We start from the raw sequence: 72,089 nt of genomic DNA, 5'->3' as shown, positions 1-72,089 counted from the left end.
GTCATGGATGTGTGTGATGTCCTTAGATTAGTTAGGTTTAAGCAGTTCTACGTTCTAGGGGACTGATGACCTCAGATGTTAAGTTCCATAGTGCTCAGAGCCATTTGAACCATCTACAGTTTTTAAATTTGTGATACTTATTGTGTAATCAAAATTTTACGAAATGTTTTTAGTACTGGTGTGAAGGACTTCAAACCCTTTTTGTTTACGGTCCGTTACCACTTTTCGTACCATGCAGACGTCTAAATAATTTTGTAATTTATTTTCATCTTCTAATGACTTTGCTAAACGGTAAACGACAGCCTCATCTGCACACGTAAGAGGGCTTCTCAGATCGCCTCGGAAATCGTTTGTGTGGATTAAGAACAGCTTCACTTCCCTCGGGAACCACTGCTGTCACCTCGATTTCACTAACTGACTTTCCATCAGTCACTACAAACTCTGAACTTTCTGACAGGAAATAATTAATTCAGTCGCACAACTGAGACGACACTCCAAAGGAATGCAATTTCATTAGAGGCCGCTTGCGAGAATGTTGTCGAAAGCCATCTGGAAAATCAATTTGAAATTATTATCTGTCGACAGCAACCATTACTTCGTGTGAGTAAAGAACCAGTTGTCTATTTCAGAAACGATTTTTTCAGAATCTGTGCTGGTTACGTGTCAATAGATCATTTTCCTCGAAGTATTTCGTTATTTTGGAACACCGTGCAAGCCCCAAAGTCCTACCATAAATCGATGTGTGTATATAACTCAGCTGTTTATATCTATCCAATTTGCTTCTGTGCAACTTTCCAGTTGAAATGGGATCGATTAAAATTCATTTACCAGTGGCGGAAAAAAGGGGGAAAAAAACGTTCAGAGCAGGCACGACGTACTGTGCATGTAGTGCTTCTATTCATGAATCTGGGTGATAATAATAAACTTCCGCCTATGTCACGCTCGTCAGATATCATGCTTGGCCACCAAATGAATTCATATAATCAAATATGGCCAGAAAACGCGGTTAGTAATATTTCGCGCAATGAATAACTTGGACAACTTTAAGTAAGCTTAGGGGGAAAGTGACATTTCAAATGTTGCATTAGCGCTCATTTCGTTAAGCGTTCGTTACTTTGAATTTTCATTTCTGGGCACAGATACATTCTTGTTACACTGGAACTTTAGGATACCCACATGGGAGCGGACGGAAATGGAAGCTACGAGTAGAAAAGGAACATTCGACGAGAATAAAAGGTTGTTTGATCACAAATAACAACAATTTGTTGTAATGGGTCATGGAATCGCCACTGATATACATTTTGAAACAGGTTCACAATACAGAGAATTTATGGTACTAACAGGGACATGTAATTTTACATTCAATCATGTCTCGTGACAATTCATTAAATGGAAAGTCGCTTAATACACATCGTAATAGAATGCAAGAGAAACATTGATTATGTTGTTAAGTGGGACCAGAATCACATTTGAGATGGAAAAGCTACAGATTTTATGGGACAAGGCTCATTTAATCCACACGCAGACATCAGAAGAGAATGGGTGACATCTGGTTTCACAATCTACTCTCATGAGAACGTTCAGAGAACAAGCAGAGAGATTAGGGACGAGTATCGAACCCTAGACGTGAGGTCGCAAAAATCAGCTTAAAGATGGAAAAGTCGGAATGTAGATTTTCGTTGAGAGCGCAGATATGCGTCCTACGACGTGCATATCAGCATTAATTGATAGCTAGCAAACCGAGAACATATGGTGTAGTTCACATTCAATGCCTACAACTAAGTACAAATAAATCATCTATTTTTCGGAAAGCGCAACTCGTCCAGAATGCGAGAAAAGATACTGTGAATGGGCGAAGGATAACTGCTAAAAGTAACTGTACTTGACATTAGGATATCTTGTCGTCAGTTGAGTTTCACTTGGACAACGCATGGTGATCTAACGAACAAAGGTTATGACATTGAAACATCAGACACGGCACCTATCCGGTAAAAAGAACAATAAATTCGATATACTATTCATCACGCAGTTTGTGAAAGAACAGGCAATGAAGTTAGTAGGTAACCTAGTGTTTTGGACAAACTTAGCACGCGGTGGAAGTTTTATGAAGAACAAAGCACACCATATGAAGTTGCACTCAGTACCCTAAATTAAATAGAAAGGAACGAAAATTATGAGCGTGAAACACTTCCCTAACATAATGTAGGTGAAATAATCAAATTAAGCGCTTTTACGTGTTAAAGTATGTCATTATAGTACCTTGATCCGTGACGTAATAGGGCCAACTTCTAGAGCTTGACCACATGCTAACAAGATCGCCGTAAGAGTGACGAAATAGCGTGCGATCGCACCGTTCCACTCTCGGCCAACGGAGAATGGAGAGGACAGGGACTGGAACTAAGGTACATCTCTGACACCGCCCTCTTCTCTCTGATGTTCCCATCCACCAGGTTAAGTTAGCAAGACTCATTGACTACGTTACTAATTCTGGTTGCCAGTGGAAACTTTTGAAATGCACTCATCTTACATCCAACGATTCATGGCCATTCACGGAAAAATTGGGAAATGATAGGTCTTACACAAAGAATATAAATGAAGAGGTTGGCCCGTGCTTTCTCCAGAGACCCATTATTATCTTGATGAGTGATGTGTATTGTCAATTCAATCTATATCTGATTTTAATGAAATGAATCTGACTGACCCATTTCACATTCTGTAGGTAACTTCCGACTAGAAACTTATCATATTTTTTTCCACGTGTCACTGAAACTCTGCATTACATGTACGCCACATACGACGGTGGGTCCATGGTAAGGAAGCAGCCCAGCTGACTGTCAGGAGCGAAATGTCGGCCAGACACCTCTAGCTGAATCACTCTGATACGGTACTCCGGGCGCACACTCCCTTAGTACGTACATACGGAGTGGGTCCCACTCAGCAATAACATAACATGAAATTACTTGATATTTATTTCATACGTGATATGTAAGTACCGCTTTTTTCTTGTAGTGTTAGCCAGTACTTACACTCCTATATTAAAAAAATCCCATAATTTTGTACTTACGTTATAGACCAATTTGATTGTTTAACTTCTGATCTAAGCTCTCATAGAAGTGCCGAAACCAGGTCAAAAGACTTAATGTTTGCGACCGAGGGATGTAACTGTCGGTGAGCTAGGCTATACATCCGGATGGGCTTCGTATCACACTCCCACAATGGTTATACGGACGACTCTTGCTAATTCGACCCACAGTAAATAGAAGTAATTGTCCAGTTGATAAACTGAAGAAATCATACTTGTTTTGAAACATTTGATAAGTCGAAGTAATTATCATGACAGACCGCAGGCAAACGCACTATAATTCGAAGTTAGTGGCTAACTTATACTCAGTAGTTCGAACTGATTCCTCAATTGTTTTCGTACTTGTTTCGTCATTCAGTTCTTCACGACATTCATTTGCTTACTCAATAATGTATACTGTACTACAGTACATATATCAATTGTAAAAAAGGCCTCGAAGAAGTACAAGTGGTTGACTGTCACAGAAAACAAGCGGGATACTCTGCCATTAAATGTGGAGTGAAAAAATGGATGCAGCAAATACTTTAGGGTTTCCACCATGCCAGCCATCCACTCTGTCGACAATCGTGTAACTGAAAGATTTATCCGCACAAAACATTTCTTATATGGAGAGGAAGAGGATCAGAAAACGTGACTTCTCGCATCTTAAAGAATATATACACTATATATCCGGACACCATGCTGAAAAATACTTACAAGTTCGTGGCACCCTCCATCGGCAATGCTGCAATTCAATATGGTGTTGGCCCACCCTTAGCCTTGATGACAGCTTCCACTCTCGCAGGCATATGTTCAATCAGGTGCTCGAAGGTTTCTTGGGGAATGACAACCCAGTGCTGCACTGAGGAGAGGTATCAATGTCGGTCGGTGAGGCCTGGCACAAAGTCGGCTTACCAAAGCATTCCATAGGTGTCCTGTAGGATTCAGGTCAGGACTCTGTGCAGGCCAGTCCATTACAGGGATGTTATTGTCGTGTAACCACTCCACCACAGGCCGTGCATTATGAACAGGTGTTCGATCGTGTTGAAAGATGTAATGGCCATCCCCGAATTGCTCTTCAACAGTGGGAAGCAAGAAGGTGCTTAAAACATCAATGTAGGTCCGTGCTGTGATAGTGTCACGCAAAACAACATAGGGGTGCATGCCCCCTACATGAAAAACATGACCACACCATAACACCACCGCTTCTTAATTTTACTGTTAGCACTACACAATGACGTTCACCGGGCACACGCCATACCCACACCCTGCCATCGGATCGCCACATTGTGTATCATGATTCGTCACTCCACACAACGTTTTTCCGCTGTTCAATCGTCCAATGTTTACGCTCTTTACACCAAGCGTGACGTCTTTGGCATTTATCGGCGTGATGTGTGGCTTATGAGGAGCCCTCGATCATGAAATCCAAGTTTTCTCAGCTCCCGCCTAACTGTCATAGTATTTGCAGTAGATCATGATGCAGTTTGGAATTCCTGTGTGATGGTCTGGCTAGATGTCTGCCTATTACACATTACGATCCTCTTCAACTGTCGGCGGTCTCTGACAGTCAACAGACGAGGGCGGCCTGTACGCTTTAGTGCTGCCCGTGTTCCTTCACGTTTCCACGTCGCTATCACATCGGAAACAGTGGACCTAGGGATGTTTAGGAGTGTGGAAATCTCGCGTACAGACGTTATGTCACAAATGAGACTCAATCATCTGAGCACGTTCGAAGTCCGTGAGTTCCACGGAGCGCTCCATTCTGCTCTCTCACGATGCCTAATGACTACTGAGGTCGTTGATATGGAGTACCTGCCAGTAGATAGCAGCACAATGCACCTAATATGAAAAACGTATGTTTTGGGGGGGGGGGGGGGGGTCCGGATACTTTTGATCACATAATGAAATAGCTTAGTCATTGTAGAGGACAAAACGAACGTGTCGAATGTTATTTGCTTATAGAATAGACTAAGTCATTCGCTGTCACTCGAGGCATCGAAGGATTCGTATCTAGTGAGAAGTGGCTCATTAAAAAAATAAATCGCTTCGTTTTAAGAATATTTGTGGAGAAACTGCAAGCGCTGATGACACAATATGTTTGACATGGAAAAATGAGCTATAAAGTTTGCTTTTTCTTAATTTCTCCTTGATCCGTCAAACTTTCGTTAGTTCGAACTCTCATTTACTCAGACCATTTCTGAGGTTCCTTGAACATCGAGGAAGCTAGTTTCGACTTTACTACCAGCCACCGACACATAGCAACGGAAAGACATGGAGAACAGTCAACTACCTTTGGAGATCCATTTGGTAATTTCCATCTTGGTTGAAGACTAAGGCGCAGCGACTGTCTCTGGTGGGAAACCCGCGCGCCCCATTGGGACTTGAGGCGAGTGGAGCCGGGATGACGGTGACCACCATTGACATGGGTGACAGCCTTCTGCTCAACTGCGACCCCTGTGCAGAGGACAGTGAAGTTGCTTTACGGTTACGTCGTTCGTTAATCCAACAGAAACAGAAGTAAGTACTTTGTGAAATCTCTTCTCCATTCACCGCCGACCTTATTTATAATGAAATGAATTACTGTGATGGCAAAAGCATAAGAACGTTTAGGGTTCAGTAGCTAAATCGGTAAAAACGGAACCCTCGTAGGAACGCTTTGTTGTTTCTCCCAGGAACAAGTAGACGTATCGAGTTAATATTTATGTCACATACTAAAGTCAACGGTCCCTTGGAGACGTAAAAAATGTAAGCTTCTGAGTCAATGCAATCGAAAGATGCCGCCATTTATGTCACATATTTTGGTACTTGCAAACTCACTTCCCTTTGACCTAGAATCATTAAATTTGTCAAGCAGCAAGATTTCGCTGTACAGGTAAGGTAAAAAACGCGAAAATTGTTAAACTGTAAGCATATCACACAAAAATATCATTTTACCATTGGAATTTACATTGAATTCATCATCTTTCAAAAGCATAATAATAAAATACCACTGCATAGAATGTAAGTTGTAGTCAGGTTTTAGTAAATAAATAAAAATATTTTATTAAATCTCCCCTACCTACATATACGAATTGAACTCCCCTGCATGCTTCTTTTTGTACGTCCGGACTAGTCTTAGGAAATGCTTTAGAGGTTTTGATAATCCTTGAAATTCCCGGGATCGACATATTGCATATGTCGATTTGGATAACATGCAAAAATGGTCGAGATTGTCGATTCCGAGGGCTGAGATGAGCTGTCTATGTATATAATTAAGTTTGTTCGGAGCCCTCAGTGAATGATTCCTACTCGCACTTGGCCAATTTTTTAAAGATGGGTACAGAATTTTGGGTTGTTTGATATCGCTCTACTTTCCGTCTACAGTATCACACCTCCATACAGCTTACGGGAGAATATTGTACCTAGAGGATAGTGGACCTAGGCACAAACGATGTTATTTGGTCAGAATTCAGTTTAGTGGCTGATTTTAGAATCACATGAGGGGGGGGGGGGGCACTAGAGACCCCCTTAAGCTTTTTTCACCATTTAGTACAGCTTTTGTTGGTGCTGGACTTGCGCAGCATTTGTAAATATTTCGAATTATACACATTTAGGAGTTGTGTAATATATTAAAGCTATCAGGAATATCTCGGTAGTTCTTCCGGTACAGGATTTTGTGGTAAGTAAAATGCTACATACTTTTAGAACTATTTCTACAGGGTTCATCAAGGGAATCGCATAATTTTCAAATAAAATGTACATAGTTTTACTTAAAAATATTTTTAATTGTGAGAATAAATAGTGTATGTTGAGAATTTCACAGTTTCATTCATGTTTTGAATATACACGTCACTCAGATGTTGACCATTTATGTTCATGCATTATTGCAGCCGGTTCCAAAAACTCTGAGTAGCATCAATTAACATGTGACGTAGAGTACAAACGATTTCCTATTGGATTCTTGTATTCAGATCTTCAAGATAAGGTGGTTTGTTAAAGTGAGCTGACCATTTAGGGGTCTGTATCACAGACACCTTAACCCGATCGATGTTTTCGGACATACAAACTGAGTTTACAGAGCCACGTGGTTTCATTTTTATTTACACAGCCAGTTGTGTTGAAGTTACAAACCACCTCCATGTAGCGTTGCAGTCAGGAGCAGATCAACAGACCATAATATTAAAATGTGTTGTGCACCAATGTTGTTAACATTTGGGCCTCTAGAGGCACCGTTTACTTGTCTTGGGACATGTGTTGGAGAAGCTCAGTTGTCTCTCTCTTCACTTTGTGCGTAGGATCGTCTTCTGTCCTCCTGTAGTCCACGTCCTCTAATAGGACATACATTTTCTGCCGGTGTACTTGACTTGGTAGCGAAACCGTAGAATTTCCTTTGTCTGCTGGGAGGATGACTGTCTCAGAACTTTCTTGAAGGCACTTAAGTGCTTTCCTCTCTTCCATGGGGATTTTTGGCTTCAGTGGAGCAACCCTGGTAAGTGTACGGCGTGTTTCACGTTATATTTCCTTCGTGGTATCCCGTGGAAATGCAGGAGCAACCGTTCCACCACGCTGATTAGTTCCGCTGTCGGTGAGATCGTCCATGTCGGTACAAAACTTATCCCCTTTCCTAGTACAGATAAGGTAGCATCGTCAATCATTTTCTCTATATGACTGATTACAAACCCCTAAGGTTCTTCTCACGGTGATTTGCCCGCAAGATATTTGTATTTAGAGGCTTGTACAAGTGGCTGAATTGTTGGCTGGAGCTGCAGGTGGAGCTAAAAATCTTGCTTGAGGTCTCTTCGAGTCCCTGCCTTGGGCCAGCCTGTCTTTTTTGGTGATCTAGTTGATCGCTGGAGTTCTGACGTGATCAACGACCTCCGAAAAAGTATCACTCAGTCCTCTCGGCATCTAAGCAGGACATAAGAGACATTCCTTCCTATTATGAAATTTGTCAAGCTTCTTACTTTGCTGTGCATCTTTTCTCAACAGAGATGCCGGCCGCTGTGACCGATCGGTTCTAAACGCTTCAGTCCGGAACCGCGCTGCTGCTACGGTCGCAGGTTCGAATCTTGGCTCGGGCATGGTTGTGTGTGATGTCCTTAAGTTAGTTAGGTTTAAGTAGTTCTAAGTCTAGGGGACTGATGACATAGGATGTTAAGTCCCATAGCGCTTAGAGCCATTTTGAATCAACAGAGACACTTGCTGTGTGATTTTAGATTTTCCCGCAGTAGGAAGATATTTTGACGGGGCGAGTGGGGGTGAGAGAGCATAAAGACAGCCAGCAGAAGACAATCAGCCATCAGGAACGCCTGAAAATGGCAAGGGCTCTCTTGCCGAAATATCGCTTCTTGTAGATGATGCTAAGCGCCTGAATATGCTAAATATATTCAAAATCTTCATACGCCAGGAAAATGTAAAGTCACATATCAAGTACTTCTACGGGGAGGAGGGGCACAGCAAGATTAAGAAACATGAGCACAAACACCACATAACATCGAACAGCCAACGAAGTCCACTGTTGCAGAGCCATGGATCTCTCACAAAGACGTCACCAAATTGCTGCAGCAGTCGCACACCTTCTGTGATTAAGTCCTAAAAATACGGTTAGAGATTTGGCCACACAACGAACTAATAAATATAGACAGCGGTTTTCAATTAAGCAGGCTTGGGACACAGCCTTCAGTGCAGTCGAAGCACAGTGGCAATATGTGTGGAAATCCAATCCCGTCATAGCATCTGAAGAGGACGAGGACGCACTGTCGCCACACCGACACTCGTATCCGGTGCTGGCGGCAGCGGCACTGAGGACAATGGGCCGTTCCCCGACGACGCGCTTCACGCATTCCTCCATCACTGCGTCAGGTCCGTAACCGGGGACGGCTGACTATAGGCTGCCAGCGGTGGGACAAGGGATATAACGGTGGCGCAACTGGAAGACAATCAATCTCCACGAATGCCTGAAGAAGACGAAAGTCGGTTTGCCGAAATATCACAACTTTTGGACGATAGTATCCAGCTGCACACCCAACAAATATTAAAAACGATTATTTTTCATATTCATTCTATAGAAATCACGTCACAGATTCGTACTGTATATGATAAGTGAGGGAAATGTGGTTGGAATGGAAGTCATAAAGTGAACGACAGTGTCTGCGTTTATTGCATTTTATGGTTTACAAATGGACCTTTCAAGAAAGATGTAGTTATGCCATATTCCAGCCGCTTGTGCGAAGGACGTGTGTGGCCAAAATTTAAAAGATTTTCGAAAGGGAAAATGATATTTCAGGAGCTAATTTGGAAAAATAGAGAGAGAGGCAGACACAACTTACTAAGGAGACGAGAGAAAGGTAGATGAAAAGCTGGAATACAAAACGAGACAGTAGCATGTGACCTAAGACACCTACCCTGGAGAAGAGCTGAAACACAATGGAGCTATACGTTGACGACTTAGAGTTGTTTGCCCTGCACCAGGAGCGTAATTCAGAAGGGTTTTTCTGGAGCCAGGTGCGAGAGACATTAAAATGGTCTCTCCCCCAAAGCTCCTGCCTGGTTATTCAAAGACTGTAGTGTATGTTGCGTCTTAGTAAGGGCTAGATACCGCCCTTTGGGTTCGCCCAATCAGCACTGCTGTAGCAGCACATTAATCTGGGCGCAACGCTCTGTATCCAATGTAAAATCTTACGGTGAAACGAAAAGGTAATAAAGTATATTAATTTGTATCGATCCATGATGCGTCTCACTACTGGGACTACGTAATACTTGTGAGACGATTTCATACAGGAACGGAGCCATCAACGTACTAAAGTGCACTTTTAACACATCCCACGCACCAGCTTTGCGGCCACTGTGCGGCAGACGGACGTTAATTGAAGGATAATACCACTGTTCTGCCTAAAAAAAAGCGTTCCTTTGATAATTTTTTTGAATGGAAAGAAAAGTGGTGGAGCAATAATTCTTGGGGTAGTTATTGAGCAAATACGTAAGTGTATTACAAAAAATTTTTGTCGGAAAATATTGCAAAATGGCGCCACTTCAGCAATTCTCCAATGCTTGTTAAATTTGATGCGATCTGGGAGAAGCAATATGACTGGTGCCAGTTTCTGAAAAAAAAAGAAAACAAATATATGTAATCGACGTGAATGTAGCTGTGAGCCACTTAAGGGATTATAGAAATATTAATTTTTGTACAATTGGCGAGTGTTTGAATAAAGTCGTTCAATTTTAACCAAAAAAAGGACAATCATTTGTTGATAATTATTGTTTAACTAATCTAAAATCCCCTACGTGGTTCACCTGCAAATGTTAATAAATTTTATTATGAAATTTTCAAAGTCGTAGTTGAATTTTCAAATACAAAGACTGAACATTATTGGAGTCATGCTTCGTGCCATTTTGAAAAATCCTATTTCGAGAAAAACGCATTTGAAGTTTTGAAATATGTTATAGACTTGAACAAATGAAAGAAATCTACTTTTAGAAAACTCTTAGCATCAATCTGCTATCCGATGACTGACTTGAACTGTTTCTGTTGCGATCGAAATCATATCCACTAATTTCTTACAGAAAAACTGAAATATTGTAGTGACAATTCCATGGATACACAAAACTTTACAATTCGGTTTATTTCGACTCTAAGCAGCCGCATTGCTAAGACGGTTGATTTCGTATGCGTTCTGTATGAACTTAGTACTTGGTTCAAATGGTTCAAATGGCTCTGAGCACTATGGGACTCAACTGCTGAGGTCATTAGTCCCCTAGAACTTAGAACTAGTTAAACCTAACTAACCTAAGGACATCACAAACATCCATGCCCGAGGCAGGATTCAAACCTGCGACCGTAGCGGTCTTGCGGCTCCAGACTGCAGCGCCTTTAACCGCACGGCCACTTCGGCCGGCTTAGTACTTGGTATACAAACTTCTGGGCGCTTTGGACAATCAATAATTATTGTGAACCCTAAGGCTCGAGGGCTTCGTTCTTGCAACATGATGTCTGCATTGTACGTTTTATATTTCACAAGTTGAGAAATAATAGAGAAAAGGCCAAGAAAACTTATAATCTTGTAGCTCAATCCGAAATTCTGGTCAGTGTCTTCCATTTTCTTAGCAAGGGCACTGAGTCCTTCCGAACTGCTCTCCACCTCAAATATATTCTTCGGGCGCTTTCATGACATACCGGTTCGACACCGAGTTGGATCGACTTTTTCGTACCTTTTTCTTCCGAGTACACTTTCTTACCACTCATTCGTACTTTCCTGTGTGCTAAAGGATCACAAGTCAAAGCTGCAGACAAAAATCAAGATTCGAAGCGAAAGAATTATGTTTTTCGTACACGTACTGACGCTTGCTGGTGCCAAGCTAACCTACTATTTTTTTGAAACGCTTCTAACTGTACCGAAACACTGCGGGGGGGGGGGGGGGGGGCGAGTTGGTGCAGGAGGCCGTGTGGGTTATCGCAGGCGCTGGAGGAGCTCGGAATTCCACTTCATGGATTAGAATTTTTGACTCATATTTTAGATGGTTCAAAGCATCTTTTAAGCAAATAAAAACTATTTTCTTGAAAATTCTAGAGTGATGTTACACCTTAACGGCGGCGCTTTGCGGTAGCTCGTCGCTGGTCGTTTCACGAGTGGAACGGCCCACGCAGCCGGTGTGTGCGCAGCCAAGGGAGTGGGCGGGCGCGGCGCTGGAGTCTGCGGACGGCCTGGAGGACCGCTCCGGCTGTCCCGGGGGGCCGCGCTTCGTGGCGCAGGTGGTGCTCCTCGCGCTCTGCCCTCTGGTGATGCTCGCCGCCGTCGCCGCCTTCTGCTACTTCCACCGGAAAGCCATCTAGCCTTACCACACTCACACACTGCTTTCCATGCATACTCGCTGCGGTGCTTTCAGCCTTACTAGGTAAGAAAACGAAGATTCGGTGTTTACATCCCACGTAAAGCGCGGTCATTAAAGACGCACCACAAAATTAGACAGAAGAAGGATGAGGAATTGAAACGGCCATGTCATTCTCATGGGAACTATCCCGTAAATTTAGTCCAGAAGTTTGCGGAAACACCGGAAATTTTTAACGTCGGTTGTGATACTCTTCCCAGTTTTGCAGCCAGATGTTCAACTTGACACAATTTTTCGACAGTTCACCTGGCTGTCATCCTCAAGATAAACGTCGCCGTTATTGATGCACCAGTACAGCAGCGACTGAGTAGCGCTGTTGAATGGCGGAAGTAGTCAGCGATGTAGAGGGCGGTGCTGTCAGTGCTGGAGTACTGCTTACTCTTCGTGTTTTGCAGTCCCTGTTAATACTTACCAGTAGAATGAATATCGCAGTAGACAAATTTCGGACCGCTCTGTCGAATGGGCACGTAAGATTACCCTTTAAAATGTTTGTAACGTCAGACAAACAGACGCTTTCCCTCGGCAATGGGCGTCGCGTGAAAGACGTGATGAGCAGTATTTGTTTCGGCCGCTTCCAGCTACACACTGCAAAAACAAATTTGCAAATATATGCCAAAACAGCAGAGGAAACGCGTATGACGATTCTTACAAGGGACACCCGGTAGTGTATGGCTTATGATGGTACGCACCTGTACCCCATATCGGTACATTTGACGAAAAAAAAAATTATAACCTGGAAGAGTAGCTGAATGGAATGGACAGTGTCTTGAAAGGAGGATATAAGATGAACATCAACAAAAGCAAAACGAGGATAATGGAATGTAGTCGAATTAAATCGGAGGATGCTGAGGGTATTAGATTAGGAAATGAGACGCTTAAAGTAGTAAAGGAGTTTTGCTATTTGGGGAGCAAAATAACTGATGATGGTTGAAGTAGAGAGGATATAAAATGTAGACTGGCAATGGCAAGGCAAGCGTTCCTGAAGAAGAGAAATTTGTTAACATCGAGTATAGATTTAAGTGTCAGGAAGTCGTTTCTGAAAGTATTTGTATGGAGTGTGGCCATGTATGGAAGTGAAACGTGGGCGATAAATAGTTTGGACAAGAAGAGAATAAAAGCTTTCAAGATGTGGTGCTACAGAAGAATGCTGAAGATCAGATGGGTAGATCACATAAGTAATGATGAGGTACTGAATAGAATTAGGGAGAAGAGAAGTTTGTGGCACAACTTGACTAGAAGAAGGGATCGGTTGGTGGGTCACGTTGTGAGCCATCAAGGAATCACCAATTTAGTATTGGAGGGCAGCGTGGAGGGTAAAAATCGTAGAGGGAGACCAAGAGATGAATATACTAAGCAGATCCAGAAGGATGTAGGTTGCAGTAGGTACTGGGAGATGAAGAAGCTTGCACAGGATAGAGTAACAAGGAGAGCTGCCTCAAACCAGTCTCTGGACTGAAGACCATAACAACAACAACAACAACCGTAGTTGTTGAAATATGACAAGATAGAATTCTGTTTTTCCAGTACATATGTACCTTCAGCACAGACCGAAGATAATGTAAGTGTTGGAAGGGAATCCGGGAGTATTAAAAGACGTACCGATAGATACGGTTAATAATTCCAGGTGATTGCAGCTTGGCATGGAAAAAGTCTGCATCTCAGCGCCAGACGACATAGTCACCCCGGAGCGCAGACTGATACGACGCTCCTCCCACCACGTGGACCTTTTGTTCGGTTGAAGCTCCGACAGTATGGGTATCGACTGATGAGTGCTGACGCTCTGTTGTTGCTCAGTACTTTATTTTGCGTTTTGCTTTGATGTTTTAGAGGAAGTCCCTAGTCGGTTGCAACTTTTCCCACTGACCGGGGTACCAAAGAAACAATCATTGCTCATTGATTTTACGATTGGCGATATACATGTGGAAACACTAACATTCGTTAAACATGTAAGACTGTGTATATGGGGCTAGCTCTAGAAAATGTTGTACCAGAATATAACACATTAAACAAGTACTCTGGCAGTGTGAGTCGTCTAGGTACCGTAGTTGGGTTGCCGCTTTGAACGATTATGTTTTTTGATGTGGTGCAATTGAATAGAAATGTATAAGACGAACATGTAATTAATAAACAGACGTCAGTGTATTGCACGGTCACAGATACGTCTACCTGAAAACCTAAATAACATTATTAATTCACTATAACTCTTTTTTTATGGAACTATCCCCAAATATATCCATTACAATTACACCTTAGGCATTATTGTGTTACATTAAAATTTCTGATGTATAAAGTTCCACTTGAAATATTCCATTTTATCCAGCTCGTAATGCCACCTACATTGCAAAAATGTAAGCATTTCGCATCTGTGTGTCCTGAACACATTGATGTTAGACATTTCGAACACTTCGAAATGGCACTGTCTTTATATTCACAATTGCCTCACGAGTAATTGAACTGACAATACATTAGTACAGTTTTGCCAAAATAAAAGTGCTTGGAATATACATTATGTGATCAAAAGTATCCAGACACACCCAAAAACATACGTTTTACTTATTAGGTGCATTGTGCTGCCAGCTACTGCCAGGTACTCCATATTAGCGACCTCAATAGTCATTAGACATCGTGAGAGAGCAGAATGGGGCGTATCGCCGAACTCACGGACTTCGAACGTGGTCAGGTGATTGGGTGTCACTTGTGTCATACGTCTGTACGTGAGATTTCCACACTCATAAACCTCCCTAGGTTCACTGTTTCCGATGTGAAAGTGAAGTTCAAACGTGAAGGGACACATACAGCACGAAAGCATACAGGCCGACCTCCTCTGTTGACTGACAGAGCCGGCCGAAGTGGCCGTGCGGTTAAAGGCGCTGCAGTCTGGAACCGCAAGACCGCTACGGTCGCAGGTTCGAATCCTGCCTCGGGCATGGATGTTTGTGATGTCCTTAGGTTAGTTAGGTTTAACTAGTTCTAAGTTCTAGGGGACTAATGACCTCAGCAGTTGAGTCCCATAGTGCTCAGAGCCATTTGAACCATTTTTTGACTGACAGACACCGCCGACAGTTGAAGATGGTCGTAGTTTGTAATAGGCTGACATCTATCCAGACCATCACACAGGAATTCCAAACTGCATCAGGATCCACTGCAAGTACTATGACAGTTAGGCGGAAGGTGAGAAAACTTGGATTTCAGGGTCCAGCGGCTGCTCATAAGCTACACATCACGCCGTAAATGCCAAACGACCCCTCGCTTGGTGTAAGGAGCGTAAACATTGGGCTATTGAACAGTACGAAACCGTTGTGTGGAGTGACGAATCACGGCACACAATGCGGCGATTAGATATCAGGGTGTGAATATGGTGAATGCCCGGTGAACGTCTTCTGCCAGCGTGTGTAGTGCCAGGAGTAAAATTCTGAGGCGGTGGTGTTATGGTGTGGTTGTGTTTTCATGTAGGGGGCTTGCACCCCTTGTTGTTTTGCGTGACACTATCACAGCATAGGCCTGCATTGATGTTTTAAGCGTCTTCTTGCTTCCCTCTGTTGAAGAGCAATGTCCATTGCATCTTTCAACACGATCGAGCACCTGTTCATAATGCACGGCCTGCGGCGGAGTGGTTACAGACAATAACATCCCTGTAATGGACTAACTGGACAGAGTCCTGACCTGAATCCTATAGAACACCTTTGGGACGTTTTGGAACGCCAGCGCCTGTAATGATAAAGGGCCCGTTTAGGTCAGGCGTGGAAGAGAGAGCACCACTAAATTCTACAATCCGTATGCATTGTACACACTCAGAAATTACTGTTACAGTGTACTTATGGAGCCAAATGAGTGAATTGCGTGTTTTCGGGCGGCAAAGAGCGCTGGCAAACAGTCTTCGCTACATTAGGTTACTTAAACTGGTGTCACTCTGAGCTAGAACTTATGGTCAGCGACTAAGTGTAAGGTCAATGAGTCGGATACGAGTTTTGCAACTTTGAAATACTTTCCTACATTATAGAAGCGAATATTAAGTTTGAACTAATATTGCGAAAATTTTGTGCTTGGATAGCTTAGAATGAAAATCTTTCTGTTTATATCAAAGGAAAGCAATTTATTATCTAAAACATTGTCTGTCATACACAACTTGAAACAGTTATGTCAACCAAATCATATGGAAGAGCTGACAGCGACATATATCGGAAGGCAGTAAGATCTCTTGCCTTTTGGTTTGGCAGTATTCGACAGCCATTTCTTGGCGCAAGTAAATGAAGGAAGGCAGCGCGTTTTTGTTATCAAGTGGCGTCTTTATCAATTACTTTAGTTTTAATGTAATCTACGAGTAACTGCTGATGTTTGACATTAACATGAAAAGGATTCCGTAGACAGGGAAAGAACCTGTTCTTGGGAAACTACTTCTATTGTGACCAAAAGGCATTAAATGATCTTCAAGCACGTGTGTTTCAGCAGCAGTATGAATAAAATGATAGTAATAATCGAATTATCCGGTAACTTCACACTTCACAGTGGATTTTCTCGAACTAAGAAATTTGCTCAATTTGTGAAAATTCAAAATGGCTTTACTTCGAGCCTCTGATGCCTAGAAGAGTCTTTACGTTCTGCTGACATGAGAATAGCATAATTTCCGCGTCAGAAGCTTACTTCTACTTAACCATTCAATAGACTCGCATTTTTCCACCGTGACTAATTTTGTAAGCTAAGCACATCATCCGTTTCAGCACACTCTTGAGGCTGGGGAATGTGGCCACAATGGTCTGGGGGAACGAATTATCACAGGTGCACTGCGTGGGTTCAGGAATTTACGTTTAAGAGGCGGAAACAGATTTATTTTACCTCTGGTAACCTCAAGAGAAAGACGTTATAATCCATAATCCGCATTAAACATCACGTTCCTTCATTACCAACTGGGCAGAGCCGGTTTACGTTGGGAAACGACATAGCATAAGTCATGGCTAATAGAAATACAGTCGCCAGTAAACTCACTTACATTAGAAAATTTTATTTTATTTAATGAACCGATAGCCATTTAAAGGAACAGGTCTTTTATTTTACTTGTACTTGATTGAACTAGAGACGTTGAAAAATTTGGTGCTGGACTGTGATACGAATTCGTATCTCCTCTTTCAAGGATCTGAATCTCTCAGAACAGTATAGTTCAATCATTTCGTTCCTTTTCCCAAGATTGCAATCTTCTCTAGGTCTCCTCCAAAGGATCCAGTACAAAAATATTCATAATTTCATTTCAAGCCCTATCAAGTGCACACACACCTGCTAGTGAAAATTGTGTATTTTTAATGTCTGTTCATGTGTTGCCAACAATCTCAATAGGTGTCGTTATTTCTGGTCAAATACGCACACATCTTATTGTTGGTGAGTAAGCAACTGATACTTAAGCTATATTCGTGGATGCACGGTAGGTGTGCAGTTCGATTGTTGCTTAGGCACAAAACTTTGTATCCTTATTTTAGATTCAAACACCTAGCAGCTCGTAAGAAAAACCGATACGTAACATTTGATTTTCCTTAGTTAACAATCCGATTACGTGTTTGGTTCGTATCTCCGTCACAGAACTTCACATCTTGCACTTCATCTTTAAATGCATGCACACTTTGTTACTTCTGAATGGAGGTATATCAGACATCTTTCGTGGTTAGCTAACAGGGACGAAAGGGTATTGATAGGGGTCCTGGTTTATTACAAAAATTGTCTTTTATTTTCAAGTTTAGATTTGGTTACTGGTATTGGCAAAAATTTCGGTAATTCATGACTCTTCATGGCTAGTCATCAATATGATGTGATTAGATTAGATTAATTCTTGTTCCATAGATCATGAATACGACATTTCGTAATGATGTGGAACGTGTCATTTTAAATGAAAGATTTTTTTACATACCATGATTCAATTTCTTTACAACAATTTTTTACACAATCTCTCTATCTCTCTCATTCTTTATTATAATCCCTCCCTCTCCCTCTCTCCCTCTCTCTCTCTCTCTCTCTCTCTCTCTCTCTCTCTGTCACACACACACATTATTTTGTTATTTTTATTTCTTTGTTGTGCTCGACTATCGGCGAGGTACGAAAACGACTGTGAATGAGTTTCTTTGTTTTGAGTACACTTGCGAAAGAAATATAAAAACAGCTATGAGAGTTACTGATTTATGATGCTTAGTTTGCAGTCATTTATGAGTACTTTTAGTAACTACGCTCCAGTCCCTAAACCTAGTTACAGAAATGCGAATCAGTCGCACTACGTATTCCAGGCCGTAGCAGCTGCGACTTGGAGACACCAGCTATGGTCACTTTCCAGCCCGCTGTAGGATCACATCGGTTCGTCTTCTTCCTGCTGGTACTGTAACTGAGATTTGGCAACAAGGCAAGGTATATTTGGCAACTCTGTGATCGACGAGTTACTTCCTGGTGTGCACGGAATTAAGCCTCAAAGTTCACTTGATTTTACCTGTCATTTCCATTGAATAATCTCAGTTATTATCGCTTGAGGTGTAACAAAATATTGTAAACTTACGGTTTTCAGCCCAGGAAAGTCGTTGCAAGTGGAAATCGCAACTAATCTCGCCCTTTAAGAGCGGTTTACGAGTTCTAGCTCCAATTGGCCTCGTAAGAGGAAGCTCATACACATACTGTTCGCCAGCTCTGTGGTAATGTACTTGTAACGCCGGAAATGCATATCCTCCTATTTCCATCTATTGTACTATAATTTTTTCCTTGTTTTGTTACCTCAAGATATGACATTTCTGTGTCTTTATATATTGTAATTGTTTTACTATTTGTATATATATATATATATATATATATATATATATATATATATATATATATGCATTTATGTCGATGTATAATTGGTTTGTTTTGTAAATATTATTTGTATTTTACGCTGGGTCTTGCCTAGGGAAAACTATGCTATCGAACGAACACATCGATAGGTCGTGTGAGGAACGAAAGTGTTTAGGATCTTTGGCAGTGATAACTACAGGCGTCTAAAGCTAGCGAAATGAGGGATGCTCAACTACCGGACCTACCGATAGATGGCTCTACCAGCTGATTACTGTCGTCGGTATTGCCCGCCTTATTCGAATTTGGCAAGAAGTTTCTCTCGGTCTGTACGGTGTATAAGGAATTACGGATTATTGAAATGGTGATTTCTTGTTCCGCCTTCAATTGTACGAAGCGATGGAGTAAGGAGAGTGACTTACCATTTCACAGGTAATACGACTACTGATACAATACGATAAAAATACAGACTTAGTGCGTTTGCTAATTCGATGTTTTTGAACAGGTTTCCTCTAAAGCACCCAGAGCTACTAAAGACGTGGATTACTTCCGTGAAGCGGAAAGATTTTAATCCTACTTCTTGCAGTTTTCTTTGCGGAAACCGTTTCCGACAAGATGATTACGTAGTGAGCCCTGGAACGTGGAAGAAACGTTTCAAACCCGAAGCAGTGCCATCAGTTTCCGACACATTTGATGCACCAAATAAACAGCCACGACGACATGTTGTTAGGATTTTGAGTGACAACGATGATTCTATATTTGAGGTAGCTAATTACTTTCCTTGCTGTGTGTGCGCTTTTTACTTTTGTGAAGTTATTTCGTACGCTACATAGGTCTAAGCAATGTTGTAACACAGGTCCATATTTTTGTTTTTAGCGTTCTGTCATGGAATCCGTGCTCGATTTGCCCATTGCAGACGCTACTGATTGCGTGGAGAATGTTGTCAATGAGAATTCTTCAATGGAAAGCATGTCCCACTTATCCAATGCAGAAGCTGCGAATTGTGTCGAAAACGTTTGTATAAGGATGTTTTCACACCCCCAACGTTTTCTTATAATATTTTTTCATCAAGTCTTGAGTTATTTCAATCGTATATAACGAAATTATTTCCTTATTTAGAGTGCAGTTGGTTCTTCAGTAATTGATTGTGGTATACAGCCGAAAGTATAAATGGAAGACAAGGCGACCGAAACTTGCATTTTTTTTCTTAGACATTGTGCACGAAATAAAACGTAAACTGAAGTGTGTCCGTGAAAAACTTCGAAGAAGAAAGTGTTTTCCGTGGATGACATCATAAGTTCATTGAAGGAGAAGGGGCATCTTCCTGAGAAGTTACATAACTTCCTCAATCATCAGAAAGGAACACAAGTGGAATTAGTGTGCAATTTAGTGAACAACTCTGTCTCATCAAAGGGTAATAGATTCACAACAAATGTGAAAATGTTTGCGATGACTGTGTACTTTTATTCACCAGCAGCATATGAATACCTGAAAAAATTAATGCCTCTGCCCCATACATCATTGATTTCAAAATGGGTGGCAAGTGTAGACTGTGAACCTGGCTTCTTAAAATATGTTTTCAAGTACATTGTAAGGGACCAGTTCAGCGATTCATGTCTAATTGTAGACAGTATGGCAATTAGGAAGCAAGTAGTTTGGGACCAAGGAACTAAGCAGTACACAGGTTTTTTAGACTTTGGTGGGGAAGTGGCTCAGTAAAAGAAGTAATAGAGCCATCTGAGGTTCTGGTTTTCATGCTTGTCTCTATTAAAGGCAAATTTAAATGCCTGATTGCATATTTCTTTATCAACGGTGTACAGGCAAATAATCAGACCACAGTGATAAAATCTGCTTTAGAGAGGCTGCATAGTTCTGGCATTAGGGTTTGTTGTGTTACATGTAATGGCTGTAAGGTAAATATAAGCACTTTACGTTCACTTGACTGTACTTTAAATTTTTCCAAGGGTGATTTTAAAAGCTACTTTCCTTATCCTGTGGAAAAATACAATGTTTAGTGTATCTTGGACATGTCATATGATTAAGTTTGCCAGAAATGCTCTAGCAGAAGTATCTGCTCTTGAGTCTCCAACTGGTATTATTAGATGGCATTTCATTGAGCAATTGAACAAGGTACAACAAGAAGAAGGTATGACATTTGCCAACAAACTATCAGGGCAACATATAAGTAGTGTAAATAGAAAAATGAATGTTTCATTAGCTGCACAGACTTTGAGTTCTAGCGTGGCAGATAGTATAGAGTTTTTGAGGAGGGTTGGTGATCCGAATTTTAAAGGAAGTGAAGCAACAGTAGAATTTTTGTATTATATTGATAGGATTTTTGATATTCTGAACTCCAGAAATCCATTAGGTAAGGGGTATAAGAGCCCCCTGAGACTTGACAACAAATCTTATCGGCTTGGTATTTTCAGACACTGAAAATTATATCAAAAGCTTAAAAATCATTGGTGTTCCATTGCTGCTCCATGCAAGAAATGTTAAATCTGCATTAGAATGTATTTATCTCTATGCTTTTCCCAATATGGCCAATAAAAATGCATTTGTAAATTTTGTTAACTGGGGAAAACTGTTTAAAACAAGTGACTGCGTGTACTCTGTTGTAGAATACTCAGAAACTGTTTCAGATGTTTGTGATTACTGGGGATATGCGACAGAAATATATACAGGCCAAGATTTTGCATTGTGTTAAAATTAAATTTGTAGATTACCCATTTCCTGCTCCTGGTCATGATTACCATTATGAAATTGGGATTGAGGATTTACATCAGACTCAACTTGTTTGTAAGATTGCATCCCTGTACTCCTGCACATGCTTAAAAACATATGGAAAAAAAGCCCACTGAGAAAATTTTAAACAACAAATCAAGTATAAGGCAGAAGTTAAATAAACTCATATTGTTTAACCATGTATAGTGCTCAAATTAGAAAAGATTATGTATTGGGACATTTCATGCAGATGGGTGTGACATTTTGACAGATTTTTTAAAACTATTTTGTCCATAGATGTGTTGTTGTATAATGATGAACTTCAAAGGATGAATCACATTGAAGTAAAATTAACTCTTTACATCCTGTGTAGATATTGTAACAAAATTATAATTATTTATTATATAAACTTATTTTAAGATGTTAGGTGTTACAAAATATGCACTTGCGTTAAAAACAGGTGATTTGTGTGAAATTAATGAAAAAAAGTTCTGAGACTTATTTGACAGATAGCTTTCGGTGTGAGAAAATATTTCCCGCAATAACTATGTTAACTGGAATTTTTCACTTTAAGAAAACAGTTTAATCACAGAATGGGTGTGATCTAATGGATATGCAGTGGCCCTATGTTTCAAACAGTAATGTTTGTGGATACTCTGCAACATAAGAGCAATAAAATTGTTACTCTCTTAATTCTTGTTTTAATACTTTTTAGAATGAACACAATGTTCCAATTGATCGTAAGCATTCTTATTACTTTAGAACCATTCTAGAATAACGGGGCCTGATTCAGGCAAAACCTAATTTTCTTAATTTTGTCTTTATTTTGCCAGGAGGTCTTTCTATTATATTTTCCTGTGTTGAGGGAGGGGGGAGGGGAAGAGAATGCAAATAATCATATAGAATTATCTTTCTAGCACTACAAAGTACTGAATACAGTGTTTCAGTTACACTTGGAAATCTAGGAAATTTCAAAAAATGGTTCAAATGGCTCTGAGCACTATGGGACTTAACATCTATGGTCATTAGTCCCCTAGACCTTACAACTACTTAAGCCTAACTAACCTAAGGACATCACACACCATCCAGTCATCACGAGGCAGAGAAAATCCCTGACCCCGCTGGGAACTGAACCCGGGTGCAGGAAGCGAGAACACTACCACATGACCACAAGTTGCGGATTAGGAAATTTCAGTATTCATGTTACATGCCTAATTTTCATCAACATTTACCTTAATTATACAGTTACACTTTTTGCTGATTTGAACTGTGTACTACATGTTAAAAAGATTTTGTTTGGTCATAGTAATAAAAGCATTTCATTTTTTTTAGGTCATATGTCCCATATGGAACTGAAATTATCAAGTTACAATGACAAAGGAAGGAATTAACATTAAGGAATCTTACTTCACAGAAATTATGTAACAATGGTTACACTTTTTGCAAGTTAACTTTAACATAAACCATTCAGATTTCCATTAAGAGTGAAAGCAGTTGCATGAGTCACATAAAGAACAAAGTTTCCCATAGGGAACTAAAGTATTTTACATTTGAGTTATTGCAGACCCAAAGTATTGTGATCTTCATATTTCTACTTAAAAAAGTTTGTAACTCAAATTCACAGACATTTTGGAATCTGTACATACATGTGTGTAACAACGTACTTTTCATGTGTCATGAGGAACCTTTAATTTTCTGGTTTAAATATAATTTATTTCATGAATTACCTTTAATACCGACAATGTCTGAATGCAATATTTGCCATTTAGAAGAAGAAATATTAGTGTACAGAATAACAAACCTCATGAAAAATGCGAGAGATTGTAATGTACCGAACTTGGAATGGCTCTTTATCAATAGCAGGTAAAAAGAAGGCTTCTATTAAATGTTCAACGAAACCAGTCAGTACCTCTTAATTCACCATAGAGGTGATACAGTAATAAAAGAATTTACTTTTTTCAGAATTTCTGCTAAGTATTAAAAGTGTGAAGACCTATTCAATAAGTATTTGCTTTACCAATAACCTGTAGTACAAGCACATGTATAAGCAGGTAATTAAGGGAGTCAAGACTTATGTTAAAATTAAAGATACTGACTGGCATTACTTGCTCACAAAACATTGTAGTTGCTGTACAGTTTATGCTGAAAGTGGTGTACCCAATGTGATTCCTGGAGGACATAATATTCCTATGGGAATGCACTGCTAGCAAACCTGTTGAAAGTAAGTTTTGCTGTGGAATAGTTGTATCAGACGTCTGTACCAGAAAACAAATCCCCACTGTGACACCCTCATGTTCTTGGTATGCTATTAGCTATTATTACAGGAATACTCTTCACATGGAGGAGGGAGGGAGGGAGGGAGAGAGAGATGGGAGAAAATCATGTTCTTAGGGGGAGCAAGCTTTACAGTAGCATATGCTGTTAAAAGCATAGTGAGATTTTCTTTTTCATCATTTCCAACGTTGTACACAACTTTCTTGCACTTTTATTTTAACACATTTTTCCCTTGAGAATGGAGAAGAGAGAGGAAAAAGGAAAAAAAAGAAAAAGTAAGCGAGCTTTCATAAGAACTGAAAACTCTACTTGTGTCATTTGTTATTTTCAAAGTGTTACTCTCTTTCCAAATGCTGTTCTATTTTTTCAAACCAATTCTGAATGTCTCAGGTTATTACATATTATTTACTGTACATTGTCCAGCAATACTTCTTTTGTTACTGGATAGTTTGTAATTTGGCACTACCTTTGTACCACTGGTATTGGCTAGTGTACTTTTTGCAGATAAGAAAATCGACTGGACTAGAATGTCCTGTCAGTGTAGGACAAATTCAGACAATATGGAACTTTTTACACTAAATTTGCAATATGTCACTCTTGTCTAACACAGATTGTAGCAGCCATTGGGGTGCCTGTGTGGCCAGATTCTACAGCTTTCACTTTCAGGTTTGATTTTTGCTTGGGCCATATCATGACAACCAGTCATTCCAGTGATTGACACCATGTCAAAGACTGGAACCAAGATTCACACAAATAAAATTCCATGGTTGTAATTCATAGTGTAATTAATTTTGCTCACTGACATGTTTTTAATTCAATTTTAAAATAAAACCATGGTACCAGTCATTATTTGGGTGTCGGACTGGAAAATTACAGTTTTAAGACACCCCAACCTTAAAATTAACAGCTGTGATCAATGTTATTTTCAACAAGTTCCTTCACTTCCTACATCATCATGGATCAGTCCAATATAATATTATTACTACACTTAACTTCCAAATGATACAAGTTATGCATTTAAGAGGATCCTTAACGTTGGCCTTTGTGTTTGTCTCATTTAAATGTATTTCTTGTCTCGTATCAAAGACTGAAGCACTGTCAAAAACTGGTGCTTCTACCTTATCACTCAGTTAAAATACACTGTGTCATATACAGGCGTTAATAAAATCATGGCATTTCAATTTCTGATCAAAGAGAGAGCCAAATTCGTAAGTGAATGTTGCAATTACAGTGTCAGCATATATGCAGATCGGTAATGCATCACTTCAGATAAAGAAAAATAAGTTTTTCCGTTTATAACTAAGTAATACTTTAATAGTTCAGTTGTAATTTCTGTTGTCAGTAAAGATACGCCTAAGCAAACGATGTCAACTTTTTTTCAAGACACGTCTTCACTGTTTTCCGAATTATACCTGTAGTTAAAAGCTTTGGCAACCAAGGTAATTTGCTGAGCTCCATTGAATCTTAAATAGTATTTTAAAACGGGCAAATAAGTAAAGCACTCATAAAATTAATAGTAAACAATTTATAGGTCAGCTTGTCAAACTTCCAAAACACACTCGAATTTAGGAATTTCATAGCAGAACTGTCACTGTTTTTTCTCACTAGATTAGAAACACTTCTTTATGTTGATGTGTAGATATCTAGAACATCCAATATAAAAGACTTATCAGGGCGCAGAACGAAAAACATTTTCATCCGTGTTTTGACACTTCGTTTTTCGCCAAATTCAGATATGGCGGACACTCAATGATATGATCTTTGGCCGGCACGCGCTAGAGCCATCTATCGGTAGGTCCGGTAGTTGAGCATCCATCATTTCGCTAGCTTTAGACGCCTGTGTGATAACTCTGCCGCGTGGAGCGTGGGCAGAGCAGGGGGAGTCTGGCTGGGGTAGTGCAGTGGAGCAGGTGTGTTGTGTGATGCTCCCGCGAGTTGCCGCGCATTCGGGGTTTGGCAGCATGTAATTGTGCTCGACTTGCTATGATAGTTTCTGACACGGTGTCGCGGACGGGAAGCATTAGCTGGCGCCCATCAAGAGCCCGTTTCGCCTGGTGACCGTGTCGAGAAGGAGGCGCGCCAACATCCAGCTTCTGCAACAGCGACGGCCGACAATGAGTGACTGTCGCCACCTCCTCGATCGACGGCTTCAAACCTTCAATCAACCAACAAGGAAGACTGGAAGCACGTAAAGTTTTAGAACTGTATGGCAGACCTCAGCTTTTAAAACTGTTCAAATCACAAAATTACAGCAACGTAGCATAAACCTTTGTTGCTCATTGTCCCAATTGCATTACCAAGCAGGGTCCCTTCCTTTTCCGGAATGAACCCGAGTGTCGTTGAAATTCAAACGCCAGCATTAAAGAAATATTATTCTATTTCACTGCTTTAATTTCAAAGTTCAGTTAAAGTATTCATAGCTGGCTACAATATTTAGATTACACAAGCACAAATTATGAGTGCGAGTTTTGTTACCATATTTTAGCTTACCTGTGACTACAGCTCAGCTTGGTACGTACTAAATTTTACTATTGTTAATTGTTCAGAATCATTTAATTCAAGTTCAAAGTTAAATCTCTTATTTCTAAATTGCGTAGATTCAAGTAGCTTTTGAAATGATTGTTGAGGTAGTCCAAGACTAACCGTATTTTACTGAATTTCGATGTGCTTCAGAAAGAAAGCTCACTATTAACTTCAGTCACTAAATTAACTTTCGATTTTCCGGTTTTATTAATTCTTTTGCTGAATTAAGTCAGAGTGTAGTGAAATTTATTACTTCCGACAAACTTTCATTTTTCACACTACACGTGTCAACCTTCAGTTGCCACGCATCTAGTGCTAATTATATGTGTAATAACCTTTCTTTTTCAGTTACTATAGTAATTGTCCTTAGGACTGGCGACCGTAATTTCCCCCAAATCTCAAATATCTAATTACCGCTAGTTAATTGTTGACGTAACGGCCGCACATTTACTTTCTTTATTAACTTTACCCCTTTTCAAAATTAATTTCCACCAATTTCATTTGCATTTTTCCTTTCATTTAGATGTAACCCTTTCCTCCCTCTTTACCGACAGATTAACTTCGGTGACGATTGCTTTTCCCAAATTTCCATTAGGTACACGCGGTTTAATTTTTCACTGTCATTAAGGTCGATAAGAGAGGGGGAGGTTACATACTGACCTGTGAAAAAGCGTCTGTTATTGTTCGCGGTTCCAGTCTCACTGCCTTTAACGTTTTTTACCCCTTCTGTGAAAGAGCTACAAGCAGTCAGATCAAACATCAATAAGGAAATCGCAAGAAAATACTTTCGGCTCATAGTGCAATGGTGAAAAACTTACAATGCTGCACAACAGGTAACGCCTCTTTCCGCTGCTGACAAGCAAATTTTGGGTTTCTAGAAATACATAACTATATTTATGCAACGCCACATTTGCATACCTCTTGAGCATGACACAGCATACCAATTATACACAGACCCAATCAAAATCTAAGTGAGTAGTATTTTACTAATTCGTGTCGATAGAGGCATGCTTGTGTACAGATACTCAGTTTTATTAAAACAGACTTTCGTCGTAAGGTTATCGTGGGTAGTTTTATTTCATTTCTTATAATACAGTGCACAGTTTTCGTAAGGTTTCCTTTAGCGTTGTTGAAACAATAGTAAACATGAGAGCGAAATTAATCATCAACGATATATGCGAATTCTCTGATGTTATCTATAACAGTCTGACGATGCACGTGCAGTTTATTGATTACATGCATGCAGACAACTTGTTCTGAGTTAAAGCTGTCAAACAATGTTTGAAGAAGAATAAAATGCCGCCACCACATGACAGCTAATGTAGAAAATACTTTTCTGACGTATTTGGTCACGATGCGCTCTCCCCATACATAATATAAAAGCTTCGAGATGCATCTGCTGCCTGGCTGTCTATTAAACCTGAAAAGAACAAAATGTCACAGAAGTTAGATCTTTTTCCACATGCGACTATTTTGGGTTGAGAAGTGAAGAGAATTATGTTCATAGTTCCATTACATTGGTAACTTCAGCAGACAGCAGAATTGCGTTTTAAAAAAATTTAGTAGTAAATGTATTCGAACTCGCGACATCTTATCTATGGTGCACAACACTTACCATTACGCTACTAGCTGACACATAGCTACAACAGCTCCAGAGCTGAACAACAATTCCTTCAGAACTTGTGCATACCACAGCGCTGCGAGATAATGCAAATGGCCGGGTGTAGCTGACGTCTCTTTGTGCGTAGTCAACAACGATATGTGTGAGGCTCTATTCCAAGTGAGCACTGAACTCTTCGTCATATTATTTCTAGTTCAAACATGCTCACATGTCGCTGCTGGTGCAACAAACCCATATTTAACGTTCGATTTCTCTAGAATATAACAGCAATAGGTGGTGGGTTGGAGTCCTGGGAAGGAAAAAATTAATGTTTCGTCTCGTCATTTCAGTTAAAACATCTAGCTACTGCCGAGAAAATCCGATATGTCACAGTTGATTGTGCTTCGATATCAATCCGATTAGGTTCTGGATTCGAATCCCTGTCCAACACAAAGCTTTACCTCACGGCATTTCATGTAAGTTACTCGTGAAAAAGCAATATTTAACATCTCTCGTAGTTCGTTAACAGGGACAAGAGATGCTGGGGAGTAATTCGCGTCCGTTAAAAATGTTTGCGTTATGTAATTTAAAGTTGATATTTGTTAATTGATACTGTCTAAAATCGAGGTATATCACTCTCTGTATGCCTAATCAGGAATGACTGTTAGTTTGCGTCAGTCCGAAATCTTTGCTTAGTCTGCCTGACCTGGGTTTGTATCCATATGCAGAACGAGACGGTTCGTCGTGTCATTTGAAGTTCATACATATTCTCAACTAACTGCTAGTGAATAACTTAAATTTTTAATGTCATTTTGTTTTAAATAATAAGTACTGTATGTTACTTTGAAGAGGAAATCACGAATACGATGAACTTACTACGTGCATTACCTATCTGACGTAACAATAAGAGTGTTAACATTTCAGGTATGTCATTTATTGTAATAAATGTGAGCTTACAAGCCTTAAGGACAGTCTTATCTGTGATAAGGTGTTCCCTGATAGTTGTAGCATTGTGGTATTACTTTACATCATGAGTTACTGCGATACAGAGCAGTGTTTTCTAGTGGTGACTTGTTGGAACCATTTTCAATAGTCAAACGACTGTACCAAGTAGCGATTAGAGGACCTGCTAGACAGCTGCGTTATGTCGGTTACATGCGAGTCAGGCGAAATGCAATTCAGGTCGTTCGGATACTTTTGAGTATGACTGTACATACTGCATATTACTCGTCTCTCTCAATAGCTTACACCTCTTTTTCTCAGAATTTCTAACATCTTGCACCATTTTACATTGTCGAACGCTTTTTCCAGACCGACAAATTCTATAAACGTCTCTTGACTATTCTTTACTCTTGCTTGCATTATCAATCGCAACGTCAGAATTGCCTCTCTCGTGCCTTTACCTTTCCTAAAGCCAAACTGATCGTCATCTAACACACTCTCAATTTTCTTTTTCATTCTTCTTATTTAATCTTGTAGGCAACTTGGATGCATGAGCTGTTAAGATGATTGTGCGATAACTCTCGCACTTGTCTTCCTTGCAGTCTTCGCAACTGTGTGGATGATATTTTTCCGAAAGTCAGATGGCGTATCACTAGACTCATAATTTCTACACACCCACGTGAATAGTGTTTATTTTGCCACTTCCCCCAATAATTTTAGAGATTCTGATGGAGTTTTATCTATACCTTTTGCCTAATTTGATCTTAAGTCTTCCAAAGCTCTTTTGAACTCTGATTCTAATACTGGATAACCTATATTTAAAAATCTCCTCCTGTCTCTTCTCCTGTCAATCAGACAAATCTTCCCTTTCAAAGAGGCCTTCAATGTACCCTTTTCACATATCTGCTCTCTTCTCTGCATTCAAAAGTGGAATTTCCGTAGCACTATTAATGTTACCACCCTTGCTTTTAATTTCATCGAAGGTTGTTTTGATTTTCCTATACGCTGAGTCAGACCTTCAGACAATAATTTCTTTTTCGATTTCTTCACATTTTTCATGCAGTTATTTCCTCTTAGCTTCCCTGCACTTATTATTTATTTCATTCCTCAGTGATTTCATTTCTGTATTCCTGAATTTCCCTGAACATTTTTTTTATTTTCTTCTTTCATCTATCAATTGAAGTATTTCTTCTGTTACCCATAGTTACTTCAAAATGGTTCAAATGGCTCTAAGGATTATGTGACTTAACATCTGAGGTCATCAGTCCCCTAGATTTAGAACTACGTAAACCTAACAACATCACACACATCCATGCTCGAGGCAGGATTCGAACCTGCGACCGTATCAGCAGCGCGGTTCCGATCTCAAGCGCCTAGAACCGCTCGGCCACAGCGGCCGGTATGGTTATTTCGCAATTACTTTCTTTGTACCTATGTTTCTCTTTCCGACTCCTATGACTGCCCTTTTTAGAGATGTCCACTCCTCTTCAACTGTACTGCCTACTGAGCTATTCCTCATTGAAGTGTCTATAGCCTTAGAGAACTTCAAGCGTATCTCATCATTCCTTAGCACTTGGTATCCCACTTCTTTGCGTATAGGTTCTTCCTGACTTAGCTCTTACACTTCAGCCTACTCTTCATCACTACTACATTGTAATCTGAGTCTATATCTGCTCCTGGGTACGCCTTGCTATCCAATATCTGATTTCGGAATCTCTGCTTGACCATGATTTTATGTAACTGATATCTTCCCGTATCACTCAGCCTTTTCCAAGCTATTCCTCTTGTGATTCTTGAACAGAGTATTGGCTATTACTAGCTGAAATTTATTACAGTACTCAATTACTCTTTCTCCTCTCTCATTCCTTGTCCCAAGCCCATATTCTCCTATAACATTTTCTTCTGCTCCTTGCCCTACTACAGCATTCCAGCCTCCATAACTATTAGATTTTCATCTCTCTCTACGTACCGTATTACCCTTTCAATGTCCTCATAGACTTTATCTCTTCAACTTCAACTTGCGATGTCGTCATGTATACCTGAACTATCGTTGTTAGTGTTGCTTTGCTGTCGATTCTGATAGGAACAACCCTATCACTTAACTATCCACTGTAACGCAGTCCCTGCCCTACCTTCTTATTTACGACGAATCCCACTTCCATTATATCATTTTCTGCTGCAGCTGATATTACCCTATACTCATCTGACCAGAAATCCTTTTCTTCTTTCCATTTCACTTTGAGAGGGGACAAGTTACTCTTTCACCTATTTTTCGCATACGGAAAGTTATTAAAGATTTTGTTACAACCTGATGCACCTTGACCGAGACTCTAGAAAGTTAACAGCCTGAGCAGACGTTGATGGAGCCTGGTAGGGAGCTAAAAGCGTGAGGTATTTTTATGATTCTTAGCTCGTAGGATCGGGTTGTTGGGAGTTGAAAGCAATTGGCGGTGAGCCCATCCCGTAGTAAATCTTACCGGACAGGCCCACAACCGTACAAGGCAGACAGGGCAGCCCCTTGTCGAAACAGGGCTCCAGCAGAAAATTGCCGCGATACCTGCCGCTGCGCCAGGAGAAGCCTGGGCTGGGGCGACATTCTGAAGGAACGTGTGTACAAAGTGGAGTCGTAAACTGGCCATTGTGTGCAGAACCACGCGTAATAAAAATTCACCTGTTTACGTGTTCGCCGATAGTACCAGTAAGCCAGTGAACCACTTCCCTGCGAACCTGGTTCGTAGGAGAGCTTCTGTAAAGTTTGGAACGTAGGAGACACTGGCAGAAGTAAAGCTGTGAGGACCGGGCGTGAGTCGTGCTTCGGTAGCTCAGATGGTAGAGCACTTGCCCGCGAAAGGCAAAGGTCCCGAATTCGAGTCTCGGTCGGGCACACAGTTTTAATCTGCCAGGAAGTTTCATATCAGCGCACACTCCGCTGCAGAGTGAAAATCTCATTCTGGTCTCGAACTCCTCTTTTGCCGAGGGCAAAATTATTTGTTTTTGGTTTACCAGTCTTGATGTTTGGTATCATTGTGTACTCTGTCGTGTAAGTGAGCCAAATTGGTACTTGGTACGACCAGCCAACGGGTGTGTCACACACTGAAATCTACCATGATTTCAGGACTCTGGTGGAGAGTAAATTGCGATCCGTCTGCCTGATCGCTAGACCGCGAGATTTTTGCACTTCTTTCGTGACCGCGATTGATTCACAGGTGCCGCGTCCACATCTCACCTCCTCCGCTGCACACATCTCGCCAGCTGCAAGTAACGTGGTCACACGAAGTAAACAGGGAAACGCCAAAAGACAATCATATCGATCATATAAATCAATTACCCGTTCAAGAAAATACAGTGACAAGCTCATGCACGAGCCCCACTGTACAAAGCTCTCCAATTGTCAGAGTCCCACCGGTCGATCCGGTTAGGGTATACCCCAACTTGGAGTATTCTATGCAACTATCCAGATTGGAGCAGCCGGCTACCCTGACCACTGCCTTACGACATGTGGTCCGAGTAGGACACGAAGACGGCAGAAAGATAACCTTCTCGGTTATGGAGGCTGTTGACAGAATCCAGCTAAAATCAGTGAATCTCCCCACCGACTTCGGAGCCTTGCGTGATCTGCTCAAGAAAGTTTTCGACAGGCGAGGTGAGAAATTTGACCTTAATGACATTTACGAACAATCAGTAGTAGCACATGGACGAATTGCTTTCGACTGGAGTAAGACTTGGCCACATGACCGAATACATACGTACTTCCCTTAATGACGAAATTAACTATTGGACAGCTTAACAGTCATAACAGCAGACTCGTTATGCAGGAGCTCCGAAGGGAGGTGGAAGAGAGGAGACTAGATGTACTCTGTCTACAGGAGCCATACTCCCTGGCTGGAAAAATAGCTTTTGCTGCTGCGGGCTGGCAAATAGTCAGCAGAGGAGATGACCCGAAGGCGGTGATCATAATCACTAATAAACTCCTCAGAGTCACCACACTATCACAGTTCACAACTAGCCACTGCAACGTCGTGGACCTTCAAACCCCCATGGGAACAATAATTCTCATAAACACGTATTTCCAGTACGGGGACAACATAGAACTCTACATAGACCACCTGGCTAGAGTCACCACGGCGTTGCAGGGAAGAAAAGTTGTAGTAACAGCTGACATTAACGCAAAATCCCCCCTGTGGTACAGTGGCACAAGGGATGCCAACGGCGAACAAATTGAGCAACTCATAATGGCATCACAACTTGTGGTGGCAAACAGGCCTGGCAATCCTCCTACCTACGCTGCAGGGGGAGGACAGGACACAAATATTGATGTGACCCTTGTTACACCAAATATGGCTAACATTATTCAAAATTGGAGAGTCATAGAGAATGCCACCAAAGCGACCACAACTTGATATCTTTTACCTTGGGAGAAAGAGAGTGCCGCTGGGCCACGGGGTGGGAGGTGCAACTAAATTATAGAAGAGCTGACTGAGAGCGCCTAGCGAGGGAGTGTGACATTCCTCCATTACCGGAAGCTGACATGTATCTAGACATAGACGTAGACCAGAGAACAGAGGAACTGGTGAATGCAGTGACAAGAGCAGTGAAGGCAGCCGTACCTACAAGGAGGAGGGCCATGGCGGCCTCTCCGTCACCATGGACTGCTGAACTAGGTGAACTGCGTCGATCTGTCAGAAGGCTGAGGAGGCACTACCAGCGCAGTGTCGTCTGGCAGGAACGGCAAGGGTGGCAGATGTTATACAGGGAGGAAAAGCAGAAGTTCCAAAAGGAACTACGCGAAGTCAGGATGAGAAGCTGGGAAAATTTCGTGCTTAACCAGTCAGTCACGGACCCATGGGGGCTTCCATACAAGCTGGTAAGGGAAAAAATCCGCTCTCCTCTGGAGTTATCAACAGTCAGGTACGGGGACAGGATGACGGAGTCCTGGCAGGAAACTGCGGGGGTCCTCCTCCGGTCCCTGTTGCCTGACGACAATGCGGAAGGGGAAACAGAGGGGCAGAAACAACTCAGAAATGAAGATCAAGAGGAATGCGGTAATAAGACGGCTGTCTACCCTTTTTCAGAGGAGGAGGTGGCAACCCATATAAGATCGTTGAAAAAAGGAAAAGCACCTGGGCCGGACGGCATTGTGGCGGAGGTAGTGCAGTTTTTGGCACCTCGGCTAACTGCGCCACTAACACATCTTTACAACGAATGTCTCCGACAGAGAAAATTTCCAAAGAGATGGAAAACGGCAAACGTAATTATTATAAAGAAAGGAATGGACAAGGACCCTGCAGAAGTGAAATCTTACAGGCCAATTTGCTTGTTGGACATATTTGGCAAAATATTGGAGAAACTGGTGGCTGACAGATTGACGGCACACCGAGTGTTGTGCGGGGTGAGCGACAGGCAGTTCGGGTTCAGGCCGGGGCGGTCAGCATCTGATGCAATCGCCCTGGCGGCCGAGGTCTGTGGCTCGACCCCGCACAAATACGTGGTTGGTATCATGGTTGATATCAGTGGCGCCTTCGACAACCTTTGGTGGCCTTCGCTCTTCTCCTGCTTGCGGGAGAAAGAGTGTCCGGGGCCGCTATATGGTTGCCTGAGGAGCTATTGCAACGATCGGGAGGTCTGGTTATCATCATCTAGCGAAAGAATCGGAAAGATAATTACCAAAGTATGTCCCCAAGGTTCCGTCTTAGGACCCCTTTTCTGGGACATACATATGGAGCCTTTATTAGATAGATTACAACAAAGCGATGAGGTGCTAGAGGTGATAGCCTACGCGGATGACCTCCTCCTGTTGGTTGGCGGCCGTAGCCGCGAAGACATTGAACCAAAAATAGAGACAGCATTAGACAAACTCCGGCAGTGGTGCCACGCGACAAAAATGACGATATCACCCAGTAAATCCACCTACTCACTACTAAAATGAAATCTTATTAGAAACCCGACTGTCAGAATAGATGGATCACCAGTTCTCCGACGACGAGAGACACGTTACCTGGGAGTTATCATTGATGAGAGGTGGAGCTTCGGGAAGCACATTGAAACTGTCACCCAGAGATCCCTTCAGATATTAAATAACCTAATTTCCATAGGCCACAAAAGATTTCATCTTCCTCCACACCTAATTAGACTTTATCACAACAGTATCTTAACTTCAGTTGTGGGCTACGGCTCGGGAGTCTGGGCGCACAGGCTCACGAGGGTTGTGCCCGCCATGGTAGTAAGAAGGGTCCAGAGAAGCATGATATTAAGATCCGTAGGTGCCTATAGAACATCTCCAGGGGGGGCCTATTAGTCATAATGGGGCTCTGCCCTCTCGACATAAATTATGAGAAGATTGCCGATATCATGGGTATTAGATTGAGGGATAAAAGAGAGATAAGGAAAAGAGGGGAGGAGCTCTGGCAGGAGATTTGGGAGGTAGAAGAGACTGGACGAAGAACCTTCCAGTTCCTACCCGATGTAAGGGAACGATTTGGACTGAAGTACTTTGAGCCTACGCGAGGGTTGATCCACTTTCTCACTGGCCATGGACCCTACCCGACATATTTATGTCGATTTGGGAAAAGGGCAACACCAGTGTGCGACTGTGGCGATCCGGAGGGCACGCCCGAGCACGTAGTGTACGAGTGTCCCCTCTTCAATGATATCGCCAACGGACTACGAGACAGACTACCCAACCGTGACACACGCCAACTACTTAGACGAGAGGAAACTTTTCAGACCTTGAACACCCTGGCAAACGAGGTATCTCGAAAGGTTCTAATCGACTATTTAGGAGAGATACAGTAAAAAATGAGCGACAATAACCACCAACTGAGTCCAAGAGCCCTATTCCCATACCGCCTGTGCGAGGACTGACCGACTACCTCTAAGTTGGGAACCGCCACGTGCAGGACTAGGGGGAGTGGGGAACAACTACCGATTGCGACACACACACCGGACATGACATAGGATAGGTTAGTTTGTAGGAGTTAGTTATAGGAAATTAAGATAGGGACTGCAGCGAATTTTAACATCGAGGCCCGCCCAGTGCCAGGGGCATGCTCTTCGGGGTTAGCTCGAAGAGCAGGGCAAGTAAAAGTAGGTTTATATCTTCACTGGCACATATGTGACGCTGCAGAATACATATATAAATTAAATTAAATTAGTAATCGGAATTAGGCATAAATAATATAAGTAGATATTAGATGCCCATTGTTACTAATGTTAACTGTAGCTCACCCACTAATAACTACACTAAGCTGCAAAAATTTAATATAAATGTATCACTGTTAGGACCCACTAATGTACTAAGGTAGTGGGTTAAATTTGTATAATTATAATGGTTTTGACAATAAAGAATTTAAAAAAAATAAAGAAAAGGAACAGGGTAGATCAATTATCACGAGTCACAACAGCACTAAGAGGCAGAAAGATAGTGGTGGTAGCAGATGTCAATGCGAAGTCCCCCCTGTGGTACAGTGGCACCCGGGACAGCAGAGGGGAGAAGATGGAGGAAACATTAATGTCACTACAGTACTTGGTCGCCAACAGAGCCGGGAATCCCCCCACCTACACTGGTGGAGGAGGAGAAGGAACTAATATTGATATAACATTACTTTCACCGAATTTTGCTGGTCATTTGAATAACTGGAGAGTAAGAGACCAAGTAACGACAAGTGACCATAACTTAATTACATTTGAGCTTACAGATAGGGAATGCCACTGGGACATAGGGTGGGAGTTTCAATTAAATTACAACAGAACTGATTGGGAGCGCCTTGCAAGAGAGTTTGTCCCCACGACGTGGCCGGAGGGTGATTAAGACGTCGACAGGCATGCTGAGGAGCTGGTTAGTGCCATCACAAAAGCGGTAAAGGCAGCAGTACCAACCAGGAGAAGGGCTGTCGCGGCCTCCCCGTCACCATGGTCTGCTGAACTGGGGCAGATGCGTCAGTCGGTCAGGAGGGCGAGGAGGTACTACCAGCGAAGTGTCGTCTGGGAAGAAAAACAGAGATGGTTAGAAATCTATAGGAATGCCAAGGAAGAGTTCCAGAGGGAGCTCAAAAGGGTTAGGCTGGTAAGCTGGGAGAAGTATGTCCAAAGCCAATTGGCTATAGATCCCTGGGGTATCCCATATAAAATTGTCAAGGAAAAAATTAGGTCTCCTATGGTTCTATCAACCATCCGGGATGGGAATCGGATGACAGGGACATGGCAGGAAACTGCTGAAGTCCTTCTCCGGTCCCTGCTTCCGGATGACACGGAAAATGAGGATACAGAAGAACAAGGCCTAATTAGGCAAGCTCAGCTAGAGGAGTACCAAAACAACACCTTGGTGTACCCTTTCTCGGAGAACGAGGTGGCGGAGCACATTAAGGCACTTAAGAGAGGAAAGGCCCCAGGACCAGACGGCATTATAGCGGAGGTGGTGCAATACCTCGCTCCTCAACTAGTAGCACCTCTAGCTAGAATCTACAACGAAGCCCTAAGCCTCAAAAAGTTTCCTACTATCTGGAAACAAGCAAACGTTGTAATAATAAAAAAAAGGGACAGGATAAGGATCCAAAAGAGGTCAAGTCCTACAGACCCATTTGTCTGTTGGATCTGCTGGGAAAACTGCTGGAGAGGCTGCTGGCTGACAGGCTGATGGCACACCGAGTGCTTTGTGGAATGAGCAGCAGGCAGTTCGGCTTTAGGCCAGGGCGTTCTGCGTCTGACGCAATCGCCATGGCGGCTGAGGTCTGCGGGTCGTCCACACATAAGTACATAGTTGGCATCATGGTGGACATCAGTGGCGCCTTTGACAACCTGTGGTGGCCTTCGCTTTTCTCTCGCTTGCGAGAGAAGGAGTGTCCAGGGCCGCTATATGGCTGTCTCAGGAGCTATTGCTTGGACAGGGAGGTTTGGCTATCATCCCCTAGCGGAAGAGTGGGCAAGAAGATAACAAAGGGGTGTCCACAGGGCTCTGTCCTGGGGCCACTCTTTTGGGATGTCAATATGGAGCCTCTCCTTGAGACCTTGGAGAGCTGTGCAGATGTGCTAGAGGTGATAGCTTACGCTGATGACCTCCTCCTGTTGGTTGGCGGTCGGAGCCGAGAGGAATTAGAACCTAAGATTGAGAGAACCATGACATTACTCTCACAGTGGTGCCAGGGAACTAAGCAAAAAATAGCACCTAACAAATCCACTTATCTACTCCTAAAGGGCCAATTGGTCAGAAACCCTACAGTTAGGATGGATGGCACGCCAGTAATACGTCGTCGAGAAGCTAGATACCTAGTGGTAATACTAGATGAAAAATGGAGCTTTGCCAGGCATATTGAGGCAACTACACAAAGGGCAATAGAAGTTTTAAACAATCTCATCAACATCGGCCATAGACGATTTCATCTTCCACCAAATCTCGTCAAGCTATATCATAATACCACTCTCGTCTCCATCGTGGGCTACGGGTCCGGTGTCTGGGCCCATAGGCTCACGAGGGTCGTTCCTGCCATGGCAGTGAGGAGGGTGCAGCGGAACATGATACTTCGATCAGTAGGGGCATATAGAACGTCACCAGGGGGAGCATTGCTGATACTCATGGGCCTGAGTCCCCTTGATGTAAAAATCAGGGAGCAGGCTGCATGGTACTGGGTAAAAAAGGGAAAAATTGAAAAAACTAGGGATATCATGGGGGTCAGAGTGGGGGATAAAATTACCATTAAACGAAGGGGGATGGAACTTTGGCAGGAAATTTGGGATGGGGAAGAGACAGGAAGAAGAACGCACCACTTGTTACCAAACATTCAGGAAAGATTAGGGATGAAACATTTCCAGCCTAGCAAGGGACTGCTGCACTTCCTCACTGGGCATGGCCCGTACTCGGCATATCTTTGCCGGTTCGGGAAAAGAGCGACACCGTCGTGTGACTGTGGTGCCGAAGTGGGCACACCGGATCATGTGGTCTATGAGTGTCCGCTTTTCGACGTCGTTGCAGCAGACCTACGACATTCATTGCCTAACACAGACACCTATCATCTCATTAGGGACCCTTCCACCTTTACCATTATCGATAAACTGGCTAGCGAGGTATCCGCCAAGATCCTAAGGGAATACAGAAGGGAGATCGAGTAGATAGGATCCAAAAAATCTTGGCAATCACGCACCATCCCATTCCGCCAGGGTGCGTACTGGCCGACCGTCCACAACGATCGGGATCCGACGCATCCAGGACCAGGGGGAGGGTGCGACCAAACCGGCTAAGACTACAGCACACCAACTACGACTTATAATATTTATCATTATTGTTAATTGTAGAAGTAGATTGTAGGAAATTTTCTTAAGACCTGCAGCGATTGTTGAATAGGCCAGCCCAGTGCCAGGGGCACGCCCACTGGGGTTAGCTCGGTGGGCATGGCCAGAAAACAGTAGGTTTATATTATATACTGGCACACCTGTAACGCTGCAGGATGTAGTTGTCAGTAGTAAGTAGGTTAGAGTTGATAGTATGATTGATTAACAGAAAAACACATAGATACCCATAGATAATTTAGATACCCATAGATCGAACTAACTTCCTGTAGCTAATACTAACAGTAGAATATAAAAGATACAGTAAATGCTGCTGAAATGTAAATTTGTAGCCAAATTCGACCCACTAATGGTTTCAGGTGGTGGGTTAGTTATGTATAATATTGGGTTTTGAACAATAAAGTTAAAAAAAAAAAAAAAACAGGGTAACGTGCTACCGCTCCGGCATTGTCAGGGCGTTCTGATCTCAATCGCCACTTGCTCTCAGCTGCACCTATGTAGAGAAACTTCAGTAGATTTGATCAATCAAAGTCTGCTCAGCGGCAGATCAATTCAGCTTGCGTTATCCACAGTTTTTAGGGCCAGAGTACTTCACTCACTGATCACCTAGTTAAACTGTCTTCGCCAACCAGGATCTACCCAGTGAAGTATTAAAGCATCTGTTAGTTGTTTATGGAATTCAATCTATAACTTGTTTAGCATTATTTATGTCTTGTTTAAGAAAATTATTGTTCTTAGTACACTAAATTTTGCCAACATTCTCAATCAATTAAATAGTCCAAACAAGTTACCTTTCAACTTCACTGAATACCACTGTATCTAAACTGAGCCTTTGCATTTCTCTTTTCAGATTTTCTAGCTTCCCTACCACATTCAAGCTTCTGACATTTCCTGCCCCAACTCATAGAACATTATCCTTTCGTTGATTATTCAGTCTTTTTCTCATGGCCATCTTCCCATTGGCAGTCCCCTACTGCAGGTCCGAATGGGGGACTATTCCGGATTCTTTTCCCAATGGAGAGATCATAATGGCAATTTTTCAATTGCAGACCACGTGCCCTGTGGCTAGACGTTAAGTGTTTTTAATGCAGTGGTTTCTATTGCCTCCTGCATACTCATGCCCTTGATCACTGCTGATTCTTCCACCTTTAGGGGTACTTTCCCACACCTGAAACTCTGTCCGCTCTTCCTCCCTCTTTGACACGTCCGTTGGCAAAATGAGGGTGATTTCTTATGCTGGAAGTCTTCGGCCGCTAATGCTGATTATTTAATCAAAATTTAAGCGGTGGCGGGTTTCGTACCCGATAACGTTTTGATTGTGAGTCAAAGACGCTACCCCTAGACCTCGGGAGGAGGGCTGTCATATGACACACTGATAAAGATTACGTACCTTTGAGCTGCCAAATTGTGAGGACCTCGATTGATGTATTTCACATGCTGTTCCAAATAGTCCCAGAAATCCTCTGTGTGATTAAGATCGGATTATTTGGCCCACCAATCAAGGAGCGATACCGTGCCAGAGTGTTCGCCAAACAAGGAAAGCGTGTATGCAGGCTCTGTGAGTACTGCTGTTGTCATCTTGGAAGAGGGGAGTGTCCGCAGTGTGTTCATCGTCAAGGTAAAGTAGAAAGGGCAGCACTTTGTCACTGAAAATCTGCATTTTGCGCAAAATAAATACTTGTCGGGCGTTTCTGCACACTGTGTCGGTAATGACTCATGAAGCACACTTTGGAGGGCTCGTATAATTTTGTAAACAGTCTGTAGTTGCTTCTTGTGACATATTGGAGTGGATAGAGTGGGGAACCGCCTGCTCGACATTCAGTTCGTAGACCCGTGAAGGAGGGAAGCGTATGAACACAGCCTGGCAACCTACCATCCCCTGCGCTTCTGCCCCACACGTCTTGTCCCTCCATCCTGTTACCCCACTGGAACACAATTTTTCTATTTATACAGCTCTACTGCACTTAGACGTCGTACACGCACTTGATATGTATTATTACCCCATTTCATTTAAAGATTAACATTAAATTTATACCTTTAGAACAATATTTTTAATAATCTGCGACTTTTCCATCGCCTGAATTCGTAAGTCCCAGAGAAAAAATGAATAGACATTTCTCGTAATAAATTTAACGCAATTTAATTTTGTGCTGTGAAACCTTTTCACTGGGAGCAGCGTTTTTCGAGTTATTCAAGAAAACCATATAGAAGTGACTTTTAAACACACCCCCACTACAATGCTCACGCTCCACCAGTCAATATTTTTGTTCTGTGACTGGTCTCCGACAGCACTGCACAAAAATATGCCCCTAATTTTCTTTCGTTGACTGAACTAAAACATTGCTTCGCCTGAGCGCTGAGCCACGTACGTATTTGTGTTCACAGGAATGCAGTAAGGCGGACCGCGCTTGGGTGGTGGGCTAGCTGCTGCCCAGACTGGAGAATGCCGGGGATTCTGAGGAGGAGCCGGCGCTGGGCCTCTGTCTGCACGAGAGGGACTTCCCGCTGGGATCCTTCATCGCGGATAACATCCTCATCTCCATGGAAAGCAGCCGCTCCACCGTTGTCATCCTGTCTCGGGCTTTCGTCGACATCAAGGTGGGTCCTACTACTAGAATCATGTTCTGAGGCCAGCACTTTTTGTTTTGGATTAAAATACACACCTGTACGATGTGATAATTTTACTGCATTTGGGGTGTGATGAACATTTGCTGGAGAAATCTTTAATTTCAGAGACAAATTACGCAAGACCCCACAAGTGTAGCGACTTGGCTAGAAGACCGATATTCAGCTTCCAAATCTGAACCGGAAATGCAGATGAAAGTAGACAGAGAGCACACACGCACACACAAGATGATATCCATAGAGAAAGTGCTAGTTCCTAGTGAAGAAGGCGTGAATCTCCGTAAGTGGAATTTCCCCAGAATACACCGAAAGCGAATAATATTTTGATAGTTTTCTACCTTCTCCCTATTTCTTGGGGATGGAGAAAGCCTGTTGCCAATCTCCACTCAATGAAGAAACTTCTTAAGTTGAAATTTGTGATTATGTGAATGGCAAACGACGTTATGTTTCTGAAGCGGTCTTTCAAAGAGGAAGTGGATTAACGAATTAAAAAAAAATATAGGCTGTCATTTAAAAATGAGGTTCATGTCTTCATAACGAACAAAGTTATAAGAAAGGCAGTCACGCTAATTACTGTCTGCCTGGTAGCTAAACAAGATTTGCTTCATACATTGGAATTTACTTCTGTACAAAAAGTTAAATGGGGTGTTCAAGATAAATTGGATACCTTGTAAATGAAGCGAAAGCAGAGGAGGATGCAGTGAAAGCTCCTATTAGCGACTTGGATGGCTATGGGAATACTACACACAAAGGATATGCTGTGTTTATGGGTATGATCTATTTCCGAGAGTTTTGGTTTCAGCAGGTGGGAACGATTCTAACTAGCCAGGTGGAAAGCAAATCGGATCCCTCCTCTGTGATGGAATAAGAATGGTACTTTACAGCAGATAGGGACACCAGGGACAATTTCTCTGTATGAATAGGATAGAATGATTAAAATTATCCTGGGAATGAATGTAGAAAGTTTGGAGCTGGAAAGTAGGAAGGATGCTGAGGTATACGTGCGGTCTCAGGTCAGGTATTTTAAAGCTGGGGGTTCGGATTCAAGTATGTGGGATGCATAGGACAGGCGAAAGTGTTCCGGGTGTTTAAGGTATGGGAACTTAAGACGTACAGAAGGTTCAAAAACATTAAACAAATTAAACTCCGCCCGAACAGTCCATTAAGGCCCAACGGCACACAGACGTCACTGGATGCGGATATGGAGGGGCATGTGGGCAGCACACCGCTCGCCCGGACGTTGGCCAGTTTAAACCCCGGAGCCGCTACTTCTGGCTGAGTGCACCCCGCTTGCCAACAGCACTCGGCAGACCGGATGGGCCGGCCGTTGTGGCCGAGCGGTTCTAGGCGCTTCAGTCTGTAACCGCGCGACCGCTACGGTCGCAGGTTCGAATCCTGCCTCGGGCATGGATGTGTGTGAAGTCCTTAGATTAGTTAGGTTTTAGTAGTTCTAAGTTCTACGGGACTGATGACCTCAGCTGTTAAGTCCCATAGTGCTCAGAACCATTTGAACCATTTTTTAGACCGGATGGTCACCCATTCAATTGCTAGCCCAGACCGATAGCGCTTAACTTCGGTGATCTAACGGAAACCGGTGTTACCACTGCGGCGAGGCCGTACAGAATGTTCATGGGAGAAGGAAATCACATACGAAAGCAAGTAAGAGCGCTAGCCGTTCAAGAATTTGAAAGTACCACTAAAACTTGGCAAGAAAAAGTTCGCATGCAACATTTGCATAGATGGATAATAGTCTTAGAATTTAATCCTCTTATTCGTCTAATCATTAGTTTCAGTAGCCTTAATCTATTAGAGCCTGCTTTAGATAGTTGGTAGATGGGACGCTGGATATAGCTGAAACATTAGTTATCGTTTGCCTCGGGAAGCCTGATATCCGATTTATCTTTTCCGGTAATTTCTTGGCAGACCTATGAAAAGAGGTATTCTACTGAACTTTTCGGTTACAGGCTGATATTGCAATGCACCAAAATACCCTAGTTCTTTCAAAATATTTTATTGCCTTATTTCGTTGATCCTACTTCATTTTAGTATAATAATCATTATAATCAAATCGTGTTGGCCTTTGTTTCATGAGGCCCTGGTGAATATTTGTCTAGATGAAGAGCTTACAATTATCTTTAATGAGTCAAAAATTATTTGAGTTCTTAGGGTTAGACGCAAATGTGTTTTGACGGCCGTCTTTTTTACAGTTTGACTCTTGTAAGTTACTGGGTTACAGCTGCGACGTTCCACCCTACTTTTACGTTAAAATCGTGCATGAGGATTTTCATTATTAATCACACTGCACGAAAAGAGACTCAATAATCATGCACACTCACAGCTCATCACGCTCTCTCCGTTATTGGCAGCATACTGTTGTGCGCTTAATAATTGAACGCCTTTGTTCGAAAGCTGAAATATGTACTGCAAGGATAAGGGACCTATATGTACACGCTGTGGAGTGTGTGCTACCGCTGCCTTCTAATAATAGTATTGTTACGTGGCGTCAGGAACCTGACTAAACACGAATAAGAGCTCTTTTACAGCGAGCAGAACTGCACCCACTCGTAATAATACCACGTCTCAATGTGTAACATACAGACGGTGCCGATTAGATATGAAAACTCTTTTTGCCAGAACAGTTTTAATGAACACGAGAATCTGAATAATCGAATCTAAATATACAGAATGGACACTTTCCTTCCGCAAAATTATTAAAACTTTTTCCGATAGAACAACGTTAACAGGATACTGTCTGCAGACGTTTGAACAGACTACAAACTTTTAATATAGCGCAGTCTGCAACTTACCAGAACAGTGCCAAAATTTCAATTACCGAAATTATAATAAGCTTCTGCTAGTTAACTTCCATTTACAGTTAGTAATGAACTTTCTTGGGCTTCATTGATATTTGAGAACACACTTTTCTACAGCGACCTTATTTTTCATTTTGAACAATTACCGTCATTTTTCAGTTTTGGTCATTATTGGTGGGAGTGTTAATACTTTGTTCATGTATCATCCACTGATAACTTCTGACCTTAGTTCTAAAACTACACTCCTGGAAATGGAAAAAAGAACACATTGACACCGGTGTGTCAGACCCACCATACTTGCTCCGGACACTGCGAGAGGGCTGTACAAGCAATGATCACACGCACGGCACAGCGGACACACCAGGAACCGCGGTGTTGGCCGTCGAATGGCGCTAGCTGCGCAGCATTTGTGCACCGCCGCCGTCAGTGTCAGCCAGTTTGCCGTGGCATACGGAGCTCCATCGCAGTCTTTAAAACTGGTAGCATGCCGCGACAGCGTGGACGTGAACCGTATGTGCAGTTGACGGACTTTGAGCGAGGGCGTATAGTGGGCATGCGGGAGGCCGGGTAGACGTACCGCCGAATTGCTCAACACGTGGGGCGTGAGGTCTCCACAGTACATCGATGTTGCCGCCAGTGGTCGGCGGAAGGTGCACGTGCCCGTCGACCTGGGACCGGACCGCAGCGACGCACGGATGCACGCCAAGACCGTAGGATCCTACGCAGTGCCGTAGGGGACCGCACCGCCACTTCCCAGCAAATTAGGGACACTTTTGCTCCTGGGGTATCGGCGAGGACCATTCGCAACCGTCTCCATGAAGCTGGGCTACGGTCCCGCACACCGTTAGGCCGTCTTCCGCTCACGCCCCAACATCGTGCAGCCCGCCTCCAGTGGTGTCGCGACAGGCGTGAATGGAGGGACGAATGGAGACGTGTCGTCTTCAGCGATGAGAGTCGCTTCTGCCTTGGTGCCAATGATGGTCGTATGCGTGTTTGGCGCCGTGCAGGTGAGCGCCACAATCAGGACTGCATACGACCGAGGCACACAGGGCCAACACCCGGCATCATGGTGTGGGGAGCGATCTCCTACACTGGCCGTACACCACTGGTGATCGTCGAGGGGACACTGAATAGTGCACGGTACATCCAAACCGTCATCGAACCCATCATTCTACCATTCCTAGACCGGCAAGGGAACTTGCTGTTCCAACAGGACAATGCACGTCCGCATGTATCCCGTGCCACCCAACGTGCTCTAGAAGGTGTAAGTCAACTACCCTGGCCAGCAAGATCTCCGGATCTGTCCCCCATTGAGCATGTTTGGGACTGGATGAAGCGTCGTCTCACGCGGTCTGCACGTCCAGCACGAACGCTGGTCCAACTGAGGCGCCAGGTGGAAATGGCACGGCAAGCCGTTCTACAGGACTACATCCAGCATCTCTACGATCGTCTCCATGGGAGAATAGCAGCCTGCATTGCTGCGAAAGGTGGATATACACTGTACTAGTGCCGACACTGTGCATGCTCTGTTGCCTGTGTCTATGTGCCTGTGGTTCTGTCAGTGTGATCATGTGATGTATCTGACCCCAGGAATGTGTCAATAAAGTTTCCCCTTCCTGGGACAATGAATTCACGGTGTTCTTATTTCAATTTCCAGGAGTGTATATCGAATGCTTTCAGACTCACTAGACCTGTAGCTCGGAAACTTGTAGCCAATTAAAAATGACTAAACACTAAAACTGTCTACAATGATAACAACAATATGATGAATCCTGGAGGAGACAAATTATTTAAAAAACGTAGAACTATGCTGAAGCGTTTTAAGTCATTATTTTTGGCTGGTTGGCTAAGAGATCTTCCACAAATGAAACACAACGTTGATTTATTAAGACTCAGATATCCCAGTCAAATGATGCAGTATATGAAAACTTCTAATGTTACGCAATATGACATAAACTCAACTTAGCGACACATATTGCGCTGTGATCACGTGAAATGATTGAGAAAAAGTTTTCTCGTCCCCTGTGGGCTGCCCAGAGCAAACGCTTATGAGGAAACGTTGCTATTTGCGGCTTCTAATTGGCTAGTTTCGAGAACAGATTTTCTGGAGTGGCCTGACTCGTACGCGTATCGTCAGTATGATAGTGATGTTATCTGATGAAAGACGAGCATAGCACGAGCTCGTAGTAGCAATTACACAATTTAATCAGGAATCAGTCTGCTGGTGCAGGCTTAAGGTGAAACACGTGCACAGAACTGGAGTCTGTTTTAGTCTATTTCAGTTGTGTATGAATATTCTAATGTGTGCGCGATGACGTGTGGTACAGATTCCACGAGGATAGCTTTTGTGGCAGATAAAAAGTATCATGGCATCCCTAAAAATTAATTCAGTACACGTTGCCGATAACCAAGCAGCCTAAGTGTAGCGATCCTCATTATAGTCAAGGTGACTGCTGTTACCCAACCCACGGCCGTGCGATATCTTCTGCGTAAGGTACACACGGAAGACGCAGAGTGAGTGGAAATAACATTTGCAAGTGTGAAAGATGTGTACACGTCCATCAGAACGACCCACGTCTTGTTACAACCATACCTGATCATTACTTTTTCAGCAGTAATTAAGCAAATTAAAATTCCCCATTAATGTCCTCCTAGCCTTTGCCTCAATCAGAAAATGGTTCAAATGGCTCTGAGCACTATGGGACTTAACATCTGAGGTCATCAGTCCCCTAGAACTTAGAACTACTTGAACCTAACTAACCTAAGGACATCACACACATCCATGCCCGAGGCAGGATTCGAACCTGCGACCGCAGCGGTCGCGCGGTTCCAGACTGAAGCGCCTAGAACCGCGTGGCCATACTGGCCGGCAGACTTAGAAAAAGTCTGTTTCAGACTGACTGCGACTTTTTTTTACATCATAAGTATCCCGCAAATAAGTTGATATGGATAAGCACTGTTTGCTGGTATATTTTCCCGCAGTGAAAATAGTCGGGGCCTGTCTGCGACTTTCGTCCATCCAAATCAAGTGAGTGCAAACAAATAGCACTTTTTCTATCTCCCAAAAATCCTTGGGATTTTTACAATATTGACCATTGTCAGTTGACAGTGTGTTTCATGTGTTGTGGTACTTCAGTGTACAGTTGAAGTTTATGCAAGTTCAGAGCTGACTAGGTGTACATTTCCGCGTGGTTGCGGTGACACACAATAGATGCAGGCCACTCGTCTCAAGTGTTGCACCTAGATCTCTATTTCGTTATCATACTTACACCTGTACTTTTCCCTTTTAGTGAACACATATGATATGGAACAAATTTTACACAGACGCAAATACTACCCACAAAATATAACTTTTCAGATAGTTTTTATCTTAAATTTATACACACATCAAAAAAGGTGTTGCATCACCTAGGTTCCGAGAGTTCCGGAACCTGTACAGAAAACTGGAATATAGATCAACATAAACAACATTTCTGAACCTTTTTATTGCTCATGAAAACTACACATAGCATATTGTACCACCACACAGCGAGACCTTCAGAGGTGGTGGTCCAAACTGCTGTACACACCGGTACCTCTAATACCCGGTAGCACGTTTTCTTGCATTGTTGCATGCCTGTATTCGTCGTGGCATACTATCCACATGTTCATCAAGGTAGTGCTTGTCCAGATTGTCCCACTCCTCAACGGTGACTCGGCGTAGATCCGTCAGAGTGGATGGTGGGTCACGTCGTCCATAAACAGCCCTTTTCAGTCTATCTCAGGCATGTTCTGTAGGGTTCATGTCTGGAGAACTCTAGACGCGCGATGTCCTTATCCAAAAGGAAGTCATTCACAAGATGTGCACGATGGGGGCGCGAACTGTCGTCCATGAATACCAATGCCTCGCCAATATGCTACCGATATGGTTGCACTATCGGTCGGAGGATGGCACTGACGTATCATACAGCCGTTACGGCGCCTTCCATGACCACCAGCGGCATACGTCGGCCCCACATAATGGCACCCCAAAACAGCAGGGAACCTACACCTTGCTGCACTCGCTGGACAGTGTGTCTAAGGCGTTCAGCCGGACCAGGTTGCCTCCAAACACGTTTCCGGCGATTGTCTAGTTGAAGGCATATGCGACACTCATCGGTGAAGAGAACATGATGTAAATCCTGAGCGATCCATTCGTCATGTTGTTGGGCCCGTCTGTACCGCGCTGCATGATGTTGTGGTTTTTGAAGATGGACCTTGCCATGGACGTCGGGAGTGAACTTGCGCATCACGCAGCCTACTGTGCACAGTTCGAGTCGTAACACGACGTCCCTTGGCTGCACGAAAAGCATCATTCAACATGGTGGTTTTGCCATAATCCGTAGGTAGCAGTTCTCCACTGCAGTAGTTGCCCTTGGGTGGCCTGAGCGAGGCATGTCATCGACAGTTCCTGTCTCTCTGTATCTCCTCCATGTCCGAATATCGTTTTGGTTCACTCCAAGACGCTTGGACACGTTCCTTGGTGGGAGCTCTTCCTGGTACACAGTAACAATGTGGACGCGATCGAACCACGTTCGTCTAGGCGTAGGTGAACTAGAGACAGCACGAGTCGTGTACCTCCTTCCTAGTGGAATGACTGGAACTGATCTGCTGTCGGACCCCCTCCGTCTAATAGGCGTTGCTCGTTCATGGTTGGGTTTAGTGACATCTCTGAACAGTCAAAGGGTCTGCGCCTGTGATATAATATCCTCATTCGACGTCTATCTTCAGGACTGCTTGCAGCTGGGGTGATGAAAAACTTCTTTTGATATGTGTATTAATTTGTGCCATTCATTTTACTATGTGAGGAGCAAATGTCCACTTAAACACCTTCTTTCAGCACATTTTCAAAGTAGCGCCTCACAATATATGAATAATACTGTATCTCTTTCATGTCCGAACAACATCGCTTTGGTTCCCTCCGAGACACTTGGACACTTCCCTTATACTGTCAATCCACATCCGCCTACCCTCGCACTAGGATACTGTAAGAACTAATTAATTTGCACTCTTTTCTCTCACACACTGAATTCCTTAGCTATAGACCTTAGTTTGCATGATACTTTCAGCAAGAAAGACGTTGAAGTTAAGTAGACACAGTTTACACTGCATTAGAGACAAACGGTCTGTTGTAGAATTTTAGAACATGTTTTTTGCTCGAGTATCATGTCGTTTATAGAAACCCAGAATCTACTCTGTAGGAATCAACATGGATTCCGGAAACAGCGATCGTGTGAGACCCAATTCGCTTTATTTGTTCATGAGACCCAGAAAATATTAGATACAGGCTCCCAGGTAGATGCTATTTTCCTTGACTTCCGGAAGGCGTTCGATACAGTTCCGCACTGTCGCCTGATAAACAAAGTAAGAGCCTACGGAATATCAGACCAGCTGTGTGGCTGGATTGAAGAGTTTTTAGAAAACAGAACACAGCATGTTGTTATCAATGGAGAGACATCTACAGACGTTAAAGTAACCTCTGGCGTGCCACAGGGGAGTGTTATGGGACCATTGCTTTTCACAATATATATAAATGACCTAGCAGATAGTGTCGGAAGTTCCATGCGGCTTTTCGCGGATGATGCTGTAGTATACAGAGAAGTTGCAGCATTAGAAAATTGTAGCGAAATGCAGGAAGATCTGCAGCGGATAGGCACTTGGTGCAGGGAGTGGCAACTGACCATTAACATAGACAAATGTAATGTATTGCGAATACATAGAAAGAAGGATTCTTTATTGTATGATTATATGATAGCGGAACAAACACTGGTAGCAGTTACTTCTGTAAAATATCTGGGAGTATGCGTGCGGAACGATTTGAAGTGGAATGATCATATAAAATTAATTGTTGGGAAGGCGGGTAACAGGTTGAGATTCATTGGGAGAGTCCTTAGAAAATGTAGTCCATCAACAAAGGAAGTGGCTTACAAAACACTCGTGCGGCCTATACTTGAGTATTGCTCAACAGTGTGGGATCCGTACCAGGTCGGGTTGACGGAGGAGATAGAGAAGATCCAAAGAAGAGCGGCGCGTTTCGTCACAGGGTTATTTGGTAACCGTGATAGCGTTACGGAGATGTTTAGCAAACTCAAGTGGCAGACTCTGCAAGAGAGGCGCTCTGCATCGCGGTGTAGCTTGCTCGCCAGGTTTCGAGAGGGTGCGTTTCTGGATGAGGTATCGAATATATTGCTTCCACCTACTTATACCTCCCGAGGAGATCACGAATGTAAAATTAGAGAGATTCGAGCGCGCACGGAGGCTTTCAGACAGTCGTTCTTCCCGCGAACCATACGCGACTGGAACAGAAAAGGGAGGTAATGACAGTGGCACGTAAAGTGCCCTCCGCCACACACCGTTGGGTGGCTTGCGGAGTATAAATGTAGATGTAGATGTAGAAATCATATGGTGGAGATAGCAAAATGTGCTGTATAATAATGTCTGCCTAAAGAATATAGCTGTTCGTTAAAGTGAGACACGGAACATCAACATTCTATATCAAGACAGATAATACCTAGATAGGTCAACTCTTAATATGATAGCTATGATTCTGGAAACATTCTTCTGAGTTTAAACACTTCCGCTGAACACCTAACTCCCTTGACAAACATTATTGATCATACTCGAATGCCTTGTAACGTGTTGTTAGATCTCCACCTCCTAGTACTCTTACGGATTTATGTACAGTCCTGCAGGATTCATGGTGTCAATTCCCTCCAGCACTACTTCAGATATTAGTCGGGTTCATGCCACATCATGCTGCGGCACTTCTACATGCTCTCGGGGATCCTACACGATATTAGACAGTTAGACAGATGTACCAGTTTCTTTGGGTCTTCAGTGTATATTCTTTACTGTCGTTTCTTGTTAACAATATCAGCTTATTCCCGAGAATGAGCAGCTTTCACTCAGTTAATACTAAGAAGAAATCCAATCTGCCTTTGGATCGCACTTCCTCGACTCTTGAGCAAGAAGGCCTGCAGTGTTCTGCTGCATCTATTTTCAGTAACATACCACAAGAACTCAAAAATCTTACCAGTAATCCACGCGCTTTCAAATCTAAACTGAAGTGTTTCCTCGTGGATCTCTCGCTCTATTCTGCCGATGAGTTCCTTGAAAAATTCAGTTGACTGCTGTGTTATATTGTTGATTGAATTTACATAAACATAGCTTGACGTCTTTTTAGCAGTCATAAACATTTTATTTTATCTGTTATTACTTTTCTGTTGTAACTTCATGTACTGACACGTTTCATGGCAATGGAGCTTTACTCATCAATTTGGCCCTACAGAACTAGACGCGTAAAATAAAAAAATAATAACCTGTGTGTATTTTGTACACACACAGTTACCCTCCACCCCAAAACACTCACTTAAGGAGGAGATAAATGCTTGTACATTTAGTAAAGTGAAATAACCCCCCTGCGAATTATATTGTATTTTAACAGCTGTACTGCATCATTACTTCATAAAGTTGTATACACTGCAAAGTCGCACTCTATTTTCGAGTTTTTTCTTGATTTTGATCCAGAGATCTGTAATCATATGTTTGTAATACTTATACTGCAAGCTGTATGTGTGTGATTTTGTACACAAAGCGTTACTCCACCTTCCAAAACACCTACATAAGGAGGAAATTTAGTGATGTATACTCACGAAAGACTCGGTGTGTTCTTAGTATGAGATATCACTGCCAAGCGAACAGTACAACCCACTCAATACAATGTAATGCCAACTATTCAAGTCAGTATAATGTATGGATAACTTTGATTCTGTTTTAACAGAACTAACACGAGTTTTTTGAGAAAAATTAGAGAAAGGCAGCTGAGTAATGTTAAAGACGGTTATTATTGGTGCTTAATTTATCTACAAGTTTAATTCTCCAAGGTCATCTCCATGAGACATGGTGTCAAGGCGGAACTATCATTTCTTTTACTCAGGAACTCTATCATTAAAATATCCCCTAGAAATCCACAGCTCCATGATAACGAGAATGAAAGAATATATGATAAATGCTTTTTACGATAGCTAAATCTTTGAAATATGTGGTATAATGAAGCAGAAAATACATAGGCGACATATTTACACTCATTAAATATGAGTTTTTGTAGACATTCTATTAGATTTTTATTGTAATGACTGTAGTAGCAAGTCATTTAATAATGAGTGAACCATCTCCAAAGAGTCTTGTATTGAGCCAGTAGCAACAAGAAAGCGTTAATGTAGACTAGGTTTCAGAAAAAATCTATCAATTCAAGTTGTGTCCCACACTTAAATGGTAAAAATTTACGCAACAGCAATTTTTGTCTATACGAATTTGACCCGATAAGAAAGTCTTTTCGAATGCATAATTTTCACATCTTAGTAGTTTGCTGCTATCAAATTTTGTCATATCCTTTTACCTGACCGGAGAGCCCTGCATGTAAAGCACAGCTCTAAGATGGGGAGTTGCATTGGCCGCAGATTAAATCCGTCTATCAGATTACGAAAAGGGTTGGTGTACTGGCCAGTCTGGATGTTGTTTTAGGCGGTTTTGCCTATTTCACGAGAAGAATACTGGGCTGATATACAAGTCCTGCCTCAATCACATGATTCGCAAACATTTATAAACCTTCCATTAACCCACATGGGGGGGGGGGGGGGGGAATCGTAACAGGGTGGTGATAAGAAAGCCATCCAGCCACTTCTGAAACTAATCATGCGAAATCCGATGTATTACAAAAGAAGAAGAAAAAGAAAGAAGTTCTCTCGCACACTTTTATTGAATATGGAGGAGGAAATTTTAGTTTCATATGTTTATTAAAGTACAAATATGTGGTGTGATTCCCCACCTATACTGTAATCTTGTTTGACAGCTGGTGTTTACGTAGTTCACTCAGTACAGGCAATGCGGAAATTGATGTGTAATTTTGAATGTTCCATCACTCCTGTATTAAGTTGTAGATATGTGGAATCATCTTCCTCCTATACTGTAACTTGTGCTTACATTGTTTATTCGACCTCTGCAGCATGTAATTTGATGTATAACTTAGAAAGTTTCTTCACTCCTCTATTAAAGCATAGATATGTGGTGTAATTTCGGTTATTTTCTCAGTGTATTGCTTTTAATAAGACTATATATAAATGAATGTAATATTACTAAAGTGGAAACTGTATCGGATTCTGACATATGAGCGTAAGCAACAAGTTATTATTCTTACGTTCGGAGGGTTTGTTTGGTAATGGAATCGGATTTTTCATAGTATAACTTTAACGTTGGTCAGTTTTTTAAAGGAAGTGTTAAGATCACATTGTAATCATAGCTATCATATTAAGAGTTGACCTATCTAGGTATTATCTGTCTTGATATACACTCCTGGAAATGGAAAAAAGAACACATTGACACCGGTGTGTCAGACCCACCATACTTGCTCCGGACACTGCGAGAGGGCTGTACAAGCAATGATCACACGCACGGCACAGCGGACACACCAGGAACCGCGGTGTTGGCCGTCGAATGGCGCTAGCTGCGCAGCATTTGTGCACCGCCGCCGTCAGTGGCAGCCAGTTTGCCGTGGCATACGGAGCTCCATCGCAGTCTTTAACACTGGTAGCATGCCGCGACAGCGTGGACGTGAACCGTATGTGCAGTTGACGGACTTTGAGCGAGGGCGTATAGTGGGCATGCGGGAGGCCGGGTGGACGTACCGCCGAATTGCTCAACACGTGGGGCGTGAGGTCTCCACAGTACATCGATGTTGTCGCCAGTGGTCGGCGGAAGGTGCACGTGCCCGTCGACCTGGGACCGGACCGCAGCGACGCACGGATGCACGCCAAGACCGTAGGATCCTACGCAGTGCCGTAGGGGACCGCACCGCCACTTCCCAGCAAATTAGGGACACTGTTGCTCCTGGGGTATCGGCGAGGACCATTCGCAACCGTCTCCATGAAGCTGGGCTACGGTCCCGCACACCGTTAGGCCGTCTTCCGCTCACGCCCCAACATCGTGCAGCCCGCCTCCAGTGGTGTCGCGACAGGCGTGAATGGAGGGATGAATGGAGACGTGTCGTCTTCAGCGATGAGAGTCGCTTCTGCCTTGGTGCCAATGATGGTCGTATGCGTGTTTGGCGCCGTGCGGTGAGCGCCACAATCAGGACTGCATACGACCGAGGCATACAGGGCCAACACCCGGCATCATGGTGTGGGGAGCGATCTCCTACACTGGCCGTACACCACTGGTGATCTTCGAGGGGACACTGAATAGTGCACGGTACATCCAAACCGTCATCGAACCCATCGTTCTACCATTCCTAGACCGGCAAGGGAACTTGCTGTTCCAACAGGACAATGCACGTCCGCATGTATCCCGTGCCACCCAACGTGCTCTAGAAGGTGTAAGTCAACTACCCTGGCCAGCAAGATCTCCGGATCTGTCCCCCATTGAGCATGTTTGGGACTGGATGAAGCGTCGTCTCACGCGGTCTGCACGTCCAGCACGAACGCTGGTCCAACTGAGGCGCCAGGTGGAAATGGCATGGCAAGCCGTTCCACAGGACTACATCCAGCATCTCTACGATCGTCTCCATGGGAGAATAGCAGCCTGCATTGCTGCGAAAGGTGGATATACACTGTACTAGTGCCGACATTGTGCATGCTCTGTTGCCTGTGTCTATGTGCCTGTGGTTCTGTCAGTGTGATCATGTGATGTATCTGACCCCAGGAATGTGTCAATAAAGTTTCCCCTTCCTGGGACAATGAATTCACGGTGTTCTTATTTCAATTTCCAGGAGTGTATAATGTTGATGTTCAGTGTCTCACTTTAACGAACAGCTACATTCTTTAGGCAGATATTATTATACAGCACATTCTGCTATCTCCACCATAGGATTTGTGACCGTTTATCTCTACTGTAATGCAAACTGTGTCTACTTAACGTCAACGTCTTTCTTGTTGAAAGTATCAAGCAAACTAAGGTGTATAGCTATATGTCACACTAATACCATGTTTTATGGGTGAAACATTCAGAAGATATAACAAATATGCTAAAGAGACTGCATACACTATGCGTACCAGTACCGAGAGTATTCAGGAATTTTTATTTTGCCTGCTATTTCCTTCAGGTTTTAAGGAGATCCAAATGGTAAATGGAGAAATATAAAAAGATTTTTTCCTCACATCCTCTGAAGCAGTAAGTATTTTTGGGACATACACCAACATTTTATCACCATCCATTAGTATCTACAGTTAATTCAGATATCTTGTATTCACCATTCGTATATTTTCCATATACTGTGTTTAAACTTAATTGTAAGCCTTGTTTGCACATTGGCAATGTCTTTTCCGTGCACCTGTTTATACATTTCCTTCATGGCAGTTGTTCCCATTCCGATTTTCTTGACCACAATCTCTTCCACTCTTCAGTTTTCCACATTAACTGCACTCAAAGAAGCAATCTGTTTAATGGAGACTGATTTAAGCCAATTTCATACACTGCTTCTTTTTCTTGAGACCTGTGGAACAACAATATTTGTGGGAACAGTAGCAGTTTATGATATTTTTTCTTAAGATCTACGGAATAACAAGTTTCATATGTACAGTCCACCACAGGTTGATACAATATAACACACTTTTTCTACGCAGGACCACGATTGGTTCGGAGGTTTATGAACAGATCATTCATATATCTCCTAACGTAGTAAACACCTTTGAATACATCATTTTCTGTTAATATACCAATGTGTGACCACTTTCGATTAGTATTTACAGTAAATGCAGACATCTTGTATATCCAGGGTTTCTCCATATTCTGTGTGTAAATGTATATACAATAATCAGTGAGGATTTTATACAGGAATACATTTTTTTCTTATCCGTTATCCTATCAGGTGTACTTTAGTTTCTTTAGAATCCAACAGTGATTCGAATTCCCCAGAGTTTGCACGAGCACAGCTTCTTCTTTTTCGTCTTCTTTTTCTAAACGTTTACCGAGGAAGACTTCTGTCAACACAGTGCTAGCTATTTAAGTCACCCCTTATACACAATAAAACAAACAGTCCGCCCCGATTGCTGAGTGGTCGTCTGCCTCCTTAGCGTAGCGGTAGCGTTACCGCCTACCACACAGGGGGCACTGGTTCGATTCCCGGCAGGGAACTGGGTGTTATGTGTCCTTGATCATTCTTCTGAATCACAGACTCAGTCGGTTGCCGGCACGGTAGCTCAGCGTGCTCGGTCAGAGGGTTAGCTACCCTCTGTAATAAGAAACTGAGTGAACGGATCAACAAAGAACCTGAATGGATGTCATCGGACGTCCGCCACGAACAAATTCTACTAACAATATAGAACAAAATAAGAACTATAAAAAAAAGTGGTCAGGGTGACGGATTGCCATCCTACGGACTCGGGTTCGATTCCCGGCTGGGTTGGAGATTTTTCTCCGCTCAGGGAGTGGATGTTGTGTTGTCTTCATTGTCATTTCATCCCCATCCGTCGCGCAGGTCGCTCATTGTGGCGTCGAATGTAATAAGACCTGCACCAAGGCGGCCGGACCTTCCCCACAAGGGGCCTCCCTGCCAATGACGCCAAACGCTCATTTCCATCTTACAATAAAACACATGGGTTGTGGTGAGTTGGAGTCAGTTGCAATCTCAGTCAGCACATCTAAAATTTCACTTTATGACCTTCTAACAAATGGGACATCCATTTTCACTTTTTCGTATGTTGATAACACAGAAAACTGGTGAACACAGCTGTCAAAAACTTCTGATATACTCTATAGATCCAAGCTGTATGTAACGGATGGAAACACTGTTCGAGGAACTGATTTATCGAATTGTAAACAACCAGCCCGGTTGCGCTGTTTTGTATATGTACGGAGGTGTGTCTGAGTGGGAGTGTGTGCGTGTGTGTGTCGTGGATACCACTCGACCGTGTCTCACAAGGGGAAGACCTCAGACATGGCCAACCGATTCGGCTCAGATTTGGCAGGTCGCTTGCGTACAGCCCAAAACTAAGGACTCTAAGGTATTTTAGCTCAACACCCTCCCGTTTTTGAGAAAATCACCCCTAAAGTTTATGACGAACAATCGACTCAAACTTGGCGGGATCGATAGATAATTATAAATACAGCACTTTTCATCAGTAGGTATGGGTCCACAAATGCATGTTTTTCCAGAAATCGAGGAAAGTAACTTTTACAACTGCCGCTTATTTACCCACATGGTAAATGTTTTTTGGGGAGAGCGCCGATAGCGCAACGGCCAAGGTAACTAGCTGGGAAGCGGAGAACCACTGTCAAACCTCGATTAAACCGTACGGTTTTCATTTCTTTAAATTGTAGTTTTTCGTATCAGAATTCGTAGGGATAGGAGTGTTAATAAGGTACACAACTCAACATGAAGTAATAATAGTATTAAGTTAGGCAAAATGATTTCCCAAACGACGTAGATTAGTAAGGAATTAAACTTTTACGCCTTGTCGCCGATAGCGCAACGGTCAAGGTAACGGGCTGAGAACTAGAGAACCCGGGTTCGAATCTCGAGAAAACCTACCGGATGTTATTCTTCTCGTTCGTGTTTTTCCATATCTCAATTGATAGAAATAGGAGGGTTAATAAGGTAAGTAAATCCATAAAAAAGATTTCTCAAACCTATTGGGATAGCAAACAACTAAAATGTTACTGCTGGTCACTTTACAATGGCTCTTCCAGTCAATGTTACGTGTCCTCACTTTTCTTCGAACAACTAGATGGATGGTACTTGTCATATAAACATTGTAAACAAATATACTCGCTGCACGAAGAACATCTAATACAATCTTTAGACATTTACACTGTTCCTTCCGAAGAGTAAGCGAAAGACAAACTTGGTTTACATTTAAAAATATGTCTTTTTCGGTAATTAATTTTGATGCATACCACGTGTACGATATCATCGCCTGAAAAATCTGTGCTGAAAATTGGTTATGAATTATGCTGTAAATAGTTACGGTAGTGCATCCGTGCGGTTGTGCGATTACCGCTGAGTTTCCAGAAGCACACTCCAATTCTGAAGCCTCGAAATAAAGTTTTTAACCTGGCGACAGAAATAAACATCACACGGGTGGCACACAGGTATGCAGTTTGACGGTTTTACCGTGCCTCGTCGGTTGACCCTCGTCATCTATAAACATGGTGTCATACATTAGAATATTAGTTTGTCTACCCCAGGAATCCAATATTGGAGAAAACTTGTTATCAGCAACGTATGGTCCGTAAATTGAATTTGTCAATTTCCCGGCTTTGGAGCAAGTAATGTGAACATTTCTCAACTGGTCAGTTAAGCGATTGACCTCTTCTATAACCCGAGGACTAAATGTAACGACTGATGACCTCAGAAGTTAAGTCCCATAGTGCTCAGAGCCACTAAATGTAACATTCGTTTCTTGAAAATACAGGGAACCCTTAGGCAACACTTTTATGGAGGCTGTGATGGCATATTGCGCCTTGTACGAATTTGTTAGGTTTTTTTTTTTTTTTTTTTTTTTTTTTTTTTTTTTTTTTTTTTTTTTTTTTTTTTTTACTACCAGCAGCGACAAGGGTTCCTTTTTCTCCCTTATGCGATAACGTACGTCGAATGTTCGCCCGATATTCGCATCCTGTTTGATCGGTGATGATCACGTAATCACAATTAAAACTGTTTACAAGTGAAGTCTTTTGCGTGCGGAAAAGAGCCGCTATATTTTCTACCTCCTTGTGGGAGACGTCTTTAATGAGGTGTCGTTGACGAATTATATTCCGATTTGAAATTTCTTGCCCAGGGTAATGATGCAGTAAACGTAAAATCCTTGTTGGTCGTATACTGAAGCGCTGCACCTGTAGCCCACTCGTGGAGTATTATCGTTGTTACATTCTCGTTACAACGACCAGATTCGACGAATCAGTCGTATGTCGACATATTTATCCCCTGGTATTTGTCGTATCTTACCCCTTCTTTAACGGTATCTTTTTCCACAGTTTTAGGTCCTTCTTTCTTTTCAGGGCTGTTGCTGCTCCATTCTTTTTCAGTGTTTGTAGGTTGCAATTTGGATGATTCCTGGCTAGCGCCACCGCCTTTACTTTTAATTCAAGGGGTATGGCGCCGTATTTCAGTCGCACAGTAGTCGTTTCGTATTACTCATCGTGAACACATGAAGCACATATTGCTTGCGACGTGGACATTTCCAAAGTGTTATGACCATTTTGCGATTCACTAGTGGCGGCAACTTCCACTGATCACCTTCTGCTCCGCCTTCATGGTATAGTTATTCAGTATCAAAAAAAGGCATTTCGTTCGTCTGCTCCAAAAATCGCTCAACGATAGCCGCTCCTATCAATCTGGAAAGCCGGGAAACAGAACCGCCTGCTTCTGGTGTTGTTGTTGTTGTTGTCTTCAGTCCTGAGACTGGTTTGATGCAGCTCTCCGTGCTACTCTATCCTGTGCAAGCTGCTTCATCTCCTACACCCTTCTGAATCTGTTTAGTATATTCATCTCTTGGTCTCCCTCTACGATTTTTACCCTCCACGCTGCCCTCCAATACTAAATTTGTGATCCCTTGATGCCTCAGAACATGTCCTACTAACCGGTCCCTACTTCTTGTCAATTTGTGCCAGAAACTTCTCTTCTTCCCAATCCTATTCAATACCTCCTCATTAGTTATATGATCTACCCATCCAATCTTCAGCATTCTTCTGTAGCACCACATTTCGAAAGCTTCTATTCTCTTCTTGTCCAAACTAGTTATCGGCCATGTTTCACTTCCATACATGGCTACGCTCCACACAAATACTTTCAGAAACGACTTCCTGACACTTAAATCTATACTCGATGTTAACAAATTTCTCTTCTTCAGAAACGCTTTCTCGCCATTGCCAGTCTACATTTTATATCCTCTCTACTTCGACCATCATCTGTTATTTTGCTCCCCAAATAGCAAAACTCCTTTACTACTTTAAGTGTCTCATTTCCTAACCTAATTCCCTCAGCATCACCTGACTTAATTCGACTACATTCTTTTATCCTTGTTTTGCTTTTGTTGATGTTCATCTTATACCCTCCTTTCATGACACTGTCCATTCCGTTCAACTGCTCTTCCAAGTCCTTTGCTGTCTCTGACAGAATTACAATGTTTTCGGCGAACCTCAAAGTTTTTATTTCTTCTCCATGGATTTTAATACCTACTCCGAATTTTTCTTTTGTTTCCTTCTCTGCTTGCTCAATATACAGATTGAATAACATCGGGGATAGGCTACAACCCTGTCTCACCCCCTTCCCAACCACTGATTCCCTTTCGTGTCCCTCGACTCTTATAACTGCCATCTGGTTTCTGTACAAATTGTAAATAGCCTTTCGCTCCCTGTATTTTACCCCTGCCACCTTCAGAATTTGAAAGAGAGTATTCCAGTCAACATTGTCAAAAGCTTTCTCTAAGTCTACAAATGCTAGAAACGTAGGTATGCCTTTCGTTAATCTAGCTTCTAAGATAAGTCGTAGAGTCAGTTTTGCCTCACGTGTTCGAATATTTCTACGGAATCCAAACTGATCTTCCCCGAGGTCGGCTTCTACCAGTTTTTCCATTCGTCTGTGAAGAATTCGCGTTAGTATTTTGCAGCCGTGACTTACTAACCTGATTGTTCGGTAATTTTCACATCTGTCAGCACCTGCTTTCTTTGGGATTGGAATTATTATAAGCTATTTGAAGTCTGAGGGTATTTCGCCTGTCTCATACATCTTGCTCACCAGATGGTAGAGTTTTGTCAGGACTGGCTCTCCCAAGGCCGTCAGTAGTTCTAATGGAATGTTGTCTACTCTCGGAGCCTTGTTTCGACTCAGGTCCTTCAGTGCTCTGTCAAACTCTTCACGTAGTATCGTATCTCCCATCTCATCCTCGTCTACATCCTCCTCCATTTCCATAACATTGTCCTCAAGTACATCGCCCCTGTATAGACCCTCTAAGGCTCTCAATTATATATTTCAGCGCTGCTCGAAGAGTTTAAATTCTCCATAATTCAGATTATGCAGTTGAAAGATATGACACAACAAACAATGACTACGGCATAAACAGAAAATCTAATTACTACAATTTACATACAGTACATGTCATGTGTTAATTACGGAGGATCACTGAATTCTTTCACAAAACATATTTTATTTATTCAACGGATTAACGATGAAAAATCATTACATGTATCCTCGAGGTTCGCGGCATCCTAATGCCGGAAAACAACTCTTTCCTATTGAGTTCTATTAGGTTCGTGCTGGACACCCTCACTCTTCGAGGTTCACAACTATGATATGACGAACAGGCAACCGGGACAACGTAACTCTCCCCTCGTGCATTCTGTCCCGTGCCTCGCTGTAAACCAGCTTCGCGCGGCTGGCTATCTGTGGTCTCTCGTGAGGAATTCGCAGCACTCTTACTCGGAGATGTTTTCATGTGACAAGGCTTAAAAATTTAATTCTGTACTAATTCACGTCGTTTGGGAAATTATATTGCCTGCCTTATTACTACTTTTATTCCGTGTTGAGTTGCATACCTTATTAACCCTCCTATCCCTACGAATTCTAATGCGAAAAACTACAATTTAAAAAAATGAAAACCGTACAGTCTCCTCCAGATTCGAACACGGGTTCTCCGCTGCGCAGCTAGTTACCTTAACAGTTGCGCCATCGGCGTTCTCTCCGAAAAGCGGTTTCCATGTGGCTAAATAAGCGGCAGTTGTAAAAGTTTCTTGCCTCGATTTCTGGAAAAGTATGTGTTTGCGGACCCCATACTTGACGATGAAAAATGCTCTATTTACAATTATCTATCGATCCCGCCAAGTTTGGGTCGATTGTTCATCATAACCTTTAGCGGTGATTTTCACAAAAACGGGAGGGGGGAGGGGTTGTGCGCCCAAATATCTTCGTTTTAGGTCATACACATGCGACCTGCCAAATTTGAGCAGAATCAGTTGGCCGTAAGGTATAAGGCAGGTGGAGCCATCTCTGCGCCTTATCCCAGATCTAACGCATTGAATCCACCCTACTCCAGACGTAACACATTGGGTCCACCTCTGCGCCATACCAATTGAGATTTATTGAAATTTCGGTCATCGGATATCACTTTTTTTTTCCTTTTTGTGAAGTGCCCAGTTTGACATTCCTGAACATTTAAAACAGCTTTGAAATCTTATCAAGATACAGGTTAATATTTTTTTCCCCATCATACCTAACTGTAAATAACTGCGTCATCTGCAACAACTCTGAAGTTACCATTAATAATGTCTTCCAGATCATTAATATAAGACGTGAGCAGCAAGGGTCTCAGTACACTTCCCTTGACCACGCCTGAAGTTATCTCTACATACAATGATGACTCTACATTCGAGATAAAGCGTTTGTTGCGTCCTCCCTCTCAAGGAATCCTCAATCCAGTATCAAAGTTCGTTTGATACCCCATATGACTATACTTTCATTAATAATTGTTGGTATGGTAACAAGTAAAATGCTTTTCTGGATTCAAGACGTACTGCGTCTACCTGACTACGTCGATGCTTAACGTTCAGGATATTGTGTGAGAAAAGTACAAGTTTGGATTTGTATGACGAATGTTACCGAAATATAAGCTTGTTGGCATGGAGGAAGTCATCCTGTTCAAGAAAGTCCATTACAGCTGAGTTCGGAATATGTTCTAAGATTCTGCAACAGATAGATGTCAAAGGCACTGGGCTGTAGTTTGAGTTCTGCTACCGTTCTTGATGCGTGTGACCTGTGCTTTCTTTCCAACTACTTTGCACACCTTTTTGTTTGACGGATCTACAGTATATTATGGTTAAAAGAGAGGCCAACTCAGTTTATCGACGTGAAATTTCTACCCATGTTCAGACACTAGAGATTTCGAAGCTGCAGTGCACCGTATATCTTACAAGAACGGAGCATTCCCACTAAGTGGAAAAAAAGCGAAGGGACATCGAACAGGTGAAGAAAACTATAGGCCTGTATCTCTGACGTCAGTCTTTTGTATAATTTTCGAACTTTTTTATGCTTGCGTATTTTGACCTCTCTGGAGACCGAAAATCTCTTCAGGGATCAACAAGATTTCCGAAAGTATCGAGCCCGTGAACCCAGCTTACTTGTTTGTCCACGAGGCTCACAAAGCAGTAGATACTGGTATTCAGGTTGCTGCTGTGTTTCTTGACTTCTGGAATATCCTCGAAACAGTTCTGCACTGCCGCCTAAGGAACAAAACACGAGCGAACGGTATATCAGACCATTTGTGTGACTGGACTGAGGAGTCTGTAGCAAACAGAATATAGCGTACCACTGTCAGCGGAGAGAAATCTTCAGACATAGAAGTAACTTTGGGCATGCCTGAAGGGATTGTTTATTGGACCGTTAATTTGCATATTATTTATAAATGAACAAACAGATGACATCAGAAGTTCCGTGAGGCTGTTCGTGGATGATGCTATCGTATACAGAGATGCCACAACACTAGAAAATTTTAGCGAAATGCAGGAAGACCCGCAGAGGATGGACAATTGGTGCTGGAAGTGATAGTTGGCCATAATGATGTCACAAACTTTTTCACATGAATCACCTGAGTGCAAACCGCAGCTCTGCCAACGGACTGCGCTTTTATATCTTGTGTATACGTTACTGCCACCATCTGAATAGTGCATATCGCTATCTCGTGACTTTCGTCGCCTCAGTGTATTACTGATGCCCTCCGTTTCGTGTACGTTTTTATGGCTCTGGTGGAGGAAAAGTGTCACAATGTGGGTGTCTGTCTGATTCAGTGGTGCCGCTGGGAGCTGGACCTGGCGTCGCATAAGATGTCGCAGCTGGTGCTCCTGGAGCTGGAGAGGCTGGAGCGAGGGCAGCTGGCCACGCACCTCCTCTACCTGATGGACACGCGCACCTACCTGGAGTGGCCGGCACTGCCGCGGGCCCAGGAGGCCAAGTGGAAGCAGCTGCGTGCCACCCTGGCCTCCACCCACGCCGCCCCCTCCTCCACCCCCTCTTGTAGGAGTGTCGGCAGCGACCAGCTGAAGGAGAATGATGATTTGGCTCAAGCATGATGGGGTTATCAATTATCTCACAGAACTATATGCAGGCTTTGACTGTACTCATAGCTATAACGAAGAAACAGACTTTTATGACATACCAAGTTCGTGGACAGGCTTCAACTGACGTCTGTGCTCAGCATAGACAACGCCATCTCTCATTTATTCTAACCTCCTTTGTCCTGTGCATATGATGCTTCAATACCCATCTCTGATATTGATGCAGACATGTATCGGGGCCACAAGGTTTATTAGCCAGCCGCCAAAATTGATACTGTGTTGGCGTTAATCAGTACATGCTGTCATACATCGATATTACAATTAAATATTATAATATATTTTATGTGGTTTATCATTGTGCACATAGGGCAATATGATCACTCAGTTATAACCATCTGCAATGTGGTTTCTGATACTGAGCTTCATTCTGTTGCAACATGAGGTTGTATTAAACGTGGGCGGTAGTCTTCTGGCATTCTCAGTTACATTTCGCTCTCTGTAAAGAGTTTGTCCAATAATCTGGATCCTTAAATATGGTGGGTATATGGCGCACATTTGTGTGTGTGTGTGTGTGTGTGTGTGTGTGTGTGTGTGTGTGTGTGTGCGCGCGCGCGTGCGTGCGTGTGTGTACACAATTTGATGTAGTGAGCAGTTGTGCAACACGAGATAAACTCAACATGGCGGCACAAATTGCGCCGTGACCCCGTGATGGTTGCATGGTCGATCATATGAAACGACTGAGGAATCCTTTTTTTCCACTACCATTGGCTACCCAGAGCACGCCCTTATAAACAAACGTTGTCCTTTATTGTCTCTGATTGGCTAGTTTTTAAAAATATATACTCCAGAAGGTCCTAACGTGAAGGGGTGGCGCCAGTCTCAGGATGAATGTGCTTGAACTAAGATGTGAACAGTGAGAGAGAGTGTGTCTTATTCTACTTCTGTAGTGTGCGGTAATTTAGAGTATAGGGTAACATCAACAGCTGCAGAAAATAGTATAATGGGAGTAGGATTCGTTATGAATAGGGAGGTAGGGCAGAGTGTGAGTTACTATGAACTGTTCAGTGATAGGGCTGTTCCCATCAGAATCGACAGCAGACCGACAACAGTAGATCAGGTATACATACCAACGTCACAACCAGAGGATGAAGACATAGAGAAAATATACGAGGATATTGAACGGGTAATTCAGTACATAAAGGAAGATGAAAATTTAATAGTGATGGGGATTTGAATGCAGTTACAGGGAAGGGAGCAGAAGAAAAGGTTACAGGAGAATATGCGCTTGGTAATAGAAACGAGAGAGGATAAAGACTAATAGATTACTTACAATTTCCGGTCTGAGAGGCCGTGGTCGATCTGAAAAACTTCTTCTTCCTGCGTTTCGTTGCCAACTGCGGGCAACATCTTCCGAGGTGAGTCAATCGATTAATAAAAAAAAAGTCTTCCATTCCTACATAGGATAAAAAATATCTATGTAAAACGGAAGCTTACCCTCCTAGATCATACGGGCTACCGAAGATACATAAGCCTAATGTCCCATTGAGACCGATAGCGAGTGCTATTGGATCGCCTACTCAAGAGTTCGCTAGACAACTCTCCTCCTTGCTACACCCGCATATTGGTGAAACTGATTATCACCTTAAAAATTCTGTGCACTTCATTGAAAAACTGAAGGAGAGTACTGTCAGCCCAGGTGATATCCTTGTTAGGTTTTGATGTGGGATCCCTGTTTACCATGGTTCCCGTTGACGAAGCTCTTTCATACATAGCTGATATGTTTCCCACTGACATAGTAGCTCTGTTTTGACATTGCCTGTCCACGAATTATTTCCAGTCAGGAAGAAGCAGTTCTGCAGATCGACCACGCCCTATCAGCCCGGAAGATTTAACCAACTAAGACGCCGTCCGTGAAAGCCTACACGTTATGAGGAGACTAACTGAGTTTTGCAATAAATTTCAGCTAATAATCGCGAATGCAAGTACTCTGTTCAAGACGGCCGGGAGACACGGGAAGATTTCAGTCGGATTCCTTCATGGTCATGCAGAGATATCGAAATCAGATATTGGATTCTAAGGGACACCCAGGAACAGATATAGACTCAGATCACAAATTATCAATGATGAAGAGTAAGCTGAAGTTTAAGAGGCTAGAAGAATCAGTGCTCAATGAAGTGGGATACGGAAGTACTAAGAAATGAAGAGATACCCTTGAAGTTCACTGAGGCTATAGGCAGTGCGATAATGAATAGCTCAGCAGGCAGTTCAGTTGAAGAGAAACGAGCATGTATAAACTTGTTGTAGCTGGGATTCACAGTCATAAATTTTTTTTGAAGGGCATCATCTTTACGCCAATGACTGTTATAAGAGTTTTCGTTGTCAATACTTTTAAATACACTCATGGCGTTGTTACACAGTGCGAGCACACGTATTCAAACATCGTAAAATAACATAATCTGTAAGTGTACATGTTCGTCAAGCCGTCGCTAGTCTCAAATGCACTTACAGATTATGTTGTTTTACGATGTTTGAATACGTGTGCTGGCACTGTGTAACAACGTCACGAGTGTATTTAACAGTATTGACAACGACATACAAATGTGTCAGCTTACATTCCGTGGACATGGCTTAAAGCCATATATCAGCACTTGAAAATGGTCTAACGCTGAAATTACAATAGTGTAATAAAACCTTACAGCAGTCAGTGGCGTAAAGATGATGTCCTTCAAGGAATGAGCATCTTTAACGAGGGCAATATCGGAAGTTGGAAAGAAAACAGCAGATACAAGGAGGACAACAGCGAAGAAACCGTGAGTAGCATATTAAGTACTTCAATGGACTGACGAAAGAAGGAAGTACAGAAATGTTAAGAAAATCCAGGAATACAGAAATACAACTCAATCAGGAACAAAGTAAATAGGAATTGTTGGATGCTAAGGCAAAATGGCTGCATGAAAAACGTGAAGAAATCAAAAAAGAAATGATTGACGGAAGGACGGGTTCAGCACAGAGGGACGTCAAAACAAATTTCGGTGAAATTAAAAGCAAGGGCGTTAAAATTAAGAAGTGACTGCCTTACCTGGTAGCAGCTTGCATCATAGCAAGATTGGCTGCCACGCCCAGCATTCCCTCAGGAGTTTTGACATATGCACAGTTTCAGCTCGTGCACCTTGACCTCAGCGGCCTCCTTCCAGAATCGGATGAATGAATAAATACCGTCTATCAATAACTGACCGAGTCTCTCGCTAGGTGGAAACTGTGCCTCTGAAAAGCATCACAGCGGAATACACAACTCGAACTTTCATCGACGCGGTTGTCCAGAAACAGTTGCCACATACCAATGGAGACAATTTGATTCCTCTCCATTTGATGCTGTCTGCCACCTCTGTCGAATTACTCCCAACCGTACAACCGCGTGCTGCCCACAGAGTAATGGTTTCATAGAGTGGTGACATCACAGTCTGAAGGCTACACTCCAGTGCCATGACGGGCTGTGGATGGAGATCCTGCCATTGGCGCTGCTCGACATTCGTACAAAGGAGATCGCTTCCCTTGTGGAAGTCCTGTACAGCAGATCACTTCTGCTCTCAGCCGAGTTTGTTCTCCCGACAACAACTCTCGACCTGGCAGACCTGCCGGCTTTACTGCAGAGGATGAAGTGCCACATCCACAATTTGCAGCTGATACCACCTATCTCACACACTGTCCGGAAAACCTTCGTATGTGAGGCGCTATGAGACTCTGACTACGTAACGCTACATGTTGACACGGCGTAGTTAGCGCTACAGCTGACCTATTTCGGTCTGCCTTCCACTGGCAAACGCAGTCACATACCTCCAACATCTAACTCAATGGAAAAGTAATGACAGTCTCCTTCCACAGAGACCCTATCGCACACTGCCCCCTGGATGACCAGTCTCCCATAACACACCGCCTGCCACTTCTTTGGCCCAGCGACCCGGCAATCTTCACCCTTGAGGTTCATGGTTTTAATCCCAAAGATACCAACGTCAAACTCGTTAATGAGGGCCTCATAGTAGATGCATTCCGTGACGCATCCAACGCACTTCCGCGAGGCATCCAACGCACTTTCCGCGCCGATCTCCCGCGATCTCCCCCACCGAAAGTGGCTAATTACTTCTTGTTGTATAGTACAGTATAGTTATCTTTACTGGTATTTTGTCGGTGTGGTAATGTGAAGAAACTCGTGATTAGAGAAACATTAAAGGTCGTATTTAAGTTCCTAATTAATCTCATAATTTTTGAAAAGTAATCAGCAATGCAAAAGTTAGTCAGAAATGCAACATTAAACTGTTTACTGCAACGTTCTGTTAAATTTAAGAAAACTATCCTGTTAACAATACTACAAGCAATCTGACTGCAACAAAAATATGAAATATTTTAACCACCAAAAATTCCCTACGTGAAAAGTATGTTAATTGTATTACACGTAAATTATAAATGGCCTACCCGTTTGAGCAACGAATATGTGCTGTGACGTTGCTATTTCCAAACTTTTGCGGCTGCCGCTGCTATGTTAGTTAAAAAATAAAAGTTCTAGCAACGTGCTATGCAATGCATGCTTTTAGCTATAGAGACATCCACAAAACGTCTATGCTAATAAATCTCATTACTGCAATGACCATTGTCAGTTAAAGTTCTGTTACGGAGAAATGCGGGAAAGCGAAATTATATATTTGACATTTGAAATAAAGAGATAAATGTTGAATGATGGAAAAAATAAACTGTATTAACAAAACGTTACATCACTAAGAAAAATATTTTAACATTTTAAATATTAAAATTTCATTTCATTAATAGTAGAAAAACCTGAACAAATTCTCTTTACTCTCTTACAAACGCTTATGTTATCCATCTTTGAAGAAAAATCAGTAAATCACACATTGTTACGTTATCATAAAAATCTCCAGTTCTAAATTCCTGACCAAGTTAATTACTATGCTTGGATGCCTCGGCAAATGCGCTATTATAGTACCTTTTGAAGTGTTCTGAATTAATTTACAAAATGTATCTCCATAAACGAAAAATAATATAAGAAAATTATTGCCGATACACAGCATGGCCTAAACATATCTTACTCCATCACAAGATACAACTCCACTCCCCCTCTGTCCCCTCCTCTCTATCTCTCCAAGACTGCACTCCACTCGCAAGCAAAGGTTCTACTAAGACATCTTCAACCTTTGTAGTTCTGTCTTCCTCACTTGCGTGTAATATTAGGCCATATTCATAATCTATACTTTATGGACCGTCTGATAGTAACTGAATGAAACACAATTTTAGAGCCATACGCGTTTCATCTTTATTGTTTGCAAGACATCTTCAGTGGCCTGGAATATGTACAATTTTTTGCTATTTAATTTACATCTAGGTTATAAACATTTCCTATTCAAATGGCTTTGAGCACTATGGGACTTAACATCTGAGGTCATCAGTCCCCTAGAACTTAGAACTACTTAAACCTAAATAACATAAGGACATCACACACATCCATGGCCGAAGCAGGATTCGAACCTGCGACCGTAGCTGTCGCGCGGTTTCAGACTGAAGCGCTTAGAACCGCTCGGCCACACTAGCCGGCTGGTATTTCCTATTACGTAGTTGTTGGCCATAAAGTAAAAATTATCAATATACCGCAATAGTTCTACTAAGAGTCCTTTGCAGTGCAACCTATTGGGCAGAGATGTTGCCCGCTGTTACTCAGAAGCTTTTGAAGCTTTCCTTTTCCGCGTTATATCCAAAATATTACCAAAATTACCGTCTTCTGTGCAAGACAAAAGCCTTACACCTCACTTACCGCCACATCTTGACTTTGCAACTATATCCTCAACTATATCCTCACCATTTTCGCGCACAGGCTTCTCTTTAGTCACCACTTCACTCCACACCGTCGACTCTGTCACTGCTACCCTCTGACGCATCGCCCCCGCTGGTTCTTCTTCAGTCGTCGTGTGCGCCCAGCGCAAACGCACTTCGGCCTCCTCACGTGGTGACGTACCACCGCAAGGCACCACACACCAGAAACAGTCCATTCATATACTGTCCGCAGACACGACAAGGCTGGTATGTGCTTCTGCACCTGCTTTCCACAACTGGTGACACTTACCAACCATCATTTCTCCCAGTGCTCTCCGCATTATGGTGGGGGGGGGGGGGGGGGGAGGGGGTCCTTGGGACATCAACAGTAGTGACACTGCCGTGGTGTGGAGTATCTGTGAGAAGCGAGAGCAAGGCAGAACCTGATATAATATGGTTATGCTTTAGAGCTCTCTGTATTAATAAAGGTGTATCACGATACATCGTGTTGGTTACATTTATGGTGCGTCACCTAATACCGGTTAGGTAAATCTTCCAAAAGTGCTTTACACTGCACTTTCTTCATAAATTAAAAAACAAGAGCACTGTTTCTTCCTGGTGAGAGAATGGCTCAATTTTGTTGATTATTAACAGCTCGACTGCCTGTTTCTTATGGCTTGTTGTGACCGTCGTTTTAATGGACAAGCTTCAGAGCCAGAAATACACTATTCTTCTAATAATTCTTGCGTATTACAAATGAATGATTATTATTTTATGATTATGATTATCTGCTTGTTACATATCAAATTTTCAATTTCCTATTCTTCAGATAAAGAACAAAACCACAGCATTTGAAAATCTGTTCTATGGGTTTTATTGGGACTGTTCCACCCCCAGATTAGTTTTTCAATCAAAACCTGCAAGCGTCCCACCCCTTTCTACACTGGGCACAACACTGAAGACGATTTTTCATGCATATGATGCTTATCTCCAAAGACGTTTGGATGCATTTCATCATGATGGGCATATCACAGGGCACTTTCGATCTTTAATCATTTTAACTAATAACGTCATTTCCGTTCACTCAGAGCAGTTTATCTGGAGACGAAAATAATTTCCGAAGATGCAACGTCAATTATTACTATAATTAACACTAACGTGCTGCCTCTTAACAATGGTTATCGAAGTCATCGAGGTATAATGCGCGAGTTGAAAAAGAGACCCATGGAAGAGGCGTGAAACTGACCAAGTAAAGCTGAGTCCTCATTCATAACACCACACCGCCACACATTGGAGCTTCCCAGATTTGTTCTAGTCCACAGAGCGTTTGGGGGTTTCTGTTGGGGCTCTTAGACAACTCTCTGGGGTGAACCTCAACCTTTCTGTGCCTGGAGAAATTCGATTGATTGGATAGAAATAGGCGTAATAAATTCGAAAAATCAGGCTGGTACACAGGTGGTTTCGTTCTTTTTACATTAAACAACATGCAGTTCTTTATCAAGAACAGTGACAAGCCGCTGACAATCTACAATCTCATGTACAGCGCCGCCGCCCAGGACACTAGACAGTACTGTACAGGCAAACCACTTGTGCAAGTGTATGTTTCGCTGCACACGTCTGCACCACAAACATAATACCTCGATTCTGCGGTACATTGTCCTACGTAAGATAAAATGAGTCCAGGAAAATAATCCAATTTGACTCACATGTCAGGGATTTT

General features: G+C 42.6%; 1 protein-coding gene across 1 annotated transcript; it reads left to right on the top strand.

Annotated features, from left to right (window-relative positions):
• The first annotated feature begins 13,889 nt into the window (after positions 1-13,889).
• On the top strand, positions 13,890-64,567 carry LOC126194420 (toll-like receptor 2). The gene is made up of 3 exons (XM_049932768.1): positions 13,890-13,952; positions 41,487-41,660; positions 64,286-64,567. Exons 1-3 carry the CDS (start codon positions 13,890-13,892, stop codon positions 64,565-64,567), a joined length of 519 nt encoding a protein of 172 aa, XP_049788725.1.
• Positions 64,568-72,089: the final 7,522 nt, after the last annotated feature.

Source organism: Schistocerca nitens, chromosome 1, assembly GCF_023898315.1.
Source record: "Schistocerca nitens isolate TAMUIC-IGC-003100 chromosome 1, iqSchNite1.1, whole genome shotgun sequence".
NCBI classification, from domain to species: domain Eukaryota; kingdom Metazoa; phylum Arthropoda; class Insecta; order Orthoptera; family Acrididae; genus Schistocerca; species Schistocerca nitens.
Note: the sequence above shows the minus strand (reverse complement) of the source record. Positions and strands in the feature narration are given on the sequence as shown.

Excerpts from the sequence above, each read along its gene's own strand:
- LOC126194420 (XM_049932768.1), top strand. The coding sequence starts at position 13,890 with ATGGGGCTAGCTCTAGAAAATGTTGTACCAGAATATAACACATTAAAC. Across the intron at positions 13,953-41,486 it reads TAAACAAGTACTCTGGCAGT|CTGCTGCCCAGACTGGAGAA; the intron begins GTGAGTCGTCTA and ends GTGGTGGGCTAG. Across the intron at positions 41,661-64,285 it reads GGGCTTTCGTCGACATCAAG|TGGTGCCGCTGGGAGCTGGA; the intron begins GTGGGTCCTACT and ends TGTCTGATTCAG.